The sequence below is a fragment of the Pseudophryne corroboree genome, chromosome 7 (genome assembly GCF_028390025.1).
Source record: "Pseudophryne corroboree isolate aPseCor3 chromosome 7, aPseCor3.hap2, whole genome shotgun sequence".
NCBI lineage: Eukaryota > Metazoa > Chordata > Amphibia > Anura > Myobatrachidae > Pseudophryne > Pseudophryne corroboree.
The window spans coordinates 501,250,491-501,322,579 of NC_086450.1; the positions used below are offsets into that span (position 1 = coordinate 501,250,491).

A 72,089-nucleotide genomic window follows, 5' to 3' on the forward strand; every position below is an offset into this window, starting at 1 on the left:
TGCAGATGTCTTATGCCGTGTGACTGTGACAGGGCTGTCCTGCAGATGTCTTATGCTGTGTGACTGTGACAGGGCTGTCCTGCAGATGTCTTATGCTGTGTGACAGGGATGTCCTGCAGATGTCTTATGCTGTGTGACTGTGACAGGGCTGTCCTGCAGATGTCTTATGCTGTGTGAGTGTGACAGGGCTGTCCTGCAGATGTCTTATGCTGTGTGACTGTGACAGGGCTGTCCTGCAGATGTCTTATGCTGTGTGACAGGGCTGTCCTGCAGATGTATTATGCTGTGTGAGTGTGACAGGGCTGTCCTGCAGATGTCTTATGCTGTGTGACTGTGACAGGTCTGTCCTGCAGATGTCTTATGCTGTGTGACTGTGACAGGGTTTTCCTGCAGATGTCTTATGCTGTGTGATGTGACAGGGCTGTCCTGCAGATGTCTTATGCCGTGTGACTGTGACAGGGCTGTCCTGCAGATGTCTTATGCTGTGTGACTGTGACAGGGCTGTCCTGCAGATGTCTTATGCTGTGTGACAGGGCTGTCCTGCAGATGTCTTATGCTGTGTGACTGTGACAGGGATGTCCTGCAGATGTCTTATGCTGTGTGATTGTGACAGGGCTGTCCTGCAGATGTCTTATGCTGTGACAGGGCTGTCCTGCAGATGTCTTATGCTGTGTGACAGGGCTGTCCTGCAGATGTCTTATGCTGTGTGACTGTGACAGGGCTATCCTGCAGATGTCTTATGCTGTGTGACTGTGACAGGGCTGTCCACCAGATGTCTTATGCTGTGTGACAGGGATGTCCTGCAGATGTCTTATGCTGTGTGATTGTGACAGGGCTGCCCTGCAGGTGTCTTATGCTGTGTGACAGGGCTGTCCTGCAGATGTCTTATGGTGTGTGACAGGGCTGTCCTGCAGATGTCTTATGCCGTGTGACTGACAGGGCTGTCCTGCAGATGTCTTATGCTGTGTGAGTGTGACAGGGCTGTCCTGCAGATGTCTTATGCTGTGTGATTGTGACAGGGCTGTCCTGCAGATGTCTTATGCTGTGTGACAGGGCTGTCCTGCAGATGTCTTATGCCGTGTGACTGACAGGGCTGTCCTGCAGATGTCTTATGCTGTGTGAGTGTGACAGGGCTGTCCTGCAGATGTCTTATGCTGTGTGATTGTGATAGGGCTGTCCTGCAGGTGTCTTATGCTGTGTGACAGGGCTGTCCTGCAGATGTCTTATGCTGTGTGACAGGGCTGTCCTGCAGATGTCTTATGCTGTGTGATTGTGACAGGGCTGTCCTGCAGATGTCTTATGCTGTGTGACTGTGACAGGGCTGTCCTGCAGATGTCTTATGCTATGTGATTGGGACAGGGCTGTCCTGCAGATGTCTTATGCTGTGTGATGTGACAGGGCTGTCCTGCAGATGTCTTATGCCGTGTGACTGTGACAGGGCTGTCCTGCAGATGTCTTATGCTGCTTCTTGGAGATCCAGCTGGCTGCTTCTGCTAATCAGAGATTGGCAGTTCCTGTCCTGCAGTCTGAGTCTCAGTGCTGTGCCCAAAACAAGGTATGCTGCACCTGCCCCCACCAACTAAACACTATAATAATTATATTGTGCTGGGGCGCCTTCCAGGCTCTCATAACTAATGGAACAGGTGACCAACATTTCAGGGCCCAATCAGCCTTCTCATCAGGGTGAAACATTGGCAATAAACCAGGATGCGCTCCTACAGCCAATCATTACCTGATAGTGTATTCTGTAAGGCCACGCCCCCTGTGATACCACACCCCTTATTTGGGAGCACGCGTGCCTTAGGGTAATAGTTATATTTACATGCACCTATCATGGTGCACCCCCCCCCCCTTTCATTTTCTTCTGGATCCGCCCCTGCCTATCTGCCCAGTGTGTCGGTACATGTGTGTCGGCATGTCTGAAGCTGAGTGTTCTTCCCAGGAGGAGACTGTGTTAGGGACAGAAACGGCTGTGGGAGTGACCATGTCGGCACCGCCGACTCCTGATTGGGTAAATGTGTTGAATGCCTTGAATGCTAATGTGGCTCTTATTAATAAGAGATTGGATAAATCTGAGTCTCAGAACCAGACATGGAAGAAATCTGTGGAAGATGTGTTATCACAGGTCCAGACCCCCTCGGGGGCACATAAACATTCATTTGCTCAGTTGGCAGACACAGATACCGACACGGACACTGACTCCAGTGTTGACTATAGTGATGCCAGATTAGACCCAAAGTTAGCAAAGAATATTCAGTACATGATTGTGGCAATAAAAAAGTGTTACATATCCCTGAGGACCCTGCTGTTCCTAAAACTAGGGTCTGTATGTATAAGGGAAAGAAACCTGAGGTAGCTTTTCCGCCATCTCATGAACTGAATACTTTTTTTGAGAAAATGTGGGAAAATCCTGACAAAAAGTTTCTGATTCCCAAGAGGATTCAGGTGGCGTATCCGTTCCCCTCTGGGGATAGAGAAAAGCGGGAGTCTTCCCCCATTGTGGACAAGGGTCTGTCACGGTTGTCTAAAAAGGTGGCTTTACCGTCTCCTGACATGGCAGCCCTTAAGGATCCTGCGGATCGTAGACTGGAAAATACATTAAAATCCATTTACGTCACCACAGGTACGCTACTCAGACCAACCATTGCATCTGCGTGGGTGAGTAGTGCTATAGAAAAGTGGGCAGATAACTTGTCATCTGATATAGATTCCTTAGATAGGGATAGTATCCTGTTAACTCTGGGTTATATCAGGGACGCTGCAGCCTACCTAAAGGAGACGTCGAAGGATATTGGCATTTTGGGAGCAAAAGCCAATGCCATGGCAATTTCAGCTAGGAGGGCATTGTGGATTCATCAATGGAATGCCGATGCTGACTCTAAGAAAGCTATGGAGTCGCTCCCATTTAAAGGTAGTGTCTTGTTCGGTGACGGTCTCACTGAATTGGTATCTACGGCTACCGCGGGTAAGTCGTCTTTTTTGCCTTATGTTCCTCCACAACAAAAGAAAGGCCATTTTCAGCTGCAGTGCTTTCGGCCAAATGAATACAAAAAATGCAGAGGTTATTCCTTCCTCGCTAATAGGGGAAGAGGAAAAGGTAAAAGATCTCCAGCCGTCGCAACTTCCCAGGAGCAGAAGTCCTCCCCGGCTTCTGCCAAATCCACCGCATGACGTCGGGGCTCCTCTGAGGGAGTCCGCACCGGTGGGGACGTCTCAAGCTCTTCAGTCAATTCTGGGCTTGTTCGGCCCTGGACCCATGGGTTTTAGAGATAGTGTCCCAGGGGTACAAACTGGAGTTTCAAGACGTTCCCCCTCACCGATTTTTTCAAATCGGCCTTACCAGCTTCGCTTCCGGATAGGAAGGTTGTATGTGATGCAATACAAAAGGTTTGCCTAAATCAAGTCGTTATCAGGGTCCCCAGTCTCAACAGGAAGAAGGCTTTTTTCCTGCCTGTTTGTGGTCCCGAAGCTGGACGGTTCGGTCAGACCAATTCTGAACCTAAAGTCCCTCAATCTTTACCTAAGAAAATTCAAATTCAAGATGGAATCTCTCCGAGCAGTGATTTCCAGTCTGGAGGAAGGGGATTTCATGGTGTCGATCGACATAAAGGATGCCTACTTACACATCCCCACATATCCTCCGCGTCAGGCTAACCTGAGGTTTGCTATTCAGGATTGTCATTGCCAATTTCAGACATTGCCGTTTGGTCTTTCCATGGCTCCGAGGATTTTCACCAAGGTAATGGCGGAAATTATGGTTCTCCTTCGCAGGCAAGGAGTCACAATTATCCCTTACTTGGACGATCTCCTGATAAAGGCGAGATCCAAAGACAAGCTGGTGCAGGACATTACGCTATCCCTGACAGTTCCACGACAACATGGTTGGATCCTAAACTTTCCAAAATCACAGTTGAATCCGACAAAACGGCTGTCGTTCTTGGGAATGATTCTGGACACAGAATTACAGAGAGTGTTTCTTCCAGAAGAAAAAGCTCTGGAAATCCAGAGTTTGGTCATACAGAGTCTGAAACCGGCGAGAGTGTCGATCCATCAATGCACTCGTTTACTGGGAAAGATGGTGGCGGCCTACAAAGGCCATTCAATTTAACAGGTTCCATGCCAGAGTTTTTCAGTGGGACCTGTTGGACAAGTGGTCCGGATCCCATCTGCACATGCACCGGAAAATAATCCTGTCCTCCAAGACCAGAATCTCACTCCTGTGGTGGCTGCACAGCTCTCACCTCCTAGAGGGACGCAGATTCGGGATCAAGGACTGGATGCTGGTAACCACGGATGCGAGTCTCCGGGGCTGGGGAGCAGTCACTCAGGGGTAAAACTTACCAGGGAAGATGGTCAAGCCAGGAAGTTTGTCTACACATAAACATTCTAGAGTCAAGAGCTATTTACAATGGTCTTCTGCAAGCGAAACGTCTCCTTCGAAACCTGCCCGTACTAATCCAGTTGGACAATATAACAGCAGTAGCGCACATAAACCGCCAGGGCAGAACGAAGAGCAGAGCAGCAATGTCAGAGGCCACAAAAGTTCTCCACTGGGCGGAAAGACATACAAGCGCTCTGTCAGCAATCTACAATCCAGGAGTGGACAACTGGGAAGCAGACTTCCTCAGCAGACACGATCTCCATCCAGGAGAGTGGGGTCTTCATCAAGAGGTGTTTGCAGAAGTGACAAGTCTTTGGGGAATTCCTCAAATAGACATGATGGCATCTTTCCTCAACAAGAAACTTCAGAGATATTGTTCCAGGTCGAGAGACCTTCAAGCGATAGCAGTGGACGCTCTAGTGACACCGTGGGTGTTTCGGTCGGCGTACGTGTTTCCTCCGCTTCCACTCATTCCAAAAGTGATAACGATCATAAGAAGAACAAAGGTTCAAGCGATCCTCATTGTTCCAGATTGGCCAAGGAGGGCTTGGTATCCAGATCTTCAGGAATTACTCATGGGAGATCTCTGGCCTCTTTTCCGACTTACCACGGCTAAGTTTGACGGCTTGGCAGTTTAACGCCGGATCCTAGCCCGAAAGGGTATTCCAAGTGAAGTCATTCCCACACTTCTTCAGGCTAGAAAAGAAGTAACGGCAAAACATTATCACCGTATTTGGAGAAAATATGTGTCTTAGTGTGAATCCAAGAGGGCTCTTACGGAAGAATTTTTCAGCTGGGGCATTTTCTCCATTTTCTGCAAGCAGGTGTGGATGCGGGCCTGAAGTTAGGCTCCATAAAAGTACAAATTTCGACCTTATCGATTTTCTTTCAAAAAGAATTGGCCTCGCTTCCAGAGGTTCAGACTTTCGTGAAAGGAGTTTTGCACATCCAAACTCCTTTTGTGCCCCCAGTGGCACCATGGGATCTTAATGTGGTGTTGCAGTTCCTTCAATCTCACTGTTTTGAACCTATACAGGAGGTAGAGTTGAAATTTCTCACTTGGAAAGTGTCTGAGTTGGCGGCTTTGTCTTACAAGAGTCCGTATTTAATCTTCCATGAAGACAGAGCAGAGTTGAGGACTCGTTAACAATTTCTGCCGAAGGTGGTTTCATCGTTCCACATGAATCAGCCTATTGTGGTGCCAGTGGCTACTGACGTTTTTACCGAATCAAAATCTCTCGATGTAGTCAGAGCTTTAAAGATTTATGTCACCAGAATGACTCCACTTAGGAAAACGGAAGCTCTGTTTATCCTGTATGCTGCCAACAAGATTGGAACTCCTCATGCTCAGTCTACGGCTGGATTGCCGTTACCGAAATCAGTGAAGGCCCATTCTACCAGAAAGGTGGGCTCATCCTGGGCGGCTGCCCGGGGGGTCTCGGCATTACAACTCTGACGAGCAGCTACGTGGTCGGGTTCAAACACTTTTGCAACATTTTACAAGTTTGATACCCTGGCTGATGAGGACCTCATGTTTGGTCAATTGGTGCTGCAGCGTCATCCGCACTCTCCCGCCCCTTATAGAGCTTTGGTATAAACCCCATGGTTCTTGAAGTGTCCCCAGCATCCTCTAGGATGTGTGAGAAAATAGGATTTTAATACCTACCGGTAAATTCTTTTCTCTTAGTCCATAGAGAATGCTGCGGACTTTATCTGCATTTCTTACTTACTAAGTTTTGGTTATGTTACACACAGGTTGTGTTTCTGTTGTAGTCAGCCTGTTGCTGACATTGTTCATGTCGTTGACTGGATTTCTGTTAAATGCCATGTTGTACGGCGTGTTTGTGGTGTGAGCTGGTATGTATCCCACCTTAATTTAACAATAAATCCTTTCCCCGAAATGTCCGGCTCCCTGGGCACAGATCCTATAACTGAAGTCTGGAGGAGGGGCATAGAGGGAGGAGCCAGTTCACACCCATTCAAAGTCTTAAAGTGCCCATGTCTCCTGCGGAAGCCGTCTATACCCCATGGTTCTTGAAGTGTCCCGAGCATCCCCTACGGACTAAGAGAAAAGGATTTACCGGTAGGTATTAAAATCCCAATTTTTTTTTTCAATGTTTTTTTTTCTATTTTGTATTTTTACATTTATTTAATTATTTAAAAAAAAACAGTAAACTTACTAAACTATGCTAGTGTGTTGCGTTTTGATTGCATAGACTGTTCAATCTTTTTATCTGTCGTGTTTCTATTTCACCTTTCCTCTGATCTCCTATATAATAGCCCAGATCTGTGACTTTGTGACTCATTTGCTAACGCTGGGCGGAGTCACAACACTGGGCGGAGTTAGTCAAATGAGTCACAGATCTGGGCAAATCTATAGGAGACTAGGAGCAGAAGCAGATAGTATGGGCATGGCACAGGCAGGGGTGCATACCTCATACCTCCCACCTTTCTTCAGGCAGAAGGAGGGGCATACGCGCGGCGAAAAGAGGGCAAGGCCAACGAAAAGGGAGCGTGGCTTCACGGGAGGGCCCCGTTTTCTTCAGTGATGGGGCATGCCCAGCGCTCTGTGAGCTGCTGGCATGCCTCTAGGGGCAGATTATGAGTCCGGGGGGCCCAGGGCACTTGAGACAGGGACATGGGAGCCCTATTTCATTGCTGTGCCTGCTGTGGGGCTGGGGGCGTGGCCTAATCACAGGACGCGTGACCACGCCTCCTTATGCAAATTCCGGGATATTTTTTTTAAATATGAAATTTTGGCCCCTCAGCTAGGGCTAAATCCAGAGGAAGTGGTCACTCCCCCCTACACACCCGCACAGGCAGAAGAAAGCAACACCACAGACCTGCCAACACGCAGCAGCGTGTGCTGACTGTAGCACTATGCTGCCGCTGTTGCTGGCAGGACAGGGGAGCTTCTGAGCTGGGACAGAGCTACTCCAGCCGGGGGGCTCCCTAAAAACTGTGGGGCCCACAGTACGTACCCCCTGGCCCCCCCTTAATCCGGCTCTGCTGCCGGGACCCCTGGACAGTTGGGAGGTATGGGGGTGTGTGAGGGGGTATGCCGTACAGACAGACGGGCACCGGCTCACTGTGTGCTTGACCCCCCACATCAGCATACTCAGCAGGGTCTCTCTGGCGCGGAGGAGCGTCACTTTCTGGCACACTCCACGCTTCTTAGCTGCAGTTTTGTGGGGCACCTGCCGCTGTGCAGGTTCCGTACTGCCTCTGTTATTTCCAGCCACGGCAACCCCACCGCTACCTGCAGCGCTGCCACCCGCAGTGAGGTGCGCCCAGCTCCTTCACACACTTTAGCCAGTGGGTAGCGCTGCAGAAGTCCGAGCTGCTTGCAGGCTCCGACCCCCTCCTCCCTCCAGCCGCAGCGTCTCCTGGGAGCTAACCAGTCACTCCCAGTCTCCCTTTACCATAGTGCCCAGCAGCCGCGAGGTCCGCGCCGCGTGCATGCTATGACCCCCTCCTCCCTCCAGCCGCAGCATCTCCTGGGGGCTAACCAGTCACTTCCAGTCTCCCCTTACCACAGTGCCTGACAGCTGCGTGAGGTCTGCGGTGTGTGGCTGAGGAGGGGGGAGGGATGCAGACGGGCAGAGGAAGCAGGACTCCAGCCTAAGAGAGTCAGCCATGCCAAGTCTCCACCAGCAGCAGATCCCAACAGGTTGGAGTGGAACAGCAGCAGCCAGCAGCAGTGACTCCGGTAAGACACATCTGTCTGTCACCACTGTTTTGTCCCTAATACCAATCTCTCCCGTGTCCTGTGTTCTGTCATGTCCCTGTCACCCCTGGCCTTGCCCTGTCACCCTTATCCTGACCCTTTCACCCTTATCCTGGCCCTTTCACTATTATGCTGGCCCTGTTACCCCTATCCTGGCCCTGTCACCCCTGTGCTTGCCCTGTCAACCCTATACTGGCCCTGTCACCCCTATACTGGCCCTGTCACCCCTGTCCTGGTCCTGCCGCCCCTTCCCTGGCCCTGTCACCCCTATCCTGTCATTTCTGTCCTTGCCCCGTCGCCCCTGTCCTTGCCCCATCACCCCTGTCCTTGCCCCGTCACCCCTGTCCTGGCCCCGTCCCCGTCATCCCTGTCCTGGCCCCGTCACCCCTGGCCTCGTCCCCGTCACCCCTGGCCCCATCCCCGTCACCCCTGTCCTGGCCCCCGTCACCCTTGTCCTGGCCCCGTCACCCCTGTCCTGGCCCTGTCACTCCTGTCCTGGCCCTGTTACTGCATGCCCTCCAACTACCTTTTTGGCAGGTACAGTACCCGCAGCGCCTCCAGTCCCCTCCTCAATGCACCACACCTCCGCACCTTCCCCTCCCCCACATGCGGCACTCCACTCCTCCCCCACACGCTGTGCCTCCAGACCACCTGCACCACTCGTGGCTCCCACTCCTCCACCCCTCCACCACCCGCAGCACCTCCAGACCCCCTCCACCATTCACCCCCCATATATGTCTCACCCCACACCTGCCCCCTCCACCCGCAGCATCTGCAGACACCCTCCTCCATCTGCGGTCCCCCCCCTCATCCACCCCTCCCCCACCCATGGCACCCCCGCAACTGCCCCTCCACCACCTGCATGGACCCCCTTCCCCATCGCCGCACCATCCGTACCTGCCCCTCCCCTACCCACGGCGCCTCCGGACCCCCTACCCCACCCCCGGGACCCCCGCCACTTCCCATTCCACAGCACCTACGGAACCCTTCACCCATCCGCAACATCCCCGCACCTGCCCCTCTCCCACCCGTGGCACCCATGCCACTCCCCCGCCTACAGTGCCTCTGGACCCCTCCCCATCTGCAGCCCCTACTCCTCTGCCCTTCCCCCACCCGCAGCACCTACCGACCCTTCCCTATCCTGCCCCCCCCCAAGCTTCCGCCCCCTCCACCCGCAGCATCTACAGACACCCTCCCCCATCCGCAGTCCCCCCCCCCCGCACCTGCTGATTTCTGTATGTCGTGCCCGTCGCAAGGGGCTGCGCCTCCTTCAACATCGCATGCCCTTTCATTGTGCAATATTTAACCACTAACAAAGGAATGCAGGTAATACTCCATATAATACAAACATTGAACCCCAGAAAGGCATGCAAGGGTTAAGGGGGCGTAGCCCCTTGCGACGGTGTGAAGAGCTTCTTCAATATGTGTTTATTTTTCCTTCACCAACTTTTTTCTTTTATTTACTTTTTTTTTGGGGGGGGGGGGGGGGGGGGGAGTACGTAATTTTATTTTTTCAAGTAGGACAACAAGCATATTGTTTGGTTTCAGTATGTTTGTTGCCTTGATTGCAGAATATTATTGCGCAAATATATTGTCAAACACTTCATTTTGCAGTGTTTGCTGACTTCATTGATCAAGCACATTACAATTCCTTAGAATAATTGATTGGAAAATTCTTTGGATAAAAAAAAAGGCCCATTGTGCGATTATTTGCAAGCTAGCGAATGCAACGCGAAAGTACAAGTTGATTAGCTTTGTGGCGAATGCAACGCACACTTGCACAACAGTGCGTGCTGCTAGCGATGCGATTTGTAACCTTGCATACAGATTGCCGCCGTGTGATGCAGAATGGCATGCGCCTCTTTTTTGCACTGCTAAACATTCGTTTGCAATCGTGCAAGGTGGGCGTGAATATGCAGTCTTGCGACGTGATCGCTTGCTTGCAAACGCTGCTAGCGTGCATTCCGAATAGCAATAAACTCGGAATGACCCCCAAAGTACCAGACAATCAGCTCCTAACTGCCATGTTACAGGCTGTGTTTGAAAAATGACAGTTAGGAGCTGATTGGCTGGTGCTTCATCTCCCTCCACTTTAACTTCATACAGGGCTTAGTAAATAGACCAGTCAGTGTGTGCCTTCCCCCCAGGCCATGATTGTAGCAGGCGGATGTTAGACACTGTACTTAAAATAACATGGTCTACCCCCATCCCTTCATCCCCCACTACCACCTGATTGGAATTTGAAGGAGGTGGATGTTATATAAAATGTTAAAAATCCTGTAATAAAGTACACTGGAAGATTTCATGTGTTTCTCTGTGCACATCTCGGCCCCTCTCTCGTAGCATCTGACGTGACACACACGTGTGCCATGACTGGTCACACGCACAGCACTGCAGGACACGAGACACAGGCGTGCACTGGATCCGGCACCCAACAGCTGTGAAGCTGAAGGTCTGCCGGAAATGCCCTTTATATAGCCTTGTTGGCAGGCCCACTGGGACCCACAGAGCACCCTGAGACCCACGGCGTCTTAAGCAGCCGCCTTGGTTGCCTTGTGGTAAATCCTCTACTGGGATCAGGTAACAGAATATGCTGTGCAATGTAACGGTGGGTACACAGCCAGGGGCGGCTCCAGAGGTGGTGCTGCAGGTCAGTTCAAATTTCAAATATGGGGGCCACACCAACTGCCACCAACTGCCATTTCAAACTGACTCACTGGCAGTTGGTGTGTCTCCCCTGTTTGAATTTTGAACTGAGCTTGCATCCCCACCTCTGGAGCCGCCCCTGGTGCACACTAGGCGATATCGCGTACGATCCGGACGATATCGGCTGGTTCAGAACGATATCATCTAGTGCGGTGGTTCTCAAACTCGGTCCTCAGGACCCCACACAGTGCATGTTTTGCAGGTAACCCAGCAGGGGCACAGATGTATTAATTACTCACTGACATATTTTTAGAGGTCCACAGGTGGAGCTAATTATTTCACTTGTGATTCTCTGAGGTGACCTACACAGATCCGGCCCTAACCAATATGATGACCTAGGCAAGATTTTGGCTGGTGCCCCCTAGCACCGCCACTTGTTCTGCAGGAGATGCCTGGCATGAGTCATCTGGCAGCTCTGCTAACGTCTGGCGCCTTTTGTTTCTGAAAATGCATCTTATTTGCATTACTATGTGGCTAGGATGCACAAGCAGCTTCTGCTGATTAAAATAATATGCAGCATGCCTATATTCTGTGTGTGACTGCGGCTGTATCTACATACGAAATGCTACATTACAGTGATTTCCAGGAATACAGTGCAATGTAGTATTTCATATGTAGATACAGCCGCAGTCACACACAGGATATAGGCATATGCCTATGCCTAAGGCCGGCTCTGGACCTACAAAACATGCACTGTGTGGGGTCGTGAGGACAGAGTTTGAGATCCTGTGATCTAGTGTGTACAGGTGATATATCGTATGATGCGCTCTCTCACAGGTCACCTGCAACGTCACCTGTCGGACTTGCATGCAGGTCCAACAGGTGATATCGCAGACGAGGGTCATGCTGTCAAATGCAGCATGGCCACCACCCTCGCACCATCACTCCTGACATTGGCAAGTGTGTATGGACTTGCCGATGCCAGGTTCCCATCACAAGCTATGTCGCATCGTGCGGACATCGTTCTAAGGTGAACATAGCCTTAGGAAAGAATTGCACACAGGTCATACTTGCCTACACTCCCGGAATGGCCGGGAGGCTCCCGAAAAGCGGTGGCGCTCCCGGTCCCCCTTCCCCCCCAAAAGAGTTGGCGAGTATCCCGGCTGAGCGCCCATCACCCGCAACCCTTCTGAATCCCCTAACAAGCTCCCGACGGCTCAGTACAAAGTGGGCAATCTGGGGGTCAGATGACGCGATTCGTGTCATCCCGGCCCCGCCCCCTGCCTTGCAATGCCAATATTATCAGCGTTGCTAGACAGGGGGCGGGGCCATGATGATGTGGTAATGCAGTTACGCCCCCCCAATCCCGCCCCTAAACATCATCATACCTCATCGCCATGCCCCCGCTGCTCCGACCTGGCTGCCTCCTCCTCCCGGAGGCGGCAGCCAGATTGTCGGTAAGTATGACACAGATTAAACAGGATTCACAGGCTCTAGTGCAGTATTTGGCTAAGGGCGATCTTGTGTATGCCGGCGGTCGGGCTCCCGGCGCTCAGTATACCAGCGCCGGGAGCCCAACCGCCGGCATACCGACACTTATTTTCCCTCGTGGGGGTCCACGACCCCCATAGAGGGAGAATAAAATATTGTGGCGCGCGTAGCGCGCCACCGTGCCCGTAGCGTGGCGAGCGCAGCGAGCCTGCAAGGGGCTCATTTGCGCTCGCCACACTGTCGGTCAGCCGGCGGTCGGGCTCCCGGCGCCAGTATGCTGGTCGCCGGGAGCCCGACCGCCGGCCAGCCATAGTGAACCCTTTGGCTAAACTGTGCTGTCAGTATGTAATGAGAGCATAACTGAACTTCATCCAGTAGATTCTGGGTTAAACAGTTCAAATGTTGGTTAGTGGAGAGCCAGAGATAAAACAATGGTGAACAATGGTGAATCAGGGCTGGCAGTCTAAAGGTTAATTGCACTGCAGCAGTTTCAGGAAGTAGCAGAGAGGAAGTGCAGGTTGCCATAGACATTTTACTTCATAGTTTTGAACATAAAAATTATTAGAGCAATACAAAGAAGATATTTCTAATACAGGTTGAGTATCCCATATCCAAATATTCCGAAATACGGACTTTTTTTGAGGAGAGTGAGTTAGTGAAACCTTTGTTTTTTGATGGCTCAATGGCCCTCATTCCGAGTTGTTCGCTCTGTATTTTTTATCGCATCGCAGTGATTTTCCGCTTAATGCGCATGCGCAATGTCCGCACTGCGACTGCGCCAAGTGAATTTGCTATGCAGTTAGGAATTTTACTCACGGCTTTTTCATCGTTCTGGTGATCGTAATGTGATTGACAGGAAATGGGTGTTACTGGGCGGAAACTGGCCGTTTTATGGGTGTGTGCGGAAAAACGCTACCGTTTCTGGGAAAAACGCGGGAGTGGCTGGAGAAACTAGGGAGTGTCTGGGCGAACGCTGGGTGTGTTTGTGACGTCAAACCAGGAACGACAAGCACTGAACTGATCGCAGATGCCGAGTAAGTCTGGAGCTACTCAGAAACTGCTAAGAGAGGTGTAATCGCAATATTGCGAATACGTTGTTCGCAATTTTAAGAAGCTAAGATTCACTCCCAGTAGGCGGCGGCTTAGCGTGAGTAAATCTGCTAAATGCAGCCTGCGAGCGAACAACTCGGAATGAGGGCCAATGTACACAAACTTTGTTTAATACACAAAGTTATTAAAGATATTGTATTAAATGACCTTCAGGCTGTGTGTATATGGTGTATATGTAACATAAATGCAGTCTGTGCTTAGATTTAGGTCCCATCACCATGATATCTCATTATGGTATGCAATTATTCCAAAATACGGAAAAATACGATATCCAAAATACCTCTGGTCCCAAGCATTTTGGATAAGGGATACTCAACCTGTATATTCTTTATATTTTTCATATACAGTCAAAACTCTGACGTCTACGTTAGTATGGTAGGAAAGATTCTGCCTCACCTCACCACACATCACTAGTGCAAAGTCCAAATCCAGTTTCAGTTCAAACTCTGGTTCTAGTTTTAAAGGGAAGGAAAGAGATTGGGCTTTTGGGTGGCGCACAAAGAATGAATAATCATACAATAAAATATAACTTTTATTTCATTAAATTAAAAGAGCCAATAACTGTGAAATATTAAAATTGCTAAAGACAGGTGCAAGACACAGTGTAACATGTATTGTTAAAAAACCACACTCCCTTAGTCCACTGTGCTGTGCAATGTCCAATGTAATCAGTGAAATATTTTCAGGTTCTATGACCTTATACTTAAATTAAGTCAGTGCTGTCAGACTATAATTCCAATAATCAATTGGGTTTATTAAATGCGAACACTAGTATGGTAATCACATATGTATTGTCTGAGGTTTTTTAAGATCTCAGGCAACTGTCCTCTGATGCATTAAATGGTCCACAATGGGAAAAATTAGTGGACAGCTAGTATTGTCACATGTACGTTTTTAATATAGATGCTCTATATTCCTTTATGAAAGAGCCCTGACGAAACTAACTGTGAAACGCGCGTCGGCGTCTCACACTCCGTCCATGTGTTTAACAAATTGTGCATGTCACATTAGATGTGTTTGTCAGATCTTTAAGATTTTCATATGCGGACCTAGTCATATGAGGGACCTCACTTGCCTTTGTCAAGGCGGGACAGGCTCTCTAAGTAGCTTTATTAGTCAAGTTCATTTCATTATGTAAGATATAGCCTAGCACTGAATGAATAGCTGACCTGCATATCATATACTGGGGAATTTCACCTGGCACTTGTATACAATGGGAGCGCAGCTGCTACTTTGAAACATAAATTGAGAATCATTAGGTAGCAGGGATAGATAGCAACATTGTATATACAGCTCAGCATGCAGTGAATGAATTTATTCTTAAGACATACATAGTATGGTCACACCTGATAAGGCTTTAGCAGTGCAGAGGCATCAATAATTACTATATAAAGGCTTGCAGAAATGGTTGCTTGACTGTGAATCACATATGCAACATTTCAAAGTAAATGCAACATTGTATAGATACATTGGAATTTAAATTTATGTTGAAACATACTATGTTGCAAAGACAGGTTTAACTACTGACATTAGCCTGGTGCATCACACATCCATCAACTATTATTGTGAATACTATTCTCTGCTATAAAAAGAATACAGGCTCATTTTCTTTGACTTTAAAGCAATTATACTGATAGTGTATTACTCTCCCCAGTTTATAGGTATTTTACTAAGGTGAAACAATTAATCCTATAATTGATTGAATAAACTCTCATATAGAAATGACATCCGTTGTTAGTGGATATATTTAATATAGGTGAAATCGTGAACGCTGACAGCATGACTGAGAGCGCTACTTAACACTACATTCAGATCAACCTATTTTACTACATCAATACATGTTGTGTGTAGACTATAATAGAAAGGCGCTGACAGCAGTGACTGAGAACGCCAGTTAACCAGCTCTACACATACAGTTGGTTATTGTCCAAAAGGGTGGTTTTGCATACGTTGCATAGACTGAGAACGTTGAGCAATACTATATGCAAAATAGCCTACCAATACCCTAATGTATATTACGGTCTGAATATTGCCATTAACCAGCTGATTTCACACGTACATGTTATCAATATATGCTCTTTTATAGGCGCTGACAGCAAAGACTGAGAGCGCCAATCAGCTGGGCATATAAAGGCACCATCTATATTATACCCACTAATGCATGTGATGTCTGGAAATCCCTTAATTGTTTCATAACTGGGGAATATCTTTCATAAAGGAATATAGAGCATCTATATTAAAAACGTACATGTGACAATACTAGCTGTCCACTAATTTTTCCCATTGTGGACCATTTAATGCATCAGAGGACAGTTGTCTGAGATCTTAAAAAACCTCAGACAATACATATGTGATTACCATACTAGTGTTCGCATTTAATAAACCCAATTGATTATTGGAATTATAGTCTGACAGCACTGACTTAATTTAAGTATAAGGTCATAGAACCTGAAAATATTTCACTGATTACATTGGACATTGCACAGCACAGTGGACTAAGGGAGTGTGGTTTTTTAACAATACATGTTACACTGTGTCTTACACCTGTCTTTAGCAATTTTAATATTTCACAGTTATTGGCTCTTTTAATTTAATGAAATAAAAGTTATATTTTATTGTATGATTATTCATTCTTTGTGCGCCACCCAAAAGCCCAATCTCTTTCCTTCCCTTTAAAACTTGTTTCATATATTGGCAACAATATATGGTGTGGCAGCACCCCCACAATTGTGACCAGATAATAGATGGCATGATATAATTTTGGGGCATTTTGTATGCAATTGTTATAAATTTCAATACTAGTGCAGTGGACTTCCCACCTCCCCTTTTCCCTGTGATCAAACTCTGGTTCTAACTGCATTTGGTTATGCTTTCACTTATAATAATAATAATAATAATAATAATAATAATCATAATAATTTTATTTATATAGTGCTTTTTCTCCAACAGAAGGCATAAGTGAAAGCCTTGATCTGTATGTGCCTTTGGACCCAAATTGCAGGTGCCAGTTTAGAATGACTAGGACAAAAGACCACATCCGAATTCTGTGACATATCTACTTCCACAAATACTGTGTAAGGCATGTGGGTGAAATTGCTGCATGTTCATCTTACTTCAGTTTTCAGTGCACAATTGTATTTATAAGTTATGCTCTGGCGCCCCCTGCTGCGCTGGCCTGGTATTGCCTGACATATGTACAGTACATAGATGACATCTAGGGGGATTTAGCAGTAACTATACCTGGCCAGTGGCGTAAGAACCTTTACTAGTGGGCGGGGCTTGTTCTAAAGCGAATAATGATGGGACAATAGTGTCCCCTTATGTAAAGAACATTTCCCAATCTATACACTCATTATGATTGTGGTGGTATTATATAAATACAAGGAGACCATCATTTCATGCATAAATATTTTATTTCATGCTCAGTTCATACAAAAAAGTGCAGAATATACAAACATCGCTGGTTAACGAGACATGCTCCTTGTTACTAGTCATTTTTCCTGCAAGTACATGGTGTAATAAAAATACATTCTCAACACCCAAATCCCCACCCATAACAAGTTATATAAAGTATAGAGGCAGCAGAGAGAGACGGCTGTATGGGGTCACCCGCGGCCAGCTCTGATTGGATACCTTGACCTATGCCCTAACTTCTTTATATCGCAGTACCGGTAAATATATAGAAGTAATATAAAAATGACTATAAATGGATTTATTATGCAGCATACGTGTGATAACTCTGGGCCGTCGTAAGGTCCCAAATGGGCAGTTTTATTTGGATGAAGAACTAACAGGGAATATTAGTTCTTTTCTTGTAAACAGATTTATGTTCCCAGATCCCTGATAACTTTATTTTGAGGATGGTTATTATCCAGTATATCTTCAATATGTTAAAATATAGGGCAGACGAATACAGTATAATTCTTAAATTCTTGTCGTCTTGTAACCGCTCGCACTAGGTGGAGGGGGCAGCCATATTTCCAGGCCTCAGCGGAGGTAGCTGATCGGGACAGTGCAGGAACCAGGTTAAATATTATGTGCATACACTGTATAGTTTATAAGTGGTGGCGTTAAGGACACATTCCATAGACATTGCAGATATAAAATAAATAAACCCTGAAAATTGGATCCTTGTCCTAAAGGCTTGCAATCACCGTTTGAATCAGATCTTTTAATGGTTAATTCTATCTGTTATTTATTTAAAAAAAATCTGTTGTCATGGTAATAGGCGTCATTATATGCTGCTTGGGCATGGAACAACCGAAGGCTGTGGGACTACAAGTCCTAGCATGACCCCGCTACCCCAGCTAGAGGATGGAAGTTGGATAAAGAGCAATAAAACGACAACAGTCTCTCTCTACTAAAATAATTTCAACTCGTGTTAAATCTCCCTCCCTCTGTCTCCTCCTCTAGGTTCCTCCAGGGCAGAGGGAGGAGGGGAAAGAGGAACGGATTACCCACCCCTGCGTGCATGTAAACCAGGCGGCATGCAGAACCATAGATGTGCATTACAGATAACAGTCATCAGATATAAGACATATAAATTGGTCGGAGGGGTGGCCCGGAGAGGGGCTATGATCAGGGTGAGATGCTCTGCAGAATCCGGTCTCTGCACCAAACGGCACCTAGGTTTCAGTCTGATCAGCCAGCATGTAGGAAGGGAGGGGGTTAAATAATAATCTGTCAACCTGCACGGAAGGTTAGTGGCGGATGGGCGAGTGAAGGTAATTAGTGAAGCCATGAGTTGCAGGTCTTTGTGGAGATGGTAGTGTTAGGGTGTGATGCTCTGCTGTGCTGTATGCTGCAGCAGAGGAGGAGTTAATAGGACAGTGCTTTGCTATTTCGCATGCACTTGCTATACATACAGTGACCACTAGGGGTCACCTCTGCACCGTTACAGATAGAAGTTGTGTGTCTCTGTAGTCTGTACATGAGTGTTGCATTGTGTGTGTGTATTGTAGTGTGTGGTTGTATGTGCTTTTATTTCCTGTCATTATTAACAGTACAGGCTTTATTTGCGTATATGAGACATGGGATGAGGAGACACGCAGACTCACTCAGTCTATGATAAAGGCACACACACAAACACACCAGGGAACTCAGTCACACTCTGTCACTCCTGGCTCTCTCTCTCTCTCTCTCTCTCTCTCGTTGCTGGCTGGTGTCTCATGGGAATGTGAAGGGTTCTTTGTAAAATTTGGGGTCCCCTCGCCCCGTGATGTCCGTAGAGGGGTCTTAGTCGGCAGTAATTCACAAGACTGCAAGAGAAAAGATGGAAAGCCTTCATTAAAGAGAGACAGAGACATGCAGCAATGAGACAGTCTGGGTATCTGACAGGTGTCACTCTGTGTATTATTGTGTATGTGTCACTTTGTGCATTATAAGCGACAGGCCGCAAGTTTGGGGTAGATTTGGCCATTGGTCGATAGTTTACCATCAGTGGGGAGGCCTGATGGCACAGAGCCCATCACTTTTCTGTGTTGTGTGTGTGCGGCCATCTATAGCCCCACCCCATTAGTTAAAAACCATCAACGGTCACCCCGCCAATGGACAACCCTAATTTGGGGTTTGTAATAGGCGGTGGTTGGTTGAAGTGGGGTTATACTGTCTTATATGTCATTGTGAACCTATAGACATGGCACCACTTCCTATGTGCTGAATTCTCATTATCTGTCACTGTGAACCTGCAGACGTACACAGCACCACTTCCTATGTGCTGAATTCTCATTATCTGTCACTGTGAACCTGCAGACGTACACAGCACCACTTCCTATGTGCTGAATTCTCATTATCTGTCACAGTGAGCCTGTAGACGTACACAGCACCACTTCCTATGTGCTGAATTCTCATTATCTGTCACTGTGAGCCTGCAGACGTACACAGCACCACTTCCTATGTGCTGAATTCTCATTATCTGTCACTGTGAGCCTGCAGACATACACAGCACCACTTCCTATGTGCTGAATTCTCATTATCTGTCACTGTGAGCCTGCACACGTACACAGCACCACTTCCTATGTGCTGAATTCTCATTATCTGTCACTGTGAGCCTGCAGACGTACACAGCACCACTTCCTATGTGCTGAATTCTCATTATCTGTCACTGTGAGCCTGCACACGTACACAGCACCACTTCCCATATGCTGAATTCTCATTATCTGTCACTGTGAGCCTGCAGACGTACACAGCACCACTTCCTATGTGCTGAATTCTCATTATCTGTCATTGTGAGCCTGCACACGTACACAGCACCACTTCCTATGTGCTGAATTCTCATTATCTGTCACTGTGAGCCTGCAGACGTACACAGCACCACTTCCTATGTGCTGAATTCTCATTATCTGTCATTGTGAGCCTGCACACGTACACAGCACCACTTCCTATGTGCTGAATTCTCATTATCTGTCATTGTGAGCCTGCACACGTACACAGCACCACTTCCTATGTGCTGAATTCTCATTATCTGTCACTGTGAGCCTGCAGACGTACACAGCACCACTTCCTATGTGCTGAATTCTCATTATCTGTCACTGTGAGCCTGCAGACGTACACAGCACCACTTCCTGTGTGCTGAATTCTCATTATCTGTCACTGTGAGCCTGCACACGTACACAGCACCACTTCCTATGTGCTGAATTCTCATTATCTGTCACTGTGAGCCTGCAGACGTACACAGCACCACTTCCCATATGCTGAATTCTCATTATCTGTCACTGTGAGCCTGCAGACGTACACAGCACCACTTCCTATGTGCTGAATTCTCATTATCTGTCACTGTGAGCCTGCAGACATACACAGCACCACTTCCTATGTGCTGAATTCTCATTATCTGTCACTGTGACCCTGCAGACGTACACAGCACCACTTCCTGTGTGCTGAATTCTCATTATCTGTCACTGTGAGCCTGCACACGTACACAGCACCACTTCCCATATGCTGAATTCTCATTATCTGTCACTGTGAGCCTGCAGACGTGCACAGCACCACTTCCTATGTGCTGAATTCTCATTATCTGTCACTGTGAGCCTGTAGACGTACACAGCACCACTTCCTATGTGCTGAATTCTCATTATCTGTCACTGTGAGCCTGCAGACGTACACAGCACCACTTCCTATGTGCTGAATTCTCATTATCTGTCACTGTGAGCCTGCAGACGTACACAGCACCACTTCCTATGTGCTGAATTCTCATTATCTGTCACTGTGAGCCTGCAGACGTACACAGCACCACTTCCTATGTGCTGAATTCTAATTATCTGTCACTGTGAGCCTGCAGACATACACAGCACCACTTCCTATGTGCTGAATTCTCATTATCTGTCACTGTGACCCTGCAGACGTGCACAGCACCACTTCCTATGTGCTGAATTCTCATTATCTGTCACTGTGAGCCTGCAGACGTACACAGCACCACTTCCTATGTGCTGAATTCTAATTATCTGTCACTGTGAGCCTGCAGACGTGCACAGCACCACTTCCTATGTGCTGAATTATCATTATCTGTCACTGTGAGCCTGCAGACGTACACAGCACCACTTCCTATGTGCTGAATTCTCATTATCTGTCACTGTGACCCTGCAGACGTGCACAGCACCACTTCCTATGTGCTGAATTCTCATCATCTGTCACTGTGACCCTGCAGACGTACACAGCACCACTTCCTACGTGCTGAATTCTCATTATCTGTCACTGTGAGCCTGTAGACGTACACAGCACCACTTCCTGTGTGCTGAATTCTCATTATCTGTCACTGTGAGCCTGCAGACGTACACAGCACCACTTCCTGTGTGCTGAATTCTCATTATCTGTCATTGTGAGCCTGCACACGTACACAGCACCACTTCCTATGTGCTGAATTCTCATTATCTGTCACTGTGAGCCTGCAGACATACACAGCACCACTTCCTATGTGCTGAATTCTCATTATCTGTCACTGTGAGCCTGCAGACGTACACAGCACCACTTCCTATGTGCTGAATTCTCATTATCTGTCACTGTGAGCCTGCAGACGTACACAGCACCACTTCCTATGTGCTGAATTCTAATTATCTGTCACTGTGAGCCTGCAGACATACACAGCACCACTTCCTATGTGCTGAATTCTCATTATATGTCACTGTGACCCTGCAGACGTGCACAGCACCACTTCCTACGTGCTGAATTCTCATTATCTGTCACTGTGAGCCTGTAGACGTACACAGCACCACTTCCTATGTGCTGAATTCTCATTATCTGTCACTGTGAGCCTGCAGACGTACACAGCACCACTTCCTATGTGCTGAATTCTCATTATCTGTCACTGTGAGCCTGTAGACGTACACAGCACCACTTCCTATGTGCTGAATTCTAATTATCTGTCACTGTGAGCCTGCAGACGTGCACAGCACCACTTCCTATGTGCTGAATTCTCATTATCTGTCATTGTGAGCCTGCACACGTACACAGCACCACTTCCTATGTGCTGAATTCTCATCATCTGTCACTGTGAGCCTGCAGACGTGCACAGCACCACTTCCTATGTGCTGAATTCTCATTATCTGTCACTGTGAGCCTGTAGACGTACACAGCACCACTTCCTATGTGCTGAATTCTAATTATCTGTCACTGTGAGCCTGCAGACGTGCACAGCACCACTTCCTATGTGCTGAATTCTCATTATCTGTCACTGTGAGCCTGTAGACGTACACAGCACCACTTCCTATGTGCTGAATTCTAATTATCTGTCACTGTGAGCCTGCAGACGTGCACAGCACCACTTCCTATCTGCTGAATTCTCATTATCTGTCACTGTGAGCCTGCAGACATGTACAGCACCACTTCCTGTGTGCTGAATTCTCATTATCTGTCACTGTGAGCCTGCAGACGTACACAGCACCACTTCCTGTGTGCTGAATTCTCATTATCTGTCACTGTGACCCTGCAGACGTACACAGCACCACTTCCTATGTGCTGAATTCTCATCTGTCACTGTGACCCTGCAGCCGTAAATAGCACCACTTCCAATGTGCTGAATTCTCATTATCTGTCACTGTGACCCTGCAGACGTACACAGCACCACTTCCTATGTGCTGCATTCTCATTATCTGTCACTGTGAGCCTGCAGACGTGCACAGCACCACTTCCTATGTGCTGAATTCTCATTATCTGTCACTGTGACCCTGCAGACGTACACAGCACCACTTCCTATGTGCTGAATTCTCATTATCTGTCACTGTGAGCCTGTAGATGTACACAGCACCACTTCCTATTTGTATCCTGGGAGTAATGATAAGTTTCTACTTTTTTCTACCACGTTTTCCCCACAGATTGCTGTTATATGCCACCTACCCGCTGGCAGCAGCATTTGGGAAGTGGGTTAGAGGATGTGGGAAGATTTACTGAGAAGAGAGCGCAGGAGGTTATATAAGCAGATACAGAGGCTAATGGGAAAAGTTATTACAGGAGCAGAGGCGGCAGAGTCTGTCTGTATATCTGCCACACTTCAGTGGCTCCTGTCACCTGCAGCCAACCTCGTGTCTCGCTCTGATGGCTCAGGAGGCACAGAGGAAGCTCTATCTATCTATCTATCTATCTATCTATCTATCTATCTCTATATCTCATATCTGTCTATCCATCTCTATATCTCATATCTGTCTATCTAATATTTTTCTCTATATTTATGTATCTTTTTATCTATGTATTTATCTGTCACATATCTATCTTTCTGCAGCGGGGTACACTGGTATAATGCCAGACAGTGTCTTTCAGATATTATCACAGCCTCTCACTATATTCAGGAGGCGTCCTCTGATGCCGGAGTCCTGTCGGCCAAGGCGTCTACTACGTCCATTCTGGCTCGTTGGATTCTGTGGTTGCGGTCCTGGGCTGTGGATCTGGACTCTAAAAAGACCTTGGAGGTTATCCCTTGTAAGGGAGACCTCCTTTTTGGGGAAGATCTGAACAAGATTGTTGCTAACTTAGCGTCTGCTAAAACTGCATGTCTGCCGAGTACTAGTCCTTTGGCTCCGAAGCCTAAAAGTACCACCTTTCTTTTGGACCTCCAAGTAAAGCAAAGGGTCAGGCGTACCCAAAACAGGCTCGCAATTCCAAAACCTCTAAGCCCAAACCTAAACGTTCCTGGGCGGCCCGTCAGCCTGTTTCCAATCCAGAAAAGTCTGCTGCATGACGGGGCGGGCCTCCCCTTAGGAGATCCCAGGGTGGGAGGCTGACTTCTAGGGTTTGCCCAAGTATGGTTGCAGACCACTTCAGACGCCTGGGCAAGGGAAGTCATCACTCACGGATACGCCATCTCTTTCAAGAAATGTCCCCCTCGCCAGTTTTGCTTGACAAACATCCCTTCGGACCCGGTAAAAGTAAAAACTCTCCATTTGGTGGTACAATCCCTTCTGGACACAGAAGTGATGGTGCCGGTGTCTCAGGCTCAGAGAGGCAGGGGGTACTATTCCACTTTGTTCCTAGTTCCGAAACTGAATGGATCCTCCCAGACCATTCTTAACCTCAAGTCTTTGAACACATTTTTGAAGGTTTCCAAGTTTTGTGTGGAAACTCTTCGCTGTATTGTTCTGGCCGCGGAGCCCATGGACTATATGGTATCCCTGGACATACAGGATGCTTATCTGCATATCCCTATTGCCATGTCGCATCAACAATACCTACGGTTTGCTATTGGCAACCTACATAATCAATTCCAGGCATTACCTTTTGGCCTGACCACGACTCCGCAAATCTTCACCAAGGTCATGGTGGTTATGACGGCCCTGCTCCGACGTCAGGGTATCAGGATCCTGCTGTATCTGGACGACTTGTTGATCCTGGCGAACTCCCCAGAGGTTCTCCTCCGTCATCTGGAACTGACGGTCCAATTCCTGCAAGCCCACGGGTGGCTCATCAACTGGAAGGAATCCGCCCTGGTCCCTGCTCAGACCATGGTGCACCTGGGGGCATTGTTGGACACATACAACCAACGGTTGTTCTTGTCTCCAGAGAAGGTCCTGAAGCTTCAGGACTGGATAAGATGCTTCTTTTTTCGTCTGTGAGAGTCGATACACTCGGCAATGCAAGTACAAGGCCTCATGGTGTCTGCTTTCGACATGGTGGAGTACACTCAATTTCACTCTCGCTCTCTGCAGAAGCTAATCCTTGCCAGGTGGGAGGGCGTGCCTACCGGATCAGATCTCACAAGATATCCTCGACTCCGGAGGTTCGTCTGTCACTGACCTGGTGGCTACAGGACCAACAATTGAACAGGTGTCGTCCCTTCTGGATTTCCAACTGGGTCCTTCTGACGACAGATGCCAGTCTGCAGGGTTGGGGCGCGGTGTTGGAGCAGGGTCGGTGGACCCGGGAGAAATCTCTCCTCCCGATAAACATTCTGGAGTTGCGGGTAGTGTTCAATGCTCTGAAACTTGCCCTGCCTCTGGTACTGAACAGACCTGTTCAAGTACAGTCGGACAACGCCACCACGGTGGCGTACATAAATCATCAAGGCATCACTCTAAGCCGCATGGCAATGATGGAAGTGCCAAAGATTCTTCAATAGGCGGAACACCATCTGCCAGCCATATCGGCAGTGTTCATTCCGGGTGTCGTCTACTGGGAAGCGGACTTCCTCGGTTGTCAGGACGTACACGCCGGATAGTGGAGCCTTCATCCAGAAGTATTTCAACTCCTAGTGGGCAAGTGGGGCCTACCAGATGTAGACCTGATGGCGTCTCGACACAATCACAAGGTTCCCGTCTTCGGAGCTAGAACTAGGGATCCTCAAGCAGTGTTTATGGCAATTCCATGGAACTTTCGGCTGCCGTACATGTTCCCTCCGGTGTTACTCCTGCCCAGGGTAATAAGGACGTTCAAGCAATAAAGGAGGAATCCTACTTCTACTCGCTCCAGCGTGGCTCAGACGGCATTGGTTCTCAGACCTTCAGGGTCTCTCGATAGAGCGTCCCCTTCTACTTCCACAACGTCCAGGCCTCATAGTTCAGGGCCCCTGTGTCTACCAGGATTTGGCCTGTCTGGCTTTGACGGCGTGGCTCTTGAAGCTTCCGTCCTAAGGGCCAAAGGTTTTTCTGAGGTGGTCATTCAAACGATGTTGAAAGCCCGTAAACTGGCTTCGCTTGGATTTATTATAGAGTCTGGAATTCTTACTTCACCTGGTGTGTGGCTAGGAATTATGATGTTATATTGTTTCTGTGCAGGGTAAATACTGGCTGCTTTATTTTTACACTACAATTTAGATTGCAGATTGAACACATCCCACCCAAATCTAACTCTCTCTGCACATGTTACCTCTGCCACACCTGCAGTGCACATGGTTTGCCCATTTGCTAACAAATTTGCTGCTGCGATCAGGTCTGAATTAGGCCCATAGTACATAAACAAATGAGCATACAAGAGGACAGTGAGTGTGACTTATAATACAAGATAATGCAGTACATGGTTAATAAACATTGCTGCATTAGTGGTCATAGCACTCAAGTAAGCATCAGAGTGGCAGAAACTGAGGACTATGCGCCATTGTTGGGAGTATGGAATAGGAGATAGCTTAAGTAAGAGAAGAAAAGACACATAAGGGAAGAGGGCCCTGCTCGTGAGAGCCTAAATTCTGAAGGGGAATGGGCAGACAGACAGGGGTGACACATCTATCTTTATCTCTATCTATCTATCTATCTATCTATCTATCTATCAGGGATGTGCAATATTTTTCCAGATGTGCAGTGCATAGGTAGAGTCAGGGGCGTAGGGAGCAGTTCCGGTGGAGCTCGAGCTCCAGGCGCCCAAGACAGTACAGGGCGCCGCAGCTCGACTCCGCCGGAACAGCTCGCAGCTGCAGCTGTCAGTCACTGACAGCTGGAAGCCAGAGCTGCATCAAGTCTCTCCCTCCCCTCCGCTTACAACTACTGGGGGCAAATCTACAGGGGGCACAACTACTGGGTCCATAACTACAAGGGGCATAACTGTGGCCATGCCCCTTCCCTATGAGGCCACGCTCCTATTTTTTGCCGCGCGCCTTCGGTGCGCACTATGTTTAGCTTATGGGTATGTGGGGGAGGGCGCCAAAGGAAACTTTCGCCCTGGATGCCACAAGGTCTAAAACTGGCCCTGGTGGCCACGCCCCCAATTCAGTACAGGGGAGGGGGGTGCCGAAACATACTTTGCTCCAGGCACCATGACACCTTGCTAAACCTCTGGGCAGAGTATACACAATCTGACTGTCTGGTTGTGGGCTGTAATCTATGACTAAAGTTCTTGTGAAATGTCAGAGCACAGAACCATACATAAGCATCACTGCACACCAAAGAAGTAAGCATGCTTACTTCCTTCGCAAACTCGCTATGGAGCTCAACAGTAGCCACTGGAGAGCCATGATCTTTTATGACTACAAAAGTGGTCTGCGACAGCAGGAGCGTTTTGACGGACTGTGAGCTGCTTTTGGGGAGGAAGCACCATCCTGAACCACTGTGTTGAGTGATTTGCAGAATTTGGGTGGGAGACGGTCCTTGGAAAACGAGAAGCGCTGCAGTTGACCTGTGTTCACCATCACCGAGGAGAACGTTGCTGCCATGTGGGCTATAGTTGAGGTGGACGCCAGACTGACTGTTGCCCTGTTAGAGAAGGACATAGGCACTGCACGAAAAGCTTGGCCTGAGCAATGTTTAATGCATGCTGGGCGCCCCATCAGCTGACTCGAAAGCAGAAGGAGGCTCGGGTGCTCTTTGTGCCGCAACATGCTTGCCAGGTTTGATGATGGGTGCTCAAACTCTGTCTGGGAGATCATCAGTGGTGATCAATCCTGGATCTACTTATCGACCCCAGTTGGAGGTGCAATGCCACAGAAGTTTCAACGTGAGCGCAGCGTGGCTAAGCAGATGCTGGCTGTTTTTGTGGCCAAAACTGGTCATGTAGCTACCGTACCACTCGCACTGCAGCGTATAGTCACTAGGGGCTGTTCTTATAAGAACTTACACCTTCATCAGCTGCTGCACCCACGCAACACTTGTGCAGATTAGATCACTTTTACAGTGATATTATCGGGAGCATTTGCATCTGCACCCCCTCTCATATCCCCGTTGCCACGGCTGACCACGTCATCTGGGGAAGAGGTATTGACGGGTGTTGTTCCCCTGCAGTCCGGCGCAGACCGGCGACCTCCGGAAAACCAGCTTACACAGCCTCCCATCTGCAAGCACGGAGGTACCGGAGGCGATACAATCCACCTGCACGGCCATTTAGGCATACATCACGGTGCAGCATCGTTACACCCGCTGAGGCTCTGGTGCGCGTCACATATTTAACAGCAAGACGACAACACGGAGCAAAGTCAACATAGGCTCCTGCCCAGCGTAGTCGGGTGCACCCCGGAAAACCAACATCACAGCCTCCTGTCTGCAAGGACGGAGATACCGGAGGTTTACAGATCTACCTGCACGGCCCACTCAGGTATACTACACGGTGCAGCATCACCTTCAACGCTGTGGCTCTGGTGTGTGTCTCTGTTAGCTTAGCGAGACGACACCAGGGAGCAAGGAAATCACAGGCTCCTGCCCAGCGGAGGAAATTTACCTATCCACCTTTTTAAAAAAGAAATTACCGCATTCTTTTGGGATCTGTAAACGCATTCAGCACCTTATGATACACCAAGACGTGAGTGACTTATGATATGACATTATATTCATTTACTTATTATTTACAGATACAAATTATACACCTCAATTGTGTTTTTTGCAATACAGTGTATCAAACATAGTGTTAATCCTTCAGGCACAGTCACATACATATTTTTTATAAACATGTGCATTGAAGTTCATAGATTATAATTAGTTCCCTGAGGAATTGAATAAGAAGTTTCTATACAGTGCACAGTTTTTTACTATTGTGAAGTTTTATATATTGTGAAACATTGTTATAATATTTCATTCCTCCCGGGAGTGTGCTGTAACTTTAATCATTGTATATAAATAAATGTTCTTTTTAAATTCTTTTGATTGTCAAGCGCCACCTGTTATTTTGTTGGTTAGTGCCTGCTGCAAGTGCTGGAAGCCATTTTTAGACACCCTCCAAGAACTCGTGCTTGAAATGCCCATTTCCATCACGACAATGCACCCGCCTACAAGCCTGGGAAAATGGTGGCTTGTCTGGCCCACAAACGCATGTAGTAGTTTGCTCATCTGTAGTCCAGACCAGGCCCCCTGCGACTTTTTTGTGCTCCCACAAATCATCCGTCCCTCTATATCGATCTTCTATACATCTAAAGGTCTGTCTGTCTATATATCTGTGTATCTGATATGTCTATCTACCTATTTATATAGTTATCTCTATTTCATATCTCTTTCATATATATCTATCTTTATCCATTTATATGTCCATCTATCTATTTTCTATATCCTATCTATTTATCCATCATGTTCTATCTCATCTATCTATCTATCTATCTATCTATCTATCTATCTATCTATCTATCTATCTATCTATCTATCTATCTATCTATCTATCTATCTATCCCTCTTGAAAAACCTAACTAAGATTCCAACTACTATGACTGACTTCAGACCGGAATCAGACCTTCCTTTTCTAGGAGAAGTTATTGAGAAAGTGGTTGAAATTCAACTGGAAACCCACCTGACAACCCATGATATTTATTATCCATTCCAGTCAGGATTCAGGAGAAGACACAGCACTGAAACAACCCTGGTGCATGTGCTTAATGATCTTCTGATGGCAAGAGACAGAGGTGACTATTCAATCTTAATCCTACTGGATCTCTTTGCAGCATTTGACACCGTGGACCATGGCATTCTGATTGAGCGCCTGAAATATTTCTGTAGACTGAATGGCACAGTCTTTAGCTGATTCAAATCTTTTTGTCACCAGCAGGTCACAAAGAGTTTCTTCTGGGGTATAGTCATCATCATCAGTGCCACTGCCTTGTGGTGTTCCACAGGGCTCTAGACTATCCCCCATGCTTTTTTTAGTATACATGCTACCACTGGGTGAAATAGTCAGGCGTCATGGCCTGGTCTACCACTGCTATGCAGATGATACACAACTGTACCGGTCCTTTGCTCAGGGTATTGAGAACCCAATAACAACCCTAAATGGCTGTCTAGCTGAGCTCCGGGAGTGGATGAGCGCCAGATGGCTGCAACTGTATCCTGATATAACAAAGGTCCTTATAAAAGGAACTCATCATCAAAGGACAAGACTGTAGCATAGCCAACCAACAGGACTAGACTGCAGCATAGCCAACCAACATGAGTAGACTGCAAGAAAGCCAACCAACAGGAGTAGATTGGAGCATAGCCAGCCAACAGGACTAGATTGCAACTTAGCCAACCAACCAACAGGACTAGATTGCAGCATAGCCAACCAACAGGACTAGATTGCAGCATAGCCAACCAACAGGACTAGATTGCAGCTTAGCCAGCCAATAGGACTTGATTGCAGCTTAACCAACCAACAGGACTAGACTGCAACATAGCCAACCAACAGGACTAGACTGCAGCATAGCCAACCAACAGGATTAGACTGCAGCATAGCCAACCAACAGGACTAGACTGCAGCATAGCCAACCAACAGGATTAGACTGCAGCATAGCCAACCAACAGGACTAGACTGCAACATAGCCAACCAACAGGGGTTATGAACTACAAAACACTGAATCTTGGTGCTGTCCTGGAAGGTGGCTTGACACTTAAACATCAGGTATCAGCCATAATCAAATCCTCATTCTTTCATCTGGGGAACCAGAATCTAGCACTTAATTCCATCAGAAGATCTCCCTAAAGTCATACATGCCTAGACTACTACAATTCCCTCTACTTGGTTACCCCAGCAAAAGAAATGCACCGCTTGCAGATGGTACAAAATGCAGCAGCCAGGCTATTAAGTGCTGGGATGGGGGGAAAGTTTTCATACCCTTTTGCGAAAAATACCCTGAGAAGTGCGGGGCGAGGATTTGCAGGGGCAGAACTTTCTCACAAGCTCTGTCCCGGCATGCAGTGTTTGATACACATAGATATTGGCAGATGCTCAATTAGCTTAGTGATATCATTCAGGTGCTCGAAAGGGAGGGGTATTTCTAAGCAAGAAAAAAAGCCATTTGTTTCCCCCAGCACCCTGAATGATAACCGTAACCAGATATAAATTCCACATGATAACAGAATTCAGAGATCTGCGTTACACATATTTGCGCAAATGTGTGAATAAGCCCCAAAGCCGCATTAAGGCGTCTCTGTATATTTGTATCACTTTCTCTATAGCTTCGGCTTCCTAAATACTAATTTATTAACACTATAGTTTTTTCACTGGTATGCTACGCTGGGATTTCTGGCTTATGCTGGTGTTTTGGGGTGTCGCACCCTGCACCTAGATATAGCGCTAGGGACCCCAAATATACAGAGACGCCTTGATGCGGCTTTGGGGCTTATTCACACATTTATTTCTGGTTACGGTTATCATTCAGGGTGCTGGGGGAAACAAATGTTTGATACACCCTTGCAATGTATTCAAATATCGCATTGTGAGGTTAGCACATCCTAACCGCATCTTAGATGAGGATTGTAATAAACATGCCCCTTAATCTCTAGCTTCTGTCTATCTATCTATCAATCTAGCCATCCATATTCTATCTATCTATCTATCTATCTATCTATCTATCTATCTATCTATCTATCTATCTATCTGTAGAAGAATCAATTTATCTATAGAAGAATAAATGTAAAGTTTTGGAATGGTCAAGTCAAAGTCCTGACCTTAATCCAATGGAAATGTTGTGGAAGGACCTGACGTGAGCAGATCATGGGAGGAAACCCACCAACATAACAGAGATGAAGCTGTTTTGTATGGAGGAATGGGATTAAATTCCTCCAAGCCGATGTTCAGGACTCATCAACAATTACCGGGAACGTTACATGCAGTTATTGCTGCACAAGGGGGTCATACCAGATACTGAAAGCAAAGGGTCACATACTTTTGCCACTCACAGATATCGGTCTATCTATCTATCCCCACAGAGCTTTTACTTCATTCGTTACATGATATGTGATGTTAAGAGTCATTTTTCTTGGGTTACAATGTTTCCTGGCACTTACTTCCAAAATTGATGACACAGGACACAGTGATGATCAGGATTCCACCGACCAGCGCCACAATGCTTAAGAGCTTGGCCACACGCCCCAGCCTGAGGGCTCCATCCACATCACCCTGTTGAAGGCTGTTACGCGACTAAAAAAATAAGGAAAGGGAGGGACTTGTAAAAGCAAAACGTTGCAGAATGCATTGTAGGAGAAATGCAGTGAAATGTTTGCCGTTATGCTATTTACTCAGCCTGTGTTATCTAATGGGCTCTCTGCTATATCTCTCTCCCCTCTGTCACATGTTTTCTGTCATCTCTACACATGTACATTCTCTGTCATTCTTTCTTTCATGATCTTCTGTCATACCTTCTCTCACACTTCCTCCATTATCCCTTCACTGACACTTACTCCATCATCCCTTCACTACTCTTCCTCTATTAACCCCTCTCCCGCTATTTATTATCCCTTCACTTAGACTTCCTCTATTATCCCTTCTCTCACTCTTCCTCCATAATTCCTTCTCTCACACTTCCTCCTTCATCCCTTCATTCACTCCTCCTTCTTCATTCCTTCTCTCACTCTTCCTCCATCATCCCTTCACTTACACTTCCTCCATCTTCCCTTCACTTACACTTCCTCCATCATCCCTTCACTTACACTTCTTCCATCATCCCTTCACTTACACTTCCTCCATCATCCCTTCTCTCATTCTTCCTCCATCATTCCTTCTCTCACTCTTCCTCCATCATCCCTTCACGCACTCTTCCTCCTTCGTTCCTTCTCACTCTATCTCCATCATCCCTTCTCTCACTCTTCCTCCATCATTCCTTCTCTCACTCTTCCTCTATCATTCCTTCTCTCGCTCTTCCTCCATCATTCCTTCTCTCATTCTTCCTGCATCATTCCTTCTCTCACTCTTCCTGCATCATCCCTTCACTTACACTTCCTCCATCATCCCTTCACTTACACTTCCTCCATCAATCCTTCTCTCACTTCTTCCATCATCCCTTCACTTACACTTCCTCCATCATTCCTTCTCTCATTCTTCCTCCATCATTCCTTCTCTCACTTTTCCTCCATCATCCCTTCACGCACTCTTCCTCCTTCGTTCCTTCTCACTCTATCTCCATCATCCCTTCTCTCACTCTTCCTCCATCATTCCTTCTCTCACTCTTCCTCCATCATTCCTTCTCTCACTCTTCCTCCATCATTCCTTCTCTCCCTTCCTCCATCATCCTTCACTTACACTTCCTACATCATCCCTTCTCTCTCTCATCCTCCATCATTCCTTCTCTCACTCTTCCTCCATCACTCCTTCTCTTACACTTCCTCCATCATCCCTTCATTCCTTCTCTCACTTTTCCTCCATCATCCCTTCACTTACACTTCCTCCATCATCCCTTCACTTACACCTCCTCCATCATCCCTTCTCTCTCTCTTCCTCCTTCGTTCCTTCTCTCACTCTTCCTCCTTCGTTCCTTCTCTCACTCTTCCTCCTTCGTTCCTTCTCACTCTTTCTCCATCATCCCTTCTCTCACTCTTCCTCCATCATTCCTTCTCTCACTCTTCCTCCATCATTCCTTCTCTCACTCTTTCTCCATCATTCCTTCTCTCACTCTTCCTGCATCATTCCTTCTCTCACTCTTCCTGCATCATTCTTTCTCTCACTCTTCCTGCATCATCCCTTCACTTACACTTCCTCCATCAGCCCTTCACTTACATTTCCTCCATCAATCCTTCTCTCACTCTTCCTCCATCATTCCTTCTCTCTCTTCCTCCATCATTCATTCTCTCACACTTCCTCCATCATCCCTTCATTCCTTCTCTCACTCTTCCTCCATCATCCCTTCACTTACACTTCCTCCATCATCCCTTACCTTACACTTCCTCCATCATCCCTAACCTTACACTTCCTCCATCATCCCTTCTCTCACTCTTCCTCCATCATTCCTTCTCTCACTCTTCCTCCTTCGTTCCTTCTCTCACTCTTCCTCCTTTGTTCCTTCTCTCACTCTTCCTCCTTCGTTCCTTCACTCACTCTTCCTCCTTCGTTCCTTCACACTCTTTCTCCATCATCCCTTCTCTCACTCTTCCTCCATCAATCCTTCTCTCACTCTATCTCCATCATTCCTTCTCTCACTCTTCCTCCATCATTCCTTCTCTCACTCTTCCTCCATCATCCTTCACTTACACTTCCTCCATCATCCCTTCTCTCACTCTTCCTCCATCAATCCTTCTCTCACTCTATCTCCATCATTCCTTCTCTCACTCTTCCTCCATCATTCCTTCTCTCACTCTTCCTCCATCATCCTTCACTTACACTTCCTCCATCATTCCTTCTCTCACACTTCCTCCATCATCCCTTCACACACACTCTTCCTCCTTTGTTCCTTCTCTCACTCTTTCTCCATCATCCCTTCTCTCACTCTTCCTCCATCATTCCTTCGCTCACTCTTCCTCCATCATTCCTTCTCTCACTCTTCCTGCATCATCCCTTCACTTACACTTCCTCCATCATTCCTTCTCTCACTCTTCCTGCATCATCCCTTCACTTACACTTCCTCCATCATCCCTTCACTTACACTTCCTCCATCATCCCTTCACTTACACTTCCTCCATCAATCCTTCTCTCTCTTCCTCCATCAACCTTCACTTACACTTACATCATCCCTTCTCTCACTATTTCTCCATCAATCCTTCTCTCTCTCGTCCTCCATCATTCCTTCTCTCACTCTTCCTCCATCATCCCTTCTCACTCTTCCTCCATTATCCATTCACTTACATTTCCTCCATCATCGCTTCTCTCACACATCCTCCATCATCGCTTCTCTCACACCTACCTTATTATTCCTTATTCCACTCTTCCTCCATTATCCCCTCTTGTACTCTTCCTCCGTTATCCCTTCACTTACACTTCGGCCATCATCTCTTCTCTTCATCCTGATATACACCCACTGTCATTCCTCCCTATTTACTCAATCTCCTGTTTTTGCAACTCGTATCTCTTACCCTAAAGTTCATATTTCTCTATATCTCTACCTTATTTAATTATCCTGTTTTTCAGTCCATTATTCAAATTAATTTCCTCTAAATCCACCAGGACCTCTCTGTACCACTTTATATTCACTTTTTAATCCATTTCCCACTCTCTTGTATATCTACACCTGTACATCAGTCTCTTTTACCTTCTTTCAAATTGCCTTCACTCTCAGGACATCTGCCCTTCATTTGCCAAAGATTTTTCCGCATCCAATAGTCTTTTACTCTTAAACCTTTATACATCTCTATGGGCCTGATTCAGATGTGGTTGGAGTGATCATCACTGCTGCTTACTTGGAAGCAGCAGTGATGCTAGCCTATGTTCATGCATCAGGAGGCATCTGGTATAAGTAGACGCCTCCTGCATGCATGTCTGAGGACACCACATCTGAACACTTGCAACATCATCAGCCGGCTGAGTGACCCATGACCTTCTTTACAAACTATCTATATTCCCACCTCACTCTATATTACCTTCATCTTAAACCATCTCTGTACATCTCCACCTCACTCTACAGTATTATTCTTCATCTCAAACCATCTCTCTATATCCCCACCTTGCTCTAAATTACCTTCTTCTCAAACCATCTCTATATCTCCACCTCACTTTATATTACCTTCTCAAAGCATCTAATTATCCACCTCACTCTCTATATGACCATCCTCTCAAACCATCTCTCTATATTCCCACCTCACTCTATATTACCTTTATCTTAAATCATTTCTGTACATCTCCGCCTCACTCTATATGACCTATTTCTCAAACCATCTATCTATATCCCCGCCTCACTCTATATTACCTTCATCTTAAACCATCTCTACAGCTCCGCCTCACTCTACAGTATTATACTTTATCTTAAACCATCTCTATATATCAGCAAATTGCTCTACATTACTTTCTTCTCAAACCATCTCTATATCTCCACCTCACTTTATATTACCTTCAAAAAGCATCTCTAAATATCCACCTAACTCTTTATGTTCTTCTTTTCATACCATGCAGTATCTCTACATCTCCACCTCACTCTGTGACCTACTCAAACCATCTCTCTATATCCCCACCTCACCTATATCCCCACCTCACTCTATATCTTTTTCACAAAACATCTCTCTACATCTACTCCCCCACTTTATATTACCTTCTTCTCAAACCATCTATCTACATCTCGACTTCAATCTATATTACCTTCATCTCAAACCCTCTCTCCACATCTCCACCTTACTCTACAGTATATTACCCTTTCTTTATATTTACTATTTCTATATTTCCATCTTCTCAAACCATCTCACTAAATCTCCACCACACTCTACATTATCTTCTTCACAGACCTTCTCTCGATAGCCCGACCTCACTCTATATTATCTTCTTCACAAACCATTTCTCTGTCTCCACCTCACGCTACAGTATTAACCTTCATCTCAAACCGTCACTCAATATCCCCACCTTGCTCTACATTACCTTCTTCTCAAACCATCTCTATATCTCCACCTCCCAATATATTACGTTCTCAAACCATTTTTTTAAGTCTCCATCTTACTATATGACTTTCCCAAACCATATTACTACAACTCCACCTCACTCTGTATGGCCTTCTAAAAATTCTCTCTACAAATCCACCTCACTCTATATTACCTTCATCTCAAACACTCTATCTATATCCCCACCTTAATCTATATTATCTTCTTCTCAGACTACCTCTCTATGTGGGTAATTCAGACCTGATTGCTGGCCGGCGATCCCCATTGCTGCGATAAAGTCTGAACTGCGCATGCGTATGCACCGCAATGCACAGGCACGACGGACCGCAGCAACGGGGATCACCGGCCAGCAATGGGATGGTGCAAAAATAGCGAACGCACCGGCGATCGCATAGAGATTGACAGGAAGAGGGCGTTTGTGGGTGGCAACTGACCGTTTTCAAGGAGTATACGGGAAAACACAGGAGGGACCAGGCGTTTGGAGGGGGGATTTCTGACGTCAGCTCCGGCCCCGATCATCGTGGCGGCTGAGTAAGTCCAGGGCTGAGCAGAAACTGCACAAACTTATGTTTGTGCAGTTCTGCTACAAATGCGATCGCACACCTGCACACAACCAATACTCTCCCCCTGTAGGCAGCGACTACCTGATCGCAGAGATGCAAAAAACGCACCCTAGCGATCAGGTCTGAATTAGGCCCTATATCCCCACCTCACAAACCATCTCCCAACATATCCACCTCCATTTCCAGACTGTCGGTGACACCCAGCATTTCCCTTGTCTTCTCACTTAACTGTCCAACATCTCTTCCATACTCCATATGAGCTTCTTCTCAAACCTTTTCTCTACATCTCATTTTCTTTCTCCAATACACCGTCCATCTCTTACGCTCACTCCATCTCCTCTCATATTTCTGTCCTCTCCTTACCCAGTGGCGGTTCTTGCCACGGGCAAGCGGTACTTTTGCCCGGGGCGCCACCTTCCGGAGGGCGCCGCACCAGGGCAAGATCCGCCACTGTGCCCCCCGTAGTGCCTTGCTGTGCCCCCCCGCTTTGAAGGGAACCAGACGCGTAGCGTCTAGTTTCCCTTCATGGAGAGGACCTTAGTTGTGCAGTGCGCGATGACGTCATCGCGCACCGCACAGCAAAGGTCCTCTCCATGAAGGGAAACTAGACGCTACGGTCTAGTTTCCCTTCGTCTTGAGGACCTTTGCTGTGCGATGCGCGATGACGTCATCGCGCACCGCATAGCATAGTGGCACAGACACTAGGGGTCATAATTGACCTCTAGTGTCTATGATGTTCTATGGGAGAGACGTAATAACGTCTCTCCCATAGATCAAAGAGAAGAGAGAGGGGAGAAGAGCGGTGCCGCCGGCGGAGGGGGTTTGGATCAGGAACGGGGATGGTAAGTATACTTTTTTATTTTTTTCTTTTTTTTCTTTCAGCGAGCTGACCACGCCTCCAATCGAAGCCACGCCCCCCATATTTTGCCCGGGGCGCCATAGATCATAGAACCGGCCCTGTCCTTACCCTACAGTTTCACACTTAGTTCCCAGCCGCCTTTCTCACTATATATTACTCTCAAACAATTTATCTGCATTATCAGCTCACTCTGTTCCACTGAGGTGCTACCTACTCTGCCACGTTCACTCATTGCACACTGTCATCTCAGTCTTTCTCATCCCTCTCACTGCACCGCTTTCCATTCTGCATTTCCCCCCTACAGATGGAGCAAGGATCATCTTGGCTTCTCTACTGCACCTAGGCGCACCATGCTTTATTAGCATAAACTGACTGCCCTGGCTTTGTTAATCCTAATCCTAATAAAGGCCAATATGAAGATGGTTCCATCTGTACATCCTGGTTCCCCATTCCATTTTGTTCTTTCAGGTTTTTTCCCAGTACGTACGTACTTGTAGTCCCACAATTACTCAGTGTCCAGTTTTCCTCAACCTCTTCTTCTTCATTAATATTAATTTGTTAATATTCATGTACACTCAAATTTAAATAATCTATCAGTAATAACCCCCCAATATTTCCTTCTGCTAATCCATCATCCATTCTCATACACCAAATTAATGGCCGGGATGTAATGTGAGCCAATAATGCTGTCCGGAAAAATGATCGCACCACATCGGACATTACAGATGTGCGTCTATTTCCCGGAACTCAGGCAATGTAATGGCGTGCGTCTATTTCCCGGCTTCTGCGTATCAGATCCGAGGTGTCGCAGTATTTAGACTAGAAAACAGCCGATATTTTCAGACCATCAGAAATTTGTCTTTTATACCACTTTCACACCGTCTGAAGGCGGGTCGCACCCGGGAGCCTGACACAGGAGCTCCCAGTATGCGACCCGCCTCAATATCCCTTTCACACCGCAGACTTCAATCCGGCATATTAGCGGGTTGGTGACGCGGCGTGGGCAGTGCTGGGAGATCACATGGTCACTTGTTAATTTTTCAACACTATTTCTCTATTTTAATTACATTTCATTTTTGTATCCCCTTCTCTATAGCTTCAGCTTCCTAAATACTAGTTTATTAACACTATAGTTTATTTACTGGTATGCTACGCTGGGATTTCTGGCTTATGCTGGTGTTTTGGGGTGTCACACCCTGCACCTAGATATAGCGCTAGGGACCCCAAATATACAGAGATGCCTTGAAGCGGCTTTGGGGCTTAGTCACACATTTGCGCAAATATGTGTAACCAAGATCTCTGAATTCTAATATTATGTGGGATTTATATCTGGTTACTGTTATCATTCAGGGTGCTGGGGGAAACAATGTCTCTCTTTTTTCTTGCTTAGACATAACCCTCCCTTTCGAGCACCTGAATGATATCATTAAGCTGATTGAGCATCTACCATTATATAGATCACATGATCTCCGAGAGCCGCCCGTCCACACACTGTGAACGGGAAACGGGTCGCACTGTCCCGGCTCCCATTCACACCGCACAGCGAGCCGGGTTGAACATGAGTTGAACCCTGCTCGCTAGAAGGGTTGAAATACCGGGTCGCTCAACCCTGTATATTGCCCCTGGTACCTTTTACACCGCACAGGAACATGGGTTATGCGCACTCGTGCCAATAACCCGTGTTCAAAGCGGCTTGTGTGAAAGGGGTATTAGTAATGGAGGACCACAATGTCAGAGAAAAGTCACCCACTGTCCCCCAAGAGTCCCATGATTAAAGCAACACAGACCCTAAATAATCCCCAGTCCTCCAGGATGCACCAGAAGGTTATGCTGATTTAAATGATATTCAGCATGGCTATATTCAGGGTGTAATTGCAATTATCTAATTATGTTACAGTGTTTGGCTGGAATACACTGTAGCATAATATTTTGTATGCAGATACAGCCGTTATTACACACAGAATACAGGCATGCTACGTATTTTAAACAGCAGGAGCTGATTGTGCATCTTATTTGCAGCACTTCATTTTAGAAGCAAAATGATGTGAATAGGACGCACAGGCAGCTCCTGCTTTTTAAAATGATATGCAGCATGTCTGTATTCTGTGTGTAATAGCAGCTGCATCTGCATACAAAATGTTATGCTACAGTGTATTCCAGACAAACACTGTAACATAATTAGATACAGTTACAATTACACACAGAATATAGCCATGCCGCATATCATTTAAATCAGCATAAGCTGCTTGTGTGTCCTCATACATCCATTTGTGTATCAGACACATTTTCCTGTGCAAAATGTGCAAAAGTTACATGTACACTACATGGACTATTTTTACTGATCAAAGTTTTTTCAAAATGTATTAAAAATGTGTTTATTTATTGCAAATCTGCTTGAAAAGTGTATTTAGAATTGATTTCCAACATTTTCATAACCAACTCAGCCAATAAAACACCTCTAAATTCTTTGAAAGTTTTAGAGCTGTTTTGTGTCCGACCTGCAATATCCGACTCCATTACATTGGCAGAGTTGTATACTTAACATGGGCAAAACATCTGGATCCAACTTTTTATTGGGCTCACTACTTTAGAGCCGAAAGCGTCCGAAAAAGCCGCTTTGCGGCCGCTAATACATTAGCCAGCCTTGGAAAATGCCAGATGTTTGCAGCAATAGTCGCAAACATCGGACATTTTGCCGTTATCGGCTCCCATTACATCCCGGCCAATGTCTCTCTTGTAATTATTCACTCTGTAGATTTCACTTATCATTCCCTTATTTTGTATCTCCGCTCGTTTGCTCAATGTGTCTGCTACTTCTCCCCATTTCGCCATCTCCCACAATAAATCAACATTGTCGCCTTCTCGGTACACTTCGGCAGCATGTCCCAATATTGTCAATCTCCCTTTCCGTGCTCAATAGTCCCTTTGTGGGATTCAACCTCTACCACTAGCCACCCAATGGACATTAAAAAATGTAAATGTCGTGGTCATCAATTCAAATGTATCCCAGATACCTCCTCACTATCGAGCATCCAAGGAAACAAGACTGGGGTGGAAATCTCCTACCTAACACTGTTGGGAGATAAATTGGGAAGTTGAAATACATTAATGAGGGTACAGGCCAACCGTGATAGCAACCTATGCTTTGTGAAGGAGATTACAGTTGTCAAAGACATGAGTTTTGGAGTCCCACCTTCCAAACTACAGTGATCTAAGATAAACATGGACCTTGGTCATATATAATGTGGACACTGTACCTATGTCTAGTGATACTGATAGTGTAAGTATATTGTGCATAACTAAATGTTCTTCATATATAATCCCCATGGACATCTTCCCCTTCGATGACCTCTTATTCATTATATAGCCCCTTTCACACTACCCTTGCCTAATTCTACCCATCCCCTAATTTGATCTCAACCCTCTCCTCACAGACATGCCCCTCCTTTAATCAAAAATATCTCTAACACCCACTCACTATGCCCAGTGGGAGAGGACTGGCTGCATATTCAAGTCTCATACGAAGGCAAATGGTTCTACAGCAAAGCACAGGAACACGGCAGGTTAGAAGGATAATGCAACAGTGATCATAGCAAGACAATAGAAGGACAGTAAACATAGCTGGTGGAAAGCACGAGTGATGTCCAGGAGTCAAAACCAGATGGAATTGCAAGATTGATTGGACAGAAAATGGGCTTCTTACTCACCATGATGGAATACACAAAGCCAACAATGTTGACTGGCCACATTGGGCAGAAGCAAGACAAGATGGCAATGAGGAGGTAGTCTTTTGGCTTTTCTGCCTCAATGGCACTGGCAGTGGCTGTAGAAGCTTGACGACACAGGCTTGGCCTGGGAGAATTGGAGGCGGCCTGAGCGAGCCGTCCTTCTGAGCCGGTCGGGCTAGGGGGCCGTGGTCCTCCATTGGCAGCTGGCTGGGCCTTCAGGTCATTCAGAGATGAGGATTTTGATTGGATGGTAACAGATGGCTCAGCCTCTGATCCAGTAGCTTCCTGCGCAGCTTCTGGCTCCTCTACCACCACCACGGTTGTAGTGCAGACCGGGTCTGTGGGCTCTGGAGAAGTTTGAACCTCAGGGGGAGGCCCTGTATCTGCGGGAGGGGTTGCCATGGGTATAGGAGCCAGTGGAGCAAATTGGAGTGAAAGGGAGTGATGGATTATGGGTGATGGGCTCAGGAGAGAAACTCCAAGTAGGAAAGCAAGAGCTTGATTCTAAAATGGGTGAAGAAATAAAATAAATTATAAACAGCACATCTTAGTGCACATACATTACTTATTAATCTTGTAATGTTCCATTAATTCATTTACTCCATTAGATTTTAGTTCAAGCACTCCCCAAAACATTGTTGAAGTCTGCAATAACGAATTCTGCTAATTCTGCATAAACTCTCCATAGTCCCAATTACTCCATATAACCCTCTCTATAAATCTACTTATCACTATATAATCCTGCCACTTCTACATGTGCAACATCTCTAAAATACAATTCTTCCTCACCCACAAGGCTATCAAATCTCAGAGTCATGCCTTCGTCATTTCCCGCATGGTCTACTGCAGTCTTCTCTCTCTGGCTCTCCGCTGATTACCTCTCCCACTCTAGCACTCAAAACTTCTCCTTTCCTCTGGAACCCTCTCCCTGCCCTTCCACTGTGTCTCAGCCTGCAGGGATTCAAACATGCTCTGAAATAGTACCTATTCATCAAAGCCTGCCAGACATTTTCACACTCTTATCTCACTCCCCATATCTTCCCAGTTCACCTCCCAGCTGTAATCCCCACTACCCTAGATTGTAAACTGTTACAGGCAGGACCCTCCACCCTCTTGGTTGTCTCACTGCACTATTCCTCTCCTGATTGAGCCTTACTGTCTGAGCTTCCCAGGGCACTGGATCATTGTCTCCTCCAATGACTTCATATATCACCAATTTATAACTCCCCCTTTTAGTCATTATATCCTCTACCTATAACTGATCTAGTTATTTTATATATAACACCTCCTTATGTGTCATGTTTTGCTACCTTATAACTCTTTGTATATTTTTATATCTATACGTTATAACTCATCATACTTTATATATTCCTATCACTGCTATCATTTTAACTCCTATAAATTTATATATCCCCCTCTCTATAGTGCCTGCTAATATTATTTATTTATTATTTATTACCAGTTATTTTTATAGTGCGCACATATTCCACAGCGCTTTCCAGAGAATATATGCCATTCACATCAGTCCCTGCACCCAGTGGAGCTTACAATCTATATTCCCTACCACATGTACACACACACACACATTCACGCTAGGGTTAATTTTTGTTGGGCTCCAGTTAACCTACCAGTATATTTTTGGATTGTGGGAGGAAACCGGAGTACCCGGAGGAAACCCACGCAAGTACGGGGAGAATATACAAAGTCCGCACAGTTGGGCCATGGTGGGAATGGAACCCATGACCTCAGTGCTGTGAGGCAGTAATGTAACCATTACACTATCCGTACTGCCCTAATATATCATATATCCTCTCTAACTTATCCTATTATATCATATATCCCATTACTATAGCTCCACCTGTTTGTATGTGATCTTGCTTTAAATCCTATTATGTAATATATTCCTTGTTACTTCTCCTATTATTTCATATATCCTATCTCTATAACGCCTATTATTTCATATATCACTATCATATAACTACTATTATTTCATATATTCTCTCTCTAACTCCGCTTATTTCATATATCATCATCCTATGGCTATTATTACTTCATATATCCAATCTCTATAACGCCTATTATTTCATATATCACTATCATATAACTACTATTATTTCATATATTGTCTCTCTCTGACTCCACTTATTTCATATATCATCATCCTATGGCTATTATTACTTCATATATCCAATCTCTATAACGCCTATTATTTCATATATCACTATCATATAGCTACTATTATTTCATCTATTGTCTTTCTCTAACTCCTGTTATTTCATATATCATCCTCCTATAGCTATTATTACTTCATATATCCAATCTCTATAACTCCTTTTATTTCATATACAGTATCACCATCCTATAACGCCTTTTATTTCATATATCCCCTCCCTATAACTCTTCCTGTTACTCTATATATGCCTCCCCCCTATAAATTATATCATGCAATATATTCTTTCTCTATAACTCCTATTATTTCATACAATCCTCTCTGTAACTCCTATAATTTAATTTTTTCACTCACTAAACTGCAAATACTTCATATATCCCCTCCCTATAATGCCTACTACTACTTTATATATCCCCTCCTTATAACTCCTCCTATTACTTTATATATCCCCTCCCTGTAACGCCTCCTATTACTTTATATATCCCCTCCCTATAACTCCTCCTATTATTTTATATATCCCCTCCCTATAAATCCTACTACTTCATATAAGATCAATGTATAACTCACCTTCATACTATATATACTCTCCCTATAACTCCTCTTAGTACTCATATATCCTCTCTCTATTACTCCTCCTATTACTTTATATATATATATATATATCCCCTCTCTATAACGCCTCCTACTACTTTATATATCCGCTCCTGTAACGCCTCCTATTACTTTATATATCTCCTCCAGGTAACGCCTCCTATTACTTTATATATCTCCTCCAGGTAACGCCTCCTATTACTTTATATATCTTCTCCAGGTAACGCCTCCTATTACTTTATATAACTGCTCCCTGTAACGCCTCCTATTACTTTATATATCTCCTCCCTGTAACGCCTCCTATTACTTTATATATCTCCTCCAGGTAACGCCTCCTATTACTTTATATATCTTCTCCAGGTAACGCCTCCTATTACTTTATATAACTGCTCCCTGTAACGCCTCCTATTACTTTATATATCTCCTCCCTGTAACGCCTCCTATTACTTTATATAACTCCTCCCTGTAACGCCTCCTATTACTTTATATATCTCCTCCCTGTAACGCCTCCTATTACTTTATATATCTCCTCCAGGTAACGCCTCCTATTACTTTATATATCTTCTCCAGGTAACGCCTCCTATTACTTTATATAACTGCTCCCTGTAACGCCTCCTATTACTTTATGTATCTCCTCCCTGTAACGCCTCCTATTACTTTATATATCTCCTCCAGGTAACGCCTCCTATTACTTTATATAACTCCTCCCTGTAACGCCTCCTATTACTTTATATATCTCCTCCCTGTAACGCCTCCTATTACTTTATGTATCCCCTCCCTGTACTACTTCTATTACTTTATATATCCCCTACCTATAACTCCTATTACTTTATATATCCCCTCCCTATAACTCCTCCTATTACTTTATATATCTCCTCCCTTTAACAACTCCTATTACTTTCTATATCCCCTCCCTGTAACACCTCCTATTTATGTATCCCCTCTCTATAACTCCTCCTATTACTTTATATATCACCTCATAACTCCTCCTATTACTTTATATATCCCCTCCCTATAACTCCTCCTATTCCTTAATATATCCCCTCTCTATAACTCCTAAAACTTTAGATATCCCCTCCCTGTAATGCCTCCTATTACTTTATATATCCCCTCCCTATAACTCCACCTCCTATTATTTTATATATTCCCTCCCTATAACACCACCTCCTATTATTTTATATATTCCCTCTCTATAACGCCTCCTATTACTTTATATATCTCCTCCCTTTAACAACTCCTATTACTTTATATATCCCCTCCCTGTAATGCCTCCTTTTTATATATCCCCTCTCTATAACTCCTATTACTTTATATATCCCCTCCTTATAACTCCTCCTATTACTTTATATATCCCCTCTCTATAACTCCTCCTATTACTTTATATAGCCGATCCCTATAACTCCTCCTATTACTTTATATATCCCCTCCCAATAACTCCTCCTATTCCTTTATAATGCCCCTCTCTATAACTCCTATTACTTTATATATCCCCTCCCTATAACTCCTCCTATTACTTTATATATCCCCTCCCTATAACTCCTCCTATTACTTTATATATCCCCTGCCTATAACTCCTCCTATTCCTTTATATAGCGCCTCTCTATAACTCCTATTACTTTATATATCCCCTCCTTGTAATGCCTTCTATTACTTTATATATCCCCTCCCTATAACTCCTCCTATTACTTTATATATCCCCTCTCTATAAGTCCTCCTATTACTTTATATATACGATCCCTATAACTCCTCCTATTACTTTATATAGTCCCTCTCTATAACTTCTATTTCTTTATATATCCCCTCCCTATAACTCCTCCTATTACTTTATTATAGCATGGCCAAATAGCAAAACTGTAGCATGGCATGCTGGTATATGTAGTTCAACAACAGCTGGAGGGTCAAAGGTTCCACACCCCTGCTGAAATGCCTCCTGTTACTTTATACATTCCCTCTCTATAACTCCTATTACTTTATATATCCCCTCTCTATAACTCCTTCTATTACTTTATATATCCCTCCCTATAACTCCTCCTCCTATTACTTTATATATCCCCTCCCAATAACTCCTACTATTACTTTATATATCCCTCTCTATAACTCCTCCTATTACTTTATATATCCCCTCCCTGTAACTCCTACTACTACTTTATATATTCCCTCCCTATAACTCATCCTATTACTTTATATATCCCCTCCCTGTAATGCCTCCTATTACTTTATATATCCCCTCCCTATAACTCCTCCTTTTACTTTATATATCCCCTCCCTATAACTCTACCTCCAATTATTTTATATATTCCCTCTCTATAACTCCTCCTATTACTTTATATATCCCTCCCTATAACTCTACCTCCTATTACTTTATATATCCCTCTCTATAACTCCTCCTATTACTTTATATATCCCCTCCCTGTCACTCCTCCTATTACTTTATATATCCCCTCTCTATAACTCCTCCTATTACTTTATATATCCCTTCCTATAACTCCTCCTCCTATTACTTTTTATATCCCCTACCTACAGGTATAACTCCTCCTGTTACTTTATATATCCCCTCCCTGTAACCAAGGGGTGGGGAACCTGCGGCCCTCCAGCTGTTGCTGAACTACACATCCCAGCATGCCCTGCAACAGTTTTAGCATGGCCAAATAGCAAAACTGTAGAAGGGCATGCTGGTATATGTAGTTCAACAACAGCTGGAGAGCCAAAGGTTCTCCACCCCTGCTGTAACACCTCCTCTTACTTTATATATACCCTCCCTATAACTCCTGTTACTTTATATATCCCCTCCCTATAACTCCTCCTATTACTTTATACTGTATATCCCCTCCATGTAACGCCTTCTATGACTTTATATATCCCCTGTCTATAACTACTCCTATTACTTTATATATCCCCTCCCTATAACTCCTCCTATTACTTTATACTGTATATCCCCTCCATGTAACGCCTTCTATGACTTTATATATCCCCTGTCTATAACTACTCCTATTACTTTATATATCCCCTTGCTATAACTCCTCCTATTACTTTATATATCCCTCCCTATAACTCCTCCTATTATTTTATATATCCCCTCCTTATGACTCCTCCTATTACTTTATATATCCCCTCCCTATAACTCCTATTACTTTATATATCCCCTCCCTATAACTCCTCCTATTACTTTATATATCCCCTCCCTGTAACTCCTAGTATTCCGTTATATATCCCCTCTCTATAACTCCTCCTATTACTTTATTATAGCATGACCAAATAGCAAAACTGTAGCAGGGCATGCTGGTTTATGTAGTTCAACAACAGCTAGAGGGCCAAAGGTTCCCCACCCCTGCTGCAATGCCTCCTGTTACTTTATATATCCCCTCCCTATAACCCCTATTACTTTATATATCCCCTCTCTATATAACTCCTATTACTTTATATATTCCCTCCTTGTAATGCCTCCTATGACTTTATATATCCCCTCCCTATAACTCCTCCTATGACTTTATATATCCCCTCCCTATAACTCCTCCTATTACTTTATATATTCACTCTCTATAACTCCTCCTATTACTTTATATATCCCCTCCTTGTAATGCCTCCTATGACTTTATATATCCCCTCCCTATAACTCCTCCTATTACTTTATATATCCCCTCCCTATAACTCCTCCTATTACTTTATATATCACCTATTGCCTTATGCATCCCCTCCCTATAACTCCACTACTATTTATTTTATCCCCTCCTTAAAACACCTTCTATTACGTTATATATCTCGTCCTTATAACTCGTACTATTACTTTATATGGGATGGTATCGGGATCCCCTCAGTCAAAATACCGACAGTGGCATCCCGATGCTCAGGATTCCGTCACCTATTTTGCTCGCCCCACTGCTGGCATAGTACTGGTGGCCAGGATGTCGCTGTCGGTTTACTGACAGCCGGCATCCTGGCCATCGGCATTTCATACCTAACCGCTATTTCTGCAGCAGGGTACATTGGTTTCCACAGGGAAACCATCAGGGTGTAGAGATGGATCTTGATCCAGGCACCAACAGGCTAAAGCTTTACCTGTCCCAGGATGCATTGGGGCCTCCTCTGTAACCCCGCCTCCAGACACTGTGAGCTCAGTTTCCGTTGGTGTCTGCTGCAGCAGATCACTTAACAGGGGGGCTGCGCTGGGCAGCCCTGAATAAAGCTTTCAAAGGAGACTTCAAGGGCCGCAGCACTTACATGTCGGAGTGACATTCTGCGCTGCGGCTCCGTCACCTCCCATGCGGCGTTGCATACTCCCACAGCTCAGTTCCCGGGTACTTGTGGTGGAGACGCTCTGGCATTGGGCACACAGTTGTTAGACGCTCTCCTGGTTCACGTGGCTGTTACGGGGAGGAGGTAAGAGGGTCCCCCAGGCAGAACCCGCTACTAAATCGCATTCCAGTCGCAGTCTAGGGAGACAGACTGCGACGCTGGCGTGGACACTGTTACGGGAAGGGACCCCACTATATCTGCCAGGGCATAGGAGTACAGGTTGGGTGTACTAACACCCAGTTTACTAAGACTTCGTAGTACCAGGTGGTGAGGACCAGCATAGGGGAGCCGGCACTTTACCTGTAGCCCCGGCCCAGGGCGTCATCTCTGAGCAGATTTTTCCGCCCTGGAGCTGCCTTCCACTCTCCCTCACTCCCTGACTGAGACGCTGGGCGCCATCTTAGAGCATAGCTGTGGCTGATCTCCAGGACTGCAGGTCAAGGTCTCCCATGTAAAGCCGCCTGTATACAGCGCTGTGACTTTACAAACACTTAAGTATTCTACATGTCTATTTACAGACGGTGTTAGTTAAGAACACGTGTACCTGTTACTGTACGAGTATTCTGATATATTCCTCTGGTCTAGGACTGCGCTGTATTTTATATATATATAGTATTGTATACTAGTCCAGTGCAGTTTTATTGTCATACTAATAATTATCTGCATTGTCACTGTGACTGTGTGTGCCTGTATCTGCTATGTGGATTTCACTTTCAGTGTATCCCAGCTATATCTATCACTATATTCTGTACCCTAAGGGACTAGGTGCGTCTGGGTCATATATATAGTGCGTCACAGTATTTACCTAATAAGTGTATTCTACTGTGTACTCAGTCACATAATACCGGATTTATTCGCAGGTGTTGTTTACTGTGTACTCAGTCACATACTAAAGAATTTATTCGCAGGTATTGTTCTCTGTCTGGCTTTATCGTACTCATACGCTCTGTTGTTGCATTTACTGTAATGTCTAACAAGAAGGGCAGTCAGTCTGGTGACGCTCCTGCATCATGCAGAGCATGCGCCAAGGATTTACTTGAGGGGGAAGTTTTATATGATGGTCTGTGTACTGTGTGCCACACCTCTCCCAGTTAGTCCACAGCTCCTGCAACCAATCAGGAGCCACCCTGGGCTACGTACTCAACCTTGTTGGGTACTCTGGTGGACCATCTTACGCCTACTATGGGACCACCTGTGCCAATACAGCCACAAATTGCCTCTATGGTTAATCCGCCTTGGGCGGATAATTTGTCTAACCAGTTGCAGTAATTAAATCAATCTTTGGTTAGACACATCTGCTATAGGTCACACTCCTGTCCCTGGGTCATCTAAGCGGGCTGCTTCCTCCTCACAATCCACGTATCTCTCAGAACTTTCTTCTGAGGAGGATGGGGAGCAGAGTATCCTGTCAGTCACTGAATCAGATGCTTCTGACGTGGAATCTTCTTTACAGGTTGATGTCCCTGACCTGGTGGCTGCTATTAGGCAAATCCTACAAATCTCTGATGATGATGATGATGAGGATTCCACTACGGTGTCTAAGAAACCTGACAAGTTTAGACGTCAGAAGGTAGCTAAAACTCTACTACCACATTCTGACCATTTAGTGGACATACGACAAGAGCCCTGGTCTGATCCAGGGAAGAAGTTCCCCCTGCCTAAATGGGCCTTAGCTCAATATCCTCTCCCTGTAGAGTTATGTAACAAGTGGGAAAATTCACCGCCGGTGGATTCCCATGTCACCCGTCTAGTGGTATCGTCTATTCTGCCTGTCACCATTGTCACCTCACTAAAGGAACCGACAGATAAATGTGTGGAGGGATGCCTGAAATCTAGTTACTCCCTTACAGGTGCTGTACATAGACCCACGATTGTAGCCTCCTTGGCTGCAAAAGGTATTGAAGCATGGGTTCAGGCATTAGATGAAGAGGTGCCCGAGGATATATCTGACAATGCCAGATAATACCTGTTTCACATTACCACCGCCGCCTATTAAAATCAGGAGGCGTCCTCTGAGGCGGGTGTGTTGGCAGCTAAGGCGTCGACTACGTCTATCCTGGCTCGCCATATTCTGTGTTTGAGGTCATGGAAGGTGGACCTAGACTCCAAAAAGACCTTGGAGGTACTCCCTTTTTAAAGGGAATATCTTGTTTGGAGAGGACCTAAATAAAATTGTGTCTGATTTAGCGGCTGCATTTCTCCCAAGCTCTACTCCCTCTACACAGAGGGCAAAAGGTACCACTTTTTGCTCCTTTCGGCCTCAAGGGAAAGCAAAAGGTCAGGCATACCCGAGACAGTCTTGTGCTACCAAAACCACAAAGCCCAAGGCAAAGCAGTCCTGGGCGGCCCGTCAGCGTGCTTCTAAAAAAGACAAGCCTGCTGCATGACGGGATGGGCCTCCCCCTGGGGGACCCCAGGGTGGGAGGCCGACTTCTACAGTTCACCCAGGTCTGGTTAAAGACCACTTTAGATGCATGGGTGCGGGAAGTCGTAATGGCAGACTCAGTCAACACCTTTAAGAATGGGTTAGATAAATTCCTAATGGATAAGGATATACAGGGTTATGGTGCGTAGTCGGGCACTATAGTTACTATAAAAAGAGGGATAAAACGCAACGGCTGACATTGGTATCAGACAAAATTATAGACCAAAATAACCCTGCATAGGAGACCACAAATAGGTTGAACTCGATGGACAAGTTGTCTTTTTTCAACCTTAGATACTATGTTACTATGTCTCTCACTTGTTCCGAAACCCAACGGGTCTTGCCGGCCTATACTCAACCTCAAATCACTGAACAAGTTTGTGAGAGTGTCCAAGTTCTGTATGGAAACTCTGCGCTCAATTATACTGGCTATGGAACCTGGAGACTATATGGTATCCCTGGATATACAGGATGCATACCTGCATATACCTATAGCCATGTCGCATCACCAATATCTGCGGTTTGCTATTGGCAACATCCACTATCAGTTTTAGGCTCTGCCATTTGGACTGGCTATGGCCCCTTGAATCTTCACCAAGGTTATGGCTGTGATGACGGCTCATCTCCGTTGCCAGGGAGTCAGGATCCTGCCGTCTCTGGACGACTTGCTGATTTTGGCAAACTCCCATGATGTCCTTCTCAGTCATCTACAACTGACGGTAAACTTCCTACAAACCCACAGGTGGCTCATTAATTGGAAGAAGTCCTCAAAACAGGATATGATACTTTCTTTGTCGCCCCAGAGTGCTGATACACTCTGCGATGCAAGTGCTTGGCCTGATGGTGTTGGCATTCGACATGGTGGAGTAGACTCAATTTTATTCCCACCTTCTACAGAGGTTAATCCTTTCCAAATGGGATGGTCTACCTCATCGGATCAGGTCTCGCATGATCACTTTGACTCCGGAGGTTTGTCTGTCGCTGACCTGGTGGCTTTAGGACCAGCAATTAAGCAGGGGTCATCCCTTTTGGATCCCTGACAGGGTTCTGCTGACTACGGACGGCAGTCTGAGGGGATGGGGTGTGGTGTTGGAGCAACACTCTCTTCAGGGTCGGTGGACCAAGGAAGAATCACTCCTCCCAATAAACATTCTGGAGTTGCGGGCAGTGTTCAATGCGTTGTCTCTCGCCCTGCCGCTAGTACAGAACAGGCCTGTTCAAGTACGGTCAGACAACGCCACCACGGTGGCATACATAAACCATCAAGGTGGCTCTCGGAGCCGCATTTCAATGTTGGAAGTGTCATAAATCCTTCAATGGGGGAACGCCATCTGCCAGCGATATCGGCACTGTTCATTCCGGGTTTCCTCAACTGGGAAGTGGAATTCCTCAGTCGCCAGGACATGCACGCCAGAGAGTGGAGCCTTCATCTGGAAGTCTTTCAACTACTTGTGGACAAGTGAGGCCTACCGGATGTAGACATGATGGCGTCTCGACACAATCACAAAGTTCCGGTCTTCGGATCAAGGACCAGGGATCCTCAATCAGTGTTCGTGGACGCACTAGTCATTCCATGGCACTTTCGCTGCCATACGTGTTCCCTCCAGTGTCACTCCTGCCCAGGGTCCTGCGGAAGTTCAAGCAAGAAGGATGAATACTACTTCTAGTCGCTCCAGCGTGGACCAGGTGGCATTGGTTCTCAGACCTTCAGGGTCTATCGACAGAGCGGCCTCTTCTACTTCCTCAACGAACAAACCTCCTCGTAGAGGGCCCTTGTCTCTATCCAGACATGGCCAGACTGGCTTTAATGGCGTGGCTCTTGAAGCATCACTCCTGAGGGCAAAGGATTCTCTGAGGTGGTCATCCAAACTATGTTAAAAGCCCGTAAATGGGCATCAACCCGGATCTATTACAGGGTCTGGAATTCTTACTTCACCTGGTGTGCTGATAAGAACTATGATGCGTACGGATTCAAAACATCCAGAATTAGACTTAGGTCTTCGTCTGGCCTCCCTTGCGGTTCATATATCTGGCTTGTCGGTGTGGTTTCAGAGGAAGATTGTATCTATACCTGATGTTCATGCATTCACTCAGGGTGTGTTACGGATTCAGCCTCCCTATGTATCTCTGGTGGCTCCATGGGATCTGTCTGTTGTCCTGAATGCCCTGCAAGAGTCTCCATTTGAACCTCTTGATCAGTGGACCTTAAATGGCTCACAGCCAAGGTCCTCTTTCTGCTGGCTATTGCCTCTGCTAGAAGGGTGTCGGACCTAGGCGCTTTGTCCTATCGTCCACCCTTTCTGATATTTCATCGTGACCGAGCAGTTCTTAGAACTCGCCCTGGTTATTTACCTAAGGTGATGTCATCTTTTCACCTTAACCAAGAGATTGTGGTTCCGGCTCTCATCTCTTCTGATTTGTCCTCCAAAGAGAGGTCTATGGATGTGGTAAGGGCTCTCCGTATATATGTGGAGAGAACTGCCTCTATTAGGAGGTCAGATACCCTTTTTGTACTGTTTGGTTTCTACAAATGTGGTTGGCCTGCGAATAAGCAAACCTTGGCCAGATGGATTAGAATGGTGATTGCACAAGCTTATGCACAGGCTGGACTCCCAGCTCCTGCTGCTATTAAAGCCAATTCTACTCGGTCTGATGGACCTTCTTGGGCGGCCCGCCGTGGCGCGTCCGCAGAACAGTTGTGCAAGGCGGCTACGTGGTCCTCAGTGAACACGTTCATCAGGTTCTATGCCTTTGATACTTCCGCCTCCCAGGATGCTCCGTTTGGACACCGGTTTCTTGTGCCCGGTATGGTGCATCTCCTCTCTTGAGGTACTGCTTTAGGACATCCTTGATGTTTCCCTGTGGAAACTAGTGTACCCTGCTGCAGAAAAGGAGATTTATGGTAGACTTACCATTGTTAAATCTCTTTCTGCAAGGTACATTGGTTCCACAGGGTGCCCACCCTGACGCACCTAGCCTCTATGGGTTTGCATGGCATTAGCCTCTGGTACCTTCTCCTGTCGTGAGAATGTGGTTCTATGGGCCTAATTCAGAGTTGATCGCAGCAGCAAATTTGTTAGCAGTTGGGCAAAACCATGGCCCTCATTCCGAGTTGTTCGCTCGCTAGCTGCTTTTAGCAGCATTGCACACGCTAGGCCGCCGCCCTCTGGGAGTGTATCTTAGTTTAGCAGAATAGCGAACGAAAGATTAGCAGAATTGCTAATAAATAATTCTTTGCAGTTTCTGAGTAGCTCCAGACCTACTCACAGATTGCGATCAGCTCAGTCCGTTTAGTTCCTGGTTTGATGTCACAAACACGCCCTGCGTTCGGCCAGCCACTCCCCCGTTTCTCCAGACACTCCCGTGTTTTCCCTGACACGCCTGCCTTTTTTAGCACACTCCCGGAAAACGCTCAGATATCTCCCAGAAACGCCCCTTTCCTGTCAATCATTCACCGATCAGCAGTGCCACTGAAAAGCGCTGCAGGATCCACAGCAAAACTGCTAAGTTTTTAGTTAAATAACTAAGCGCATGCGCCCTGCTTGCCTTGCGCATGCGCATTTTGCAACAAATCGCAGCATAGCGAAAATCGGCAACGAGTGAACAACTCGGAATGACCCCCCATGTGCACTGCAGGGGGGGGGGGGCAGATGTAACATGTGCAGAGAGAGTTAGATTTGGGTGGGGTGTGTTCAAACTGAAATCTAAATTGCAGTGTAAAAATAAAGCAGCCAATATTTACCCTGCACAGAAACAATATATAACCCACCCAAATCTAACTCTCTCTGCAAATGTTATATCTGCCCCCCCTCCCCTGCAGTGCACATGGTTTTGCCCAACTGCTAACAAATTTACTGCTGCGATCAACTCTGAATTACCCCCTATGTGACTAACATCTGCCTTCTTTTTTACCTGCTCCTACATTGGACTGGTTACCTGGAGGTGGGGTTACAGAGGAGGCACCAATGCATCCTGGGACAGCCTAAAGCTTTAGTCCATAGGTCTGCAAACTCGGTCCTCATTACCCCACACAGTGCATGGTTTGCGGGTCTCCTCACAGAATCACAAGTGAAATTATTAACTCCACCTGCGGACCTTTTAAAATGTGTCTGTGCACCTGCTGGGTTACCTGCAAAACATGCACTGTGTGGGGTAATGGGGACCGAGTTTGCAGACCTATGCTTTAGCCTGTTGGTGCCTGGATCAAGATCCATCTCTACACCCCGATGTTTTCCCTGTGGAACCAATGTACCTCGCAGAAAGAGATTTAACAATGGCAAGTCTACCATAAATCTCCTTATATATCCCCTCCTTAAAACGTCCTTTTACTTAATAAATCACTACCCTTTAAATCCTCCTATTACTTAATATATCCCCTCCCTATAAATCCAGTCTTGAAGTACCTACAGTTGTACAGCAGGTCATGTTTTCAAGATATCAGTCTGTGGATACAGGTGGGATAATTACTAATCCAGGAAAATAGATTAAATCACCTTTGCAGGATTACAGACATCCTTACACAGGAACTGCTGGGGGCACATCAGGGCTGGAGATGAAACCCATACTGTACATTAATTCACATATCCCCTCCCTGTAACTCCACCTCTTATTTATTTTCTCTCTTCCTATTATATCATATAACATTGTATGCCATTATACATTGCCGTATGTGCACTGATAGGTCTGTATAAGAGAACGAAGAAATATTGTATAACACAGATGACAGTTCCTCAGGTAGATACAATATCAGCAGCTGTCATCCGCACAATCACACATACGTATGGACATAAATCAGTATATGTACACAGCACGCAGATATATATTATAATTATATACACACACACGAAAGTAGATATAGATGTAAGAGGCTGAACACACACTAGTTATGCACTGCACATATATATATATATACTGTGTATATATATATATATATAATATACTGTGTGTGTATGTATATATATATATATATATATATACTGTGTGTGTGTGTGTGTGTGTATATATATATATATATATACACACACATACATACACTGTGTGTATGTGTGTATATATATATATATAGGTGTGTGTGTATGTGTATATATATATATATATATATATATATAGATGTGTGTGCATATATATATATATATATACACACACACACACATATATATATATATATATATATATATACACACACACACACATATATATTTATGTATATTTACTGCCCATGCACCGTACACCATCTTAGGCTGGGTACCTGCTACTCTCACACACAGGCTGAACCAGTACCGCGCTTTGCACAATCACACACACACTCAATACTGCACAACACCCATTACACACCTACAGATGCTCAGCACACACTGTACACAAACTAACACAGAGCCCACAGACACACACTCCCACAGACACACAGGATGAGTAAGACTACGCACAGATGCTGAGCATACACATATGGTGCCTGCACTACACACGCTGACAATAACGCACCACACACATTCTCCGCTTTTTCAGCTCCTGTGAATGTAGATGGGCTGCAGGGAGGTGGTGAGACACAAGGGACAGTCCGCTCTTAACCTGGACGTGGGGTGAATGAAATTAACCCCTTGTGTGCTGACTGTCCTGCCCATGTGTTAGGGACGCTGTGTGCGCCTAGGTCATGTGTGTTGGTCTGTGCCCATGCAGCATGTGTGTGGCATTCCGTACAGTAAGCAGCTGTTTCCCCAGCTCTCCCTCCTCCCCTATCTGTAGCACCAGTGCCCATATAGAATGTGAGATCCTTCTACAGCACTCCCAATCCCCACACCCCAATATCCCCCCCCCACCCAATGCACAGCTGAGGGATGCATAATTCCCACACACCTGCCCCCCATACAGCACATACAGAGAAATGACCATAACACAAGCTACTCACTTTTACACATATAGTGCAAAAATTGTCTAGACCCAGCGAATGCGTTACAACCTGCCCCTCCCGACACACCTATATTGGAGCATCCTACCTCCTCTCTCTCCTCCTGTCCTCTCTCCTGCAGTCTCCTGTGGTTAGTTAGGAAAATGGGGGGTGGACTACACACCACAGGTCAACCCTAGAAGGGACCGTCACCCACCCACCCCCTGACACAAAGCAAGAAGCGTATGTCTGGCTGTGAGGATACTGTGTCTGTGTCTCACTCCCCCCCTCCTCCTACTTTCACTCCTTTCCCCCCTCTTTCTACCTCCCTCCCACTTCACTCCATCCCTCTGTCTCTTCCAGCAACTGTAAAGATGCACAGACTCTAATACAGCATCTCCTCACTGCTAACCCTAACAAGGCATCCTCTGCTACACCAGCGCTGACAAGTAATTACTGAGCCTAATCAGCCAGCTCTCTGCTATTCCGAGACTAGCCACTATCAGGCATGTACTGTCTCTAACCACGCTGACAATACTGCAATGCACTCAATCATACACTGACCCCACTGACAAAACTCACTTCATGCCCTAACCTGGATGTCTCTTCAAGCTCTGAACAGGTTATTACATAACAAGCTTGTGTTTGTGGTTGGAGTCAATTCATCTGGGCTTAGATAGGGAAATCCCGAAAATCGAACAACAAAGCGAGCCTGCATTGTGTACTGGAACAGTGCAGAGAAATAACCACAGAGTATCGGAACAGTAGAGGGTGATAGCTTTAGAGCAAGTGCTGGAAAAGTAATGTCTGGGTAACGTGGCTGGAGTGGCTGTTGCAAATAAATATTTGAATACTAAAGATAAGGCTAGCATAAGTATTCCCATATTGAAAGTAATAAGACTGAGGTTAGTATTAAAATAGTAAAGAGTACTAAGGCTTCAGTAAGTATCGGAATAGTAGGGAGTAATAAGGCTGGAGTGAGTATTATAATAGGTAATACAAATGGAGTGAGTGAAGGTGATAAGGCTAGAGTGAGTATTGGAAAAGTAGAAGGTGATAAGGCTGGAGTCAGTATTGGAATAGTAGAAGGTGATAAGGCTGGAGTGAGTAACGGAATAGTAGAAGGTGATAAGGCTGGAGTCAGTATTGGAATAGTAGAAGGTGATAAGACTGGAGTGAGTATTAGAATAGTAGAAGGTGATAAGGCTGGAGTGAGTGTTGGAATAGTAGGGAGTAATCAGGCTGGAGTGAGTATGGTAATAGGTAATAAGACTGGAATGAGTATTGGAATAGTAGAAGGTGATAAGACTGGAGTGAGTATTGGAATAGTAGAAGATAAGGCTGGAGTGAGTAATGGAATAGTAGAAGATAATAAAACTGGAGTATTGGAATAGTAGAAGGTGATAAGGCTGGAGTGAACAATGGAATAGTAGAAGGTGATAAGGCTGGAGTGAGTAATGGGATAGGAGAAGGTGATAAGGCTGGAGTGAGTAATGGAATAGTAGAAGGTGATAAGGCTGGAGTCAGTATTGGAATAGTAGAAAATGATAAGGCTGGAATGAATAATGGAATAGTAGAAGGTGATAAGGCTGGAGTGAGTATTGGAATAGTAGAAGGTGATAAGGCTGGAGTGAATATTGGAATGGTAGAAGTTGATAAGCCTGGGGTGACTAATTGAATAGTATAAGGTGATAAGGCGGGAGTGAGTATTGGAATAGTAGAAGATGATAAGGCTGGAGTAATGGAATAATAGAAGATGATAAGGCTGGTGTGAATATTGGAATGGTAGAAGGTGATAAGGCTGGAGTGAGTATTGGAATAGTGGAAGGTGATAAGGCAGGAGTGAGTAATGGAATAGTAGAAGGTGATAAGACTGGAGTGAGTAATGGAATAGTAAAAGACGATAAGGCTGGAGGGAGTAATGGAATAGTAGAAGATGATAAGACTGGAGTGAGTAATGGAATAGTAGAAGGTTATAAGACTGGAGTGAGTAATGGAATAGTAGAAGGTGATTAGGCTGGAGTGAGTATTGGAATAGTGGAAGGTAATAAGGCTGGAGTGAGTAATGGAATAATAGTAGAAGGTGATAAGACTGGAGTGAGTATTGGAATAGTAGAAGATAAGACTGGAGTATTGGCATAGTAGAAGTTGATAAGGCTGGAGTGAGTATTGGAATAGTGGAAGATGATAAGGCTGGAGGGAGTAATGGAACAGTAGAAGGTGATAAGGCTGGAGTGAGTATTGGAATAGTGGAAGGTAATAAGGCTGGAGTGAGTAATGGAATAATAGTAGAAGGTGATAAGACTGGAGTGAGTATTGGAATAGTAGAAGATAAGACTGGAGTATTGGAATAGTGAAAGATGATAAGGCTGGAGGGAGTAATGGAACAGTAGAAGGTGATAAGGCTGGAGTGAGTATTGGAATAGTAGAAGATGATAAGACTGGAGTATTGGCATAGTAGAAGATGATAAGACTGGAGTGAGTAATGGAATAGTAAAAGATAAGGCTGAAGTGAGTATTGGAATAGTAGAAGATGATAAGACTGGAGTGAGTATTGGAATAGTAGAAGATGATAAGACTAGAGTGAGTATTGGAATAGTAGAAAGTGATAAGGCTGGAGTGAGTATTGGAATAGTGGAAGGTGATAAGGCTGGAGTGAGTAATGGAATAGCAGAAGGTGATAAAGCTGGAGTGAGTATTGGAATAGTAGAAGGTGATAAGGCTGGAGTGAGTAATGGAATAGTAGAAGGTGATAAGGCTGGAGTGAGTAATGGAATAGTAGAAGGTGATAAGGCTGGAGTGAGTATTGGAATAGTAGAAGGTGATAAGACTGGAGTGAGTAATGGAATAGTAGAAGGCGATATAACTGGAGTGAGTATTGGAATAGTAGAAGATGATAAGGCTGGAGTGAGTAATGGAATAGTAGAAAAGTATAAGGCTGGAGTGAGTAATGGAATAGTAGAAGTGATAAGGCTGGAGTGAGTAATGGAGTAGTAAAAGATGATAAGGCTGGAGTGAGTAATGGAATAGTAGAAGGTGATAAGGCTGGAGTGAGTAATGGAATAGTAGAATGTGATAAGGCTGGAGTGAGTATTAGAATAGTGGAAGGTGATAAGGCTGGAGTGAGTAATGGAATAGTAGAAGGTGATAAGACTGGAGTATTGGAATAGTAGAAGGTGATAAGGCTGGAGTGAGTAATGGAATAGTAGAATGTGATAAGGCTGGAGTGAGTATTAGAATAGTGGAAGGTGATAAGGCTGGAGTGAGTATTGGAATAGTAGAAGATGATAAGACTGGAGTATTGGAATAGTAGAAGGTGATAAGGCTGGAGTGAGTATTGGAATAGTGGAAGATGATAAGGCTGGAGGGAGTAATGGAACAGTAGAAGGTGATAAGGATGGAGTGAGTAATGGAATAGTAGAATGTGATAAGGGTGGAGTGAGTAATGGAATGGTAGAAGATAAAAAGGCTGTAGTGAATAATGGAATAGTAGAAGATGATAAGACTGGAGTGAGTATTGGAATAGTAGAAGATGATATGACTAGAGTGAGTATTGGAATAGTGGAAGGTGATAAGGCTGGAGTGAGTAATGGAATAGTAGAAGTAGATAAAGCTGGAGTGAGTATTGGAATAGTAGAAGATGATAAGGCTGGAGTGAGTAATGGAATAGTAGAAGGTGATAAGGCTGGAGTGAGTATTGGAATAGTAGAAGGTGATAAGACTGGAGTGAGTAATGGAATAGTAGAAGGCGATATAACTGGAGTGAGTATTGGAATAGTAGAAGATGATAAGGCTGGAGTAATGGAATAGTAGAAGGTGATAAGGCTGGAGTGAGTAATGGAATAGTAGAAGATGATAAGGCTGGAGTGAGTATTGGAATAGTAGAAGGTGATAAGGCTGGAGTGAGTATTGGAATAGCAGAAGATAAGGCTGAAGTGAGTATTGGAATAGTAGAAGGTGATAAGACTGGAGTGAGTAATGGAATAGTAGAAGATGATAAGACTGGAGTATTGGATTAGTAGAAGGTGATAAGGCTGGAGTAATAGAATAGTAGAAGGTGATAAGGCTGGAGTGAGTAATGGAACAGTAGAAGATGATAAGGCTGGAGTAATGGAATAGTAGAAGGTGATAAGGCTGGAGTGAGTAATGGAGTAGTAAAAGATGATAAGGCTGGAGTGAGTATTGGAATAGTAGAAGGTGATAAGGCTGGAGTGAGTATTGGAATAGCAGAAGATAAGGCTGGAGTGAGTATTGGAATAGTGGAAGGTGATAAGGCTGGAGTGAGTAATGGAACAGTAGAAGGTGATAAGGCTGGAGTGAGTAATGGAACAGTAGAAGGTGATAAGACTGGAGTGAGTATTGGAATAGTAGAAGATGATAAGACTGGAGTGAGTATTGGAATAGTAGAAGATAAGACTGGAGTGAGTAATGGAATAGTAGAAGGTGATAAGGCTGGAATGAGTAATGGAATGGTAGAAGATGATAAGACTGGAGTGAGTATTGGAATAGTAGAAGATGATAAGACTAGAGTGAGTATTGGAATAGTAGAAAGTGATAAGGCTGGAGTGAGTATTGGAATAGTGGAAGGTGATAAGGCTGGAGTGAGTAATGGAATAGTAGAAGTAGATAAAGCTGGAGTGAGTATTGGAATAGTAGAAGATGATAAGGCTGGAGTGAGTAATGGAATAGTAGAAGGTGATAAGGCTGGAGTGAGTATTGGAATAGTAGAAGGTGATAAGACTGGAGTGAGTAATGGAATAGTAGAAGGCGATATAACTGGAGTGAGTATTGGAATAGTAGAAGATGATAAGGCTGGAGTAATGGAATAGTAGAAGGTGATAAGGCTGGAGTAATGGAATAGTAGAAGGTGATAAGGCTGGAGTGAGTAATGGAATAGTAGAAGGTGATAAGGCTGGAGTGAGTAATGGAGTAGTAAAAGATGATAAGGCTGGAGTGAGTATTGGAACAGTAGAAAGTGATAAGGCTGGAGTGAGTATCGGAATAGTAGAAGATGATAGGGCTGAAGTGAGTATCGGAATAGTAGAAGATGATAAGACTGGAGTGAGTATTGGAATAGTAGAAGGTGATAAGACTAGAGTGAGTATTGGAATAGTAGAAGGTTATAAGGCTGGAGTGAGTAATGGAATAGTGGAAGGTGATAAGACTGGAGTGTGTATTGGAATAGTGGAAGGTGATAAGGCTGGAGTGAGTAATGGAATAGTAGAAGGTGATAAGACTGGATTGAGTTTTGGAATAGTAGAAGGTGATAAGGCTGGAGTGAGTAATGTAATATTAGAAGATAATAAGGCTGGGGTGAGTATTGGAATATTAGGAGGTATTAAGACTGGAGTAAGTAATGGAATAGTAGAAGGAAATAAGGATGACCTGAGTATTGGAATAGTAGAAGGTATGATTATTATTAATTATAATAATAATAATAATAATAATAATAATAATAATAATTGTATTTCTCATATGTCCTAGAGGATGCTGGGGATGCTTCAAGAACCATGGGGTATAGACGGGATCCGCAGGAGACATGGGCACTTTAAGACTTTAAAAGGGGTGTGAACTGGCTCCTCCCTCTATGCCCCTCCTCCAGACTCCAGTTAGATTCTGTGCCCAGTGAGACTGGATGCACACTGAGGAGCTCTCCAGAGTTTCTCAGAAAAAAAAGACTTTGTTAGGTTTGTTATTTTCAGGGAGACCTGCTGGCAACAGGCTCCCTGCATCGTGCGACTGAGGGGAGAGAAGCAGACCTACTTCTCTGAGTTCAAAGGCTCTGCTTCTTAGGCTACTGGACACCATTAGCTCCAGAGGGTCCGATCACTTGGTGCGCCTAGCTGCTCGTTCCTGGAGCCGCGCCGTCACCCCCTTGCAGAGCCAGAAGACAGAAGCCGGGTGAGTAAAAGAAGATCAGAAGACTTCAGTGACGGCAGAAGACGGCTTTTGAGGTACCGCGCAGCATGCTCCCACATACAGAACGGCACTGAAGGGTGCGGGGCGCAGAGGGGGCGCCCTGGGCAGCATAAATCCTCAAAAATACGACTGGCAGAAGTGTATAAAGTGCCTGGGCACTAATCACAGACCCCCGCCAGTATAAATATGCAAAATTAAGCGGGGCTGAAGCGCGCCATGAAGGGGGCGTGGCTTAGCCCTCACAGCTCTGACCAGCGCCATTTTCTCTTCACAGAAGCTGCAGAGACGCCGAGCCTGGCCTCCCACACTGCTGTACAAGTAACAGGGTGCAAAACGGGGGGAGGGGGGGCACAAAAGATTTGGTGCTAATTATTTGATAGTAAAAGCGCTAACAGGTCTGGGCAGTAGTTTACTCGCTTCAGAACCGGGATAGGCGCTGGGTTGTGAGCTGGCAGAACTCCCTCTGTGTTTCTCTAACAGGCTTTGTTGTGGGTCTGTCTCCTATAGCCCCAGTGTGGTTGTGGGAGTCGGTACGTGTGTGTCAACGTGGCTGAGTGCTCTTCCCAGGAGGAGGCTGGAGTGGGGACAGAAAAGGCTGTGGGAGTGACCGTGTCGGCACCGCCGACGGCTGATTGGGTAAATATGTTGAGTGTTTTGAATGCAAATGTGGCTCGGTTGACTAAGAGATTAGATAAATCTGAGTCTAAGAACCAGACATGGAGGAAATCCATGGAAGATGCATTGTCACAAGCTCAGACCCCTTCGGGGTCACTGAAACGTACATTTACCCAGATAACAGATACGGATACCGACACGGACTCTGATTCCAGTGTCGACTATAGTGATGCCAGACTGAATCCTAAACTGGCTAAGAGCATTCAGTACATGATTGTGGCGATAAAAGAAGTGTTGCATATAACAGAGGACCCTGCTGTTCCTGATACAAGGGTCTGTATGTATAAAGGAAAGAAACCTGAGGTAACGTTTCCTCCCTCTCATGAACTGAACGCTCTTTTTGAAAAGGCTTGGGAAAATCCTGACAAGAAGGTACAGGTTCCCAAAAGAATTCCGGTGGCATATCCGTTTCCTTTTGGGGACAGGGAAAAGTGGGAGTCAACCCCCACGGTGGACAAAGCTCTATCGCGTCTATCCAAAAAGGTGGCGCTTCCATCTCCTGACACGGCAGCCCTAAAGGATCCTGCGGATCGTAAGCAGGAAAATACACTAAAATCCATTTATGTCACTACGGGTACGCTACTCAGACCTGCCGTTGCTTCGGCATTGGTGAGTAGCGCTATTGAAAAGTGGGCAGATAACTTGCCATCTGAGATAGATACCCTAGACAGGGATAGTGTGCTTTTGACTCTGGGTCATATCAGGGACGCTGCAGCATATTTAAAAGAAGCTGTAAGGGATCAAGGGACAATGCCATGGCAGTCTCAGCTAGGAGAGCATTGTGAATTCATCAATGGAATGCTGACTCTAAGAAGGTGATGGAGTTTTTACCGTTTAACGGTAGTGTCTTATTTGGTGACGGCCTCACTGACCTGGTATCTACGGCTACCGCGGGTAAGTCGTCATTTTTACCTTATGTTCCTGCACAACAGAAGAAAACGCCCCACTATCAGATGCAGTCCTTTCGGCCCAATAATTTCAAAAAAGGACGTGGGTCCTCCTTCCTTGCTGCGAGAGGAGGAGGAAGGGGAAAAAGGTCACAGGCTGTGGCACGTTCCCAAGAGCAGAAGTCCTCTCCGGCTTCTACCAAATCCACCGCATGACGCTGGGGCTCCTCTGCGGGAGTCCGCATCGGTGGGGGCAGGTCTCAAACTCTTCAGTCAGGTCTGGGTGCACTCGGACCTGGATCCTTGGATATTAGAAATAGTAACCCAAGGGTACAAATTAGAGTTTCAAGACGTGCCCCCTCACCGATTTTTCAAATCGGCCTTGCCAGCTTCTCCTCTAGAAAGGGAGGTAGTATGCGCTGCAATACTAAAGCTGTGTCAAAATCAAGCCATTGTCACAGTTCCCCCGTCACAACAGGGGGAGGGGTTTTATTCGAGTCTATTCGTGGTCCCAAAACCGGATAGCTCAGTCAGATCGATTCTGAACCTAAAATCCCTCAATTTTTTTCTGAAAAAATTCAAATTCAAGATGGAATCTCTCCGAGCAGTGATCTCCAGTCTGGAGGAGGGGGATTTTATGGTGTCGGTCGACATAAAGGATGCCTACCTACATGTTCCCATATATCCTCCACATCAGGCATACCTGAGGTCTGCTGTTCAGGATTGTCATTACCATTTTCAGACGTTACCGTTTGGTCTGTCCACAGCACCAAGGATTTTCACCAAGGTTATGGCGGAAATGATGGTTCTCCTGCGCAAGCAGGGAATTACAATTATCCCGTACTTGGACGATCTCCTCATAAAGGCGAGATCCAAGGAGCAATTGATGAAAAATGTTGCGCTCTCACTGACGATTCTGCAACAACATGGTTGGCTCCTAAACTTGCCAAAATCACAGTTGGTTCCGACGACACGGCTGTCGTTCCTGGGTATGATTCTGGATACAGAATTACAGAAAGTTTTTCTTCCAGTGGAAAAGGCTCTGGAAATACAGAACATGGTAAAACACATTCTGAAACCGGCAAAGGTGTCAGTTCTTCAATGCACTCGGTTGCTGGGGAAGATGGTGGCGGCCTACGAGGCCATTCCGTATGCCAGCAAGTGGTCTGGGTCTCACCTGGACATGCACCAGAAAATAATCCTATCTTCCAGGACCAGGATCTCCCTTCTGTGGTGGCTGCACAGTTCTCACCTTCTGGAGGGACGCAGGTCCGGGATTCAGGAGTGGATCCTGGTGACCACAGATGCAAGTCTCCGAGGCTGGGGAGCAGGGCCGGCTCCAGGCCTACTAGCACCCTGTGCGAGAAAATGTAAAAGCGCCCCCTCCCATACTCTATGCTCCTGGAAAAGTGGGCGTGGCCTCTGAAAAAGTGGGCGGGGCCTCAACTTCATATTATCACACTATAAATAAATAAATATATTTTCACACCCCCTCTACGCACACAATTAGCAGCATTACACATAACAGCTACAGTAGTGTTCCTTACACACAATGTCTCCAGTATAGTGCCAGCTACACATAATGTCTACAGTAGTGCAGTGCCAGATAGACATGACATGCCCTGCAGCAGTGCCAGCTACACATGACATGCCCCCAGCAGTGCCAGCTACACGACATGCCCCCCAGCAGTGCCAGATAGACATGATATACCCCCCAGCAGTGCCAGATAGACAGGACATGCCCTGCTGCAGTGCCAGCTACACATGATATGCCCCCCAGCAGTGCCAGCTACACATGATAGTGTTCACTCTAGGATTTTTTTAGGGCAGGGGTGCTGATCACGGGGAGGGCACATTTTGCATTTGGGAGGGTACATATTTAAGTTAGAAGGGCAAAATTATGTACATACTGTAATGCTTGTTGCTCCGTTCAAAATCACGGACCTTGCGCGCCGAAGGCGCGCATCAAAAATTTAGGGGCGTTGCTTCGTGGGGAAGGGGCGCGGCCACATAATAGTGGCAATTCGCATTACACCACACAGTAGTGCAGCTAATACACATTGCACCAGGTAGAACCTCCTATACACACTGTGACAGGTAGAGCACGTTAAGACACTTTGTGCCAGGCAGAGCACGTTAGACACTTTGCGCCAGGTATTGCACTGAGACATGGGAACACTACATGATATGCCCCCCAGCCGTGCCAGCTAGACACGACATGCCCCCCAGCCATGCCAGATGCACATGACATGCCCCCCAGCAGTGCAAAATGCACATGACATGCCCCCCCAGCAGTGCCAAATGCACATGACATGCCCCCCAGCAGTGCGAGAAACATAATTGCCCACACAGTGCCAGATACATAAATGCCCCCCACAGTGCCAGATACATAAATGCCCCCCACAGTGCCAGATACATAAATGCCCCCCACAGTGCCAGATATATAAATGCCCCCCACAGTACCAGATACAAAAATGCCCCCCACAGTGCCAGATACATAAATGCCCCCCACAGTGCCAGATACATAAATGCCCCCCACATTGCCAGATACATAAATGCCCCCCACAGTGCCAGATACATAAATGCCCCCCACAGTGCCAGATATATAAATGCCCCCCACAGTACCAGATACATAAATGCCCCCCACAGTGCCAGATACATACATGCCCCCCACAGTGCCAGATATATAAATGCCCCCCCACAGTACCAGATACATAAATGCCCCCCACAGTGCCAGATACATAAATGCCCCCCACATTGCCAGATACATAAATGCCCCCACAGTGCCAGATACATAAATGCCCCCCACAGTGCCAGATATATAAATGCCCCCCACAGTACCAGATACATAAATGCCCCCCACAGTGCCAGATATATAAATGCCCCCCACAGTGCCAGATACATAAATGCCCCCCACATTGCCAGATACATAAATGCCCCCCACAGTGCCAGATACATAAATGCCCCCACAGTGCCAGATATATAAATGCCTCCCACAGTGCCAGATACATAAATGCCCCCCACAGTGCCAGATACATAAATGCCCCCCACAGTGCCAGATACATAAATGCCCCCCACAGTGCCAGATATATAAATGCCCCCCACAGTGCCAGATATGCCCCCACAGTCCCAGATAGATAAATGACCCCACAGTGCCAGATACATTAATACCCCTCACAGTGCCAGATACATTAATGCCCCCTCACAGTGCCAGATAAATGCCGCCACAGTGCCAGATACATCAATGCCCTCCCCCCAGTGCCAGATATGCCCCCACAGACCCAGATAGATACATGACCCCACAGTGCCAGAAATGCCCCCACAGTGCCAGATACATTAATGCCCCCTCACAGTGCACAGATAAATGCCCCCACAGTGCCAGATAAATGCCCCCCCACAGTGCCAGATACATTAATACCCCCCCCACAGTGCCAGATAAATGAATGCCCCCCACAGTGCCAGATAAATGCCCCCCACAGTGCCAGATAAATGCCCCCCACAGTGCCAGATAAATGTCCCCCACAGTGCCAGATACATTAATGCCCCCCCCAGTGCCAGATATGCCCCCACAGTCCCAGATAGATACATGACCCCACAGTGCCAGATACATTAATGCCCCCTCACAGTGCACAGATAAATGTCCCCCCCCACAGTGCCAGATAAATGAATGCCCCCCACAGTGCACAGATAAATGTCCCCCCCCACAGTGCCAGATAAATGAATGCCCCCCACAGTGCCAGATAAATGAATGCCCCCCACAGTGCCAGATAAATGCCCAACACAGTGCCAGATAAATGCCCCCCACAGTGCCACATATGCCCCCAGTACCTGCTGTGCCGAGGGAGGGGGAGTGCTACTGTGCGCGCCGCTGCGGCCGCTGTCTGTGCGCGCTGTGCGGCGCCGGTGTCTGACATCAGACGCCGGCGCCGCATAGCGCACACAGCGGCGGCGCACACAGCGGGAGGACAGCAGGGGAGATCAGGGCCGGCTCCAGGCTCCGACATGGCGGCGCCAGCGCGCGGCGCCCTTTAAGGGTGGCGCCCTGCGCGGCCGCTCGAGTCGAACATGCCTCGAGCCGGCCCTGCTGGGGAGCAGTCACACAGGGGAGAAACTTTCAGGGAAAATGGTCAAGCCAGGAAGCTTGTCTGCACTTAAACATTCTGGAATTAAGGGCCATTTACTACGGCATTCTGCAAGCGGAACATCTTCTTCGCGGTCTGCCCGTCTTGATTCAGTCAGACAACATAACAGCAGTGGCGTACATAAACCACCAGGGCGGAACAAAGAGCAGAGCGGCGATGGCCGAGGCCACAAAAGTTCTTCGCTGGGCGGAAAGACATGCAAGCGCTCTGTCAGCAGTCTTCATTCCAGGAGTGGACAACTGGGAAGCAGACTTCCTCAGCAGACATGATCTCCATCCAGGAGAGTGGGGTCTTCATCAAGAGGTCTTTGCAGAAGTGACAAGTCATTGGGGAATTCCTCAAATAGACATGATGGCGTCCCGCCTCAACAAGAAACTTCAGAGATATTGTTCCAGGTCGAGGGACCCTCAAGCAATGGCGGTGGACACCCTAGTGACACCATGGGTGTTTCCGTCGGTCTATGTGTTCCCTCCACTTCCACCTATTCCAAAGGTGATAAAGATTATAAGAAGAAAAAGGGTTCAGGCGATACTCATTGTTCCAGACTGGCCAAAGAGGGCCTGGTATCCAGATATTCAGGAGTTGCTCATAGAAGATCCCTGGCCTCTTCCTCTACGGAAGGAACTGTTACAACAAGGTCCGTGCGTGTATCAAGACTTACCGCAGCACCGTTTGACGGCATGGCGGTTGAACGCCAAATCCTAGCCAGAAAGGGTATTCCCAATTAAGTCATTCCCACTCTTCTTCAGGCTAGAAAGGAAGTAATGGCAAAGCATTACCACCGTATTTGGAGAAAATATGTGTCTTGGTGTGAGTCCAAGAAGGCTCCTATGGAAGAATTTCAGCTGGGGTTTTTGCTCCATTTTTTGCAAGCAGGTGTGGATGCGGGCCTAAAGTTAGGCTCTATTAAAGTACAAATTTGGCCTTATCAATTTTCTTCCAGAAAGAATTGGCCTCCCTTCCAGAAGTTCAGACCTTCGTGAAAGGCGTGCTGCACATCCAACCTCCATTTGTGCCTCCTGTGTCACCGTAGGATCTTAATGAGGTATTGCAGTTCCTGCAATCTCATTGGTTTGAACCTTTACGTAAGGTTGAGTTAAAATTCCTTACTTGGAAAGTAGTCATGTTGTTGGCCTTGGGATCCGCAGGGCGGGTATCTGAATTGGCGGCTTTGTCTCACAAAAGCCCCTATTTAATCTTCCATGCTGATAGAGCAGAGTTGAGAACTCGTCAGCAATTTCTGCCAAAAGTGGTTTCATCATTTCACGTAAACCAGCCTATTGTGGTGCCAGTGGCTACTGGCGCATTGGCGGAATCGAAGTCTCTCGATGTGGTCAGAACGGCTCAGATTAGGAAAACAGAGGCTCTGTTTGTCCTGTGGGCTCCCAACAAGATTGGGGCTCTTGCTTCTAAGCAGACTATTGCACGCTGGATCTGTAATACGATTCAGCAGGCTCATTCAACGGCAGGATTGCCGTTACCGAAATCGGTGAAAGCCCATTCTACCAAAAAGGTGGGCTCATCCTGGGCGGCTGCCCGAGGGGTTTCGGCATTACAGCTTTGCCGAGCTGCTACTTGGTCGGGTTCAAACACCTTTGCAAGTTTTACAAGTTTGATACCCTGGCTGAGGAGAACCTCTTGTTTGGTCAATCAGTGCTGCAGAGCCATCCACACTCTCCCACCCGTTCTAGAGCTTTGGTATAAACCCCATGGTTCTTGAAGCATCCCCAGCATCCTCTAGGACGTATGAGAAAATAGGATTTTAATACCTACCGGTAAATCCTTTTCTCTTAGTCTGTAGAGGATGCTGGGCGCCCGTCCCAGTGCGGGCTGTATCTGCAGTTTGGTTTTGGTTACTCTCACATGTTGAGTTAAGTACAGTCAATCTGTGGCTGATGTTGGTCATGCCATTGCATGCGTTCTTGTTGAATGCCATGTTGTACAGTGTGTTTGAGGTGTGAGCTGGTATGTATCTCACCTTAGTTTTAAATTAAATAAATCCTTTTCCTCGAAATGTCCGTCTCCCTGGGCACAGTTCCTATAACTGGAGTCTGGGGGAGGGGCATAGAGGGAGGAGCCAGTTCACACCCCTATTAAAGTCTTAAAGTGCCCATGTCTCCTGCGGATCCCGTCTATACCCCATGGTTCTTGAAGCATCCCCAGCATTCTTTACGGACTAAGAGAAAAGGATTTACCGGTAGGTATTAAAATCCTATTTTATATAGTGCTCTTTCTTCAACAGGACTCAAGGCGGTAATAAGGCTGGAGGGATTGCTGCAATAGTAGAAAGTGATAAGGCTGTAGTGAGTATTGCAATCAAAGTGAGGTTAATATTGGAATATTAGAAGGTAATGTCGCTCGAGTCTGTATGTGAATAGAAGAGGGTAATCAGGCTGAAATAGTAAAAAGTAATAAGGCTAAGGTAAGTACTGGAATAATAGAAGCTAATAAGACTGGAGTATGTATTGACATTGTAGAAGGTAATCAGGCTGAAGTAAGTTTTGGAATAAAAGGTACAGTAATAAGACTGAGGTGGGTGATGGAATAGCAGAAGGTAATGCAGCTGGAGTAAGTATTGGAATATTAGAAGGTAATTTGATTGTAGTGTCACATGCTGGACTGGTAAAGTCCATTTCTGCTACAGATGTTGTCACTTGATGGCAGTGCATTACTCATCTAGACTGTCAGGATATGTTTCAAGCCGCCATAATAATAATAATCACAAAAAACTGGGTATTTTCTTCATATGGATCCGGTGTCCCAGGGACATGGGAGCCGCCATCTAGCCTGAGATCTGCTGAGCGGTGCTCAGCCAATTCCTGTTCGGATCTCCTGCACATGACTCCAGAGACCTATCAGCAGCCAGGGCACCCTATACAGGTCTCTCCCTTGCCGGTACTCATTGCCAGAGCAACTTCTGCTCTTTAATACCTGCTAATTCTAGTCTGCAGTATCCAGAGTTTGGCTCCGCATTTCAGTGTGCTCCTTTAAACTACTGTGTTTTTCTCCAGTGCTAGCCAGTCTTTCTGAGCACTATTCTGAGACTCCTGTACATTATTGTATGCTTCAAGTTCCTGTCAGTTCTGATGTGCAGAGCTGTACATTCTCCTACGCTAACCAGTATGGCCGAGCACTATCCACAGCCACCTGCGCATTATTGTATACTCCAAGCTCTAGCCAGTCCTGCTGAAATGATCCAGGAACTCCTGAGTCAAGATACATATTTATCAGGTACTTATCTATCCTACTAAACACTACCCATAGATTCCTGTGCTATATATACTTCAAGTTTCACTCAGTACTGCTATTCACCATTCACAGAATCATGTGTAAAACTGTTTAATCCAAGTGCTAGTGAGTAATGGGAATAGTAGTGAGTAATAAGCGTGCAGCGAGTATTGTAATAGCAAAGAATAACAGGGCCGAGGGATGTACCTGGATAGTATAGTAAAATGCCTGTACTGTATACTAGGAATAGTACAGAGTAATAGTGAGTAATATGCCTGGAGTGAGTACTAGAAATAATAGCGAGTAATAAGCCTGGCGTGAGTACTGGGAATAGCAGCGAGTATTAAGCCTGGCATGAGTACTGGGAATAGCAGCGAGTATTAAGCCTGGAGTGAGTAATGGGAATAGTAGCGAATAATAAGCTTGTAGTGAGTACTGGTAATAGTAGCGAGTAATAAGCCTGGACTGAGTACTGAAAATAGCACAGAGTAATAAGCCTGGAGCAATTACTGGGAATAGCAGCAAGTAGTAAGCCTGGAGTGAGTACTGGGAAAAGCAGCGAGTAATAAGTCTGGAGTGAGTACCAGGCATAGCAGTGAGTAGTAAGCATAGTGTGAGTACTCATAATAGCAGCAAATAGTAAGTCTGGTGTGAGTACTGGGAATAGCAGCAAGTAATAAGCCTGGAGTGAGTACTGGGAATAGCAGTGAGTAGTAAGCCTGGAGTGAGTACTGGAAAGAGCAGCGAGTAATAAGCCTGGCATGAGTACTGGGCATAGTAT

General features: G+C 45.9%; 1 protein-coding gene across 1 annotated transcript; it reads right to left on the minus strand.

Annotated features, from left to right (window-relative positions):
- Window positions 1-16,749: 16,749 nt before the first annotated feature.
- PRRT2 (proline rich transmembrane protein 2) lies at window positions 16,750-56,730 on the minus strand. The gene is made up of 4 exons (XM_063935269.1): window positions 56,567-56,730; window positions 41,074-41,598; window positions 31,442-31,574; window positions 16,750-18,613 (listed from the first exon to the last, which is right to left on the minus strand). The coding sequence occupies exons 2-4, from the start codon at window positions 41,494-41,496 to the stop codon at window positions 18,606-18,608; spliced, it is 564 nt and encodes a 187-aa protein (XP_063791339.1). The 5' UTR covers window positions 41,497-41,598; window positions 56,567-56,730; the 3' UTR covers window positions 16,750-18,605.
- Window positions 56,731-72,089: the final 15,359 nt, after the last annotated feature.

Excerpts from the sequence above, each read along its gene's own strand:
- PRRT2 (XM_063935269.1), bottom strand. The coding sequence starts at position 41,496 with ATGGCAACCCCTCCCGCAGATACAGGGCCTCCCCCTGAGGTTCAAACT. Across the intron at positions 31,575-41,073 it reads GCTTTGTGTATTCCATCATG|TCGCGTAACAGCCTTCAACA; the intron begins GTGAGTAAGAAG and ends TTATTTTTTTAG.